Genomic DNA, 72,089 nt, shown 5'->3' on the forward strand with positions numbered 1-72,089 from the left:
CTCGGGCTTACCATGCGGTGCTGCTCCCGGATCTGTTCTTCTCTTACCTTGTCCTGCGCTCCCGCGATGTCCCTCCTGCAGTGTCCCCTGTAATGTCCTCCGGCGGATCCCGGCATCTGTCTTCTGCGGCCATGTAGAGTATTGGCAGAAATGCCAGATCTTCCAGAACTCCTGCCGTGCACAGGACCCTGACACTCCAGCTCCCGTCCTATTTTTTATCTTACCACAGTAACATTGTACTACTCTGGGGAAATGACCGGTTTGTGGTTCCTTTTTGGTGCACTAGCTGCTATCGTAAGCGCTCGCCTTTATCTCTATGGTTCTTAACACTTTACATACTAAGGACATTTGAATGACCCCTTAATGTGGAGGGGTTTAAGAGTAAGGAACACAGAGTTACTGTAATTGGTCAATAGTATTTAATGCAGAGTGCGGGGTCAGTAGCATGTAACACAGAGTACAGGTATCATGGAGAAAACAAAAGAGAGCGCAGAGGTCAGGAGTAGATAGTGCAAAATGTAGGGGTCAGGCATTAGTAGCACAGAGTAACGTACTATGTCTATTTCCACTCCGATCTGAGGTCTGAGAGGCGGCAACCAGTTTTGATGGAGGGGTGACACAGTGGGGTCATGATCTACACAACAAAAGGGTAGATCACAATCAACCTGTTGCCAACTCCCACTATAGAATGACTACAAAATGCCAAATCATGGTCTTTGATGCTTCTGTGTGTTGCACAGCATCAGGTCCCAGCTCTACAAAGACTAGGCCGATGTGCCCTTTCCTGTGGCTCTTGAGGAGCTATCTCTCATGGAGACAGCCTTATATTTACCACAACACACCAAGCTGTGCACAAGCTTCTTATAGTTTGATGACCCAAAGTAATAGATAGCAGGGTCCAGACAACAGTTGATGCTACTACAACTAACAGATAGCATGTAGGCAAAGTACACAGAGTTACCAAATGACTTATCAAAAGTCAGACAATAAATCAAGAGGAGAATATTGGTCGGGCCAAAACAGAAGATATACTCAAAAAGTACCGTGACGCAAAGAGACACGGATCTGGATTTTTTAACGGTGCTTTCAATTTTGGAAGAGCTTAAAGTTCGGATGGTCACGATGTAACAAAATGTTATAATCAAAAAAGACAGCAAAAAGACAATGGAAATAAAAGTGATGAAATAATACAAGTAAAAATCCATGTGTTTAATATCCAGCATGTCGTAACAAGTTGTAATGTTCAGTTGGTCAATGCGAACAGTTAGATTGATGGTGAAAAGCGGCACAGCGCCGGCGATGGAAACCACCCAGATAAAGAAACAGGTTATCCAGGCTCTGCTCACTGTGCGCCATAAAAGGGACTGCATGGGATAGACCACCGCCAAGAACCGGTCCACGCTGATACCGGTCATGAGCAGGATGGAGCAGTACATGTTGGAGTAAAATGCGACGGTGATAAATTGGCACATCCCTTCTCCGATCACCCAATCGTTTCCTAAGAATCGATAAGCAATATTGAAAGGCAGCAAGATGACGAAGAGGACATCGGAGATGGCTAAGTTCAACATGAAAACCACTGATGGTGTCTTTGTAGTTCTGAACAGGAATATGATGATCGCTATTACATTGCAAGGCAGTGATACGAGGAATACGACTGTGTAGACTGAAGGGATAAATGTAGTCGACCACCTACTGCTGAAAATAGCTAAAACATCTTCATCTGAATTCACCATGAAGGTCGTGATGTTTTCATTGTCAATTTCTAAATCTAAAGAAAACATCAAACAATTAGGAACTTAACCACAGTAACTGAACATAGCACCAGGACTATGATAAAAACTAAAAAAGACAAAGCACTAGTATACATAATACACCCATAAAAGTTAGAAGTGATGTGAGGTTGTGAGGAACATGATCTCCCAGCATGGTAGAACCTATACCTTTTCCGGTTGGAGGGCACTTTGCCATGTGCTGGCCACTTGGACAGTGGTCAAGATTTGGTAGATTGCCTATACTGTGCACGGTGGTGATACAGCTGAATGCCAAAAAGATATAGAAAGTGGTGTGTGAGTTTGAGCACACAGGAGAATTCCCTTAATAAAGGACTGTGGAAGTATTTGGACGTGTAGTGTGAATCTGCTTTGTTCCGATGAAATGAGGTTGTGGGCAATCAAATTCCTCTGCTTTGCTAGACTTTCCCAACAGTTCTGGACCATCACACAAGTCTACATAATTCATAGGTCATAGAATAGTTCATAGTTCATAGAATAGTTCATAGAATAGTACTGGAACATTGCTAGGCTCAGGCACCTGAGGCAAGTAAACATGCCCATGATCTGCAATATTTACCCACTTTCCTAGGTGGAATGACCACCCTCCACCCTTTTGTTAGTGCTTGCATACTTCAGAAGATATTGCCTCCTCAGGTAAGTAATCACTGAGATCAATGATATTGTCAGGGATCGCCGCGGTGCTGGTCCCAGCGCAGGCGCAGTGCGCCACCCTGCACTGGGATACGGGCACTAGGTCCAGACCGGCCGCAGCGACGAACTCGCGAATGCGCACTAGGGTCCACGGGTGCGTGCCTGGCACCAATGACAGCGCAGGGCGTGATATATAAATCCCCCTGAGCTGTCACAGGTTGCTGTTTGGTCTTTCCTGTTCCCTGATCTGTGTGTACCCTGTATTCTGATAAGTTGCTGACCCGGATTGCTCCTGACATTGCTGTACTCTCCTGCCCTGACCCTTGGCTTGCCTGACCTCTCTCCTGGATTCCCCCTGTTGGTTCTGATCTACTGTTGCTGACCTGGCGTGTGACCCGACTATTCTCTGCCTGCTGTTTTGTACCTCGCAGACCCCATGGCTCCCGACTCGGCTCGTTTGACCCCGCACCTGCTCAGCCATCCATCCCGTCGGGATCACCCGACCTCCTCATATCAGGCTTTTACCCTGCGGGAGCCCCTGGCGGACGCCTCTACCACTGGTGAGTGTACCCAGTAGTCACGACCTGGTCTCGGTGCGCTCCAAGTCCATCCCCACCATCAGGGGCCCTGGTGAACAAGTGCTCCGGGACTTAGACTCCACGCTCTGGAAGCACCTGACCAGAGCAGGTTTTTTTGTTGCTGTGATTGGCGAAAGCCTATCACATGACACAGATGGGCTGTGATTGGCCCAGTCTCTACCATGTGATAATGTGTGCAACTCAATTGTATGCAATGGATGGCATGAAAGGAAGCCATCCATTGTTTACAACTGTCATGTGACCTGCTGTGATTGGTTACAGTGGTCACATGATACTGGCAAGGGCCTTGTACACAGATCTGTCATGAGTTGTGTCTCATGGACACAACGAGTGACAGATCTCACCACAGTGCACCTGTGCGGGCACACGCAAGGCGCGTCCTGGGGTGGACAACATATGACATCCACCCGGATCGATGAAAGGCCCACCCGGCCATTATTTTGCTATTGGCCGGGCAAGAACTGTTACAGAGGTTGTAAAATAATTTTTTTTACCTAATATAAAAAAGATGTTATACAATACTGTGCAATTGAGTTGGGACAAACAGGATATTACAATGAGACAATTTCAAGTTTACAAAACTAATTTATTTACTATCTGTCAGTAATGGACATGGCCTCCCTTAGCTTTAACCCCCTTTACCCTCTTAGGCATTGATGCCACTAATTTTTCACACAAATCCTTCACTTTGGGGTCCCTAAATCACACTTGGAGAACACTTTCTATCAATTAAAATGTTGTTATACAATTCATCTTCCTTATGCTAGCCTTCACAATGGCCCACAGATCTTCTATTGGGTTTACGTCTGGTGAATTTCCTGGCCATTGCAATATTTTTAATTTTTGTTGGGGAAAACAAGTCCTTAATTATCTTGGAACTGTGGCAGGGAGCTAGGTCTTGCTGGAACACTCCATCGCCGTCAAGAAACAGCTTCTTCTTAGGTTTTGGGTCAGTTTTGCCATCAGAACACCTATATACTTATTGCTATCCATCATGCCTTCAATTGGGCATATATGCGGCCCCATGGAAAAAAGCCCAGTCCATATACACTTGATAGGAAGGGGTTAGCAGTAATGCACCACCAAAACATGACTTTAGGTGGGTGTTTAGGGGCTTGCTGGATGTGGTCAGTTCAAAGGTGTTCTACAGGTGAGAGCTGAATAACGTTTGACCTGTATCCATGAACATGAAATTGGGTTCATCTGATAATATTACATTCTTCCACTGCTCCAAAGTCCACTCTATACCTCTTTGCCCATAACAATGGCTTCTTCTTTATAGTAGGTGTCAAGAGCTGCTTCTTAACTGGGAGTCTTGCTCTGCGATCATGCGGTGCACAGTGGAAGCATCCACATAACTCCATGAGATGCAAGCTCCCTTTTGATTCCCCCACTTGTCTACTTTGGGTTTATGATGCTAATTCTTCTGCTTAGACCATCATTCCTCAGTTTCTTCCAGTCTGTTTCTTCCACAACATCGTTGGTTCGTATCCCAACAACAGCACCACCTGCCTGGAGTTTGCATGTTCTCCTTGTGCCTGTGTGGGTTTCCTCCGGGTACTCGTTTCCTCCCACACTCCAAAGACATGCTGGTAGGTTAACCCCTTGCCCTCCAGAGGATTTCCCCCCCTTCCTGACCAGGCCATTTTTCGCATTACAGTGCTGAGTTATTTTAACTGACAATTGCGCGGTCATGCAAAGCTGCACCCAAATTAAATTTATGTCCTTTTTTTCCCACAAATAGAGCTTTCTTTCAGTGGTATTTGGTCACCTGTGCGGTATTTATTTTTTGCGCTATAAAAAAAAAGTCTGACAATTTTGAGAGAAAAAAACAATATTTTTGACTTTTTGCTATCAAATGCATCCAGTAAAAAAATTTTAAAGATCAAATTTCATCATAAATGTAGGCCAAAAATGTATTCTGCTCCATGTTATTGCTAAAAAAAAATCCCAATATGTGTAAATTAATTGGTTTACATGAAAGTTATAACGTTTACAAATGGCGGTATAGATACTGGGATTTTTTAATTATTATTTTTACTAATGGCGGCGATCAGCGACTTATATCCCCAGTGACACCAATACAGCGATCAGTGCTAATAAAAAGCTGTACACTGTACAGGGGCGGACTGACCATTTGGAAACTCGGGCACTGCCCGAGGGCCCGGGGTCAGTAGGGGGCCCCATGAGATGCCCCTGGTACCTTTTTCATAGGCTTTTTTGAGTTTGGGCAAGGACACAGGGGCCCCACGAACCCCTATTGCCCGGGGGCCCCATGAGTTGTCAGTCCGCCCCTGACACTGTACTAATGGCACTGGGCAGGAACGGGTTAACATGCGGGGCGATCAGTTTGTTTAAAAACAGTTCTCTCCCCCCACATTTGCTGTCCCTTCAAAGTAACTCAACACACCACCAGTAATGTCTAAACCGCTGGCAACTAAAGTATAAAACATATATGTAAAAATATATGTGAAAATGACTTTTTATACATTAAAAAAAATCTGAAGAATATATTTTAAAAATATATTTTTTTAAATATATTCTTCAGATTTTTTTTAAAGTTTTAACATATAATTTTTACATATATTTGTAAATGCATTAGAAAAATGTAGATTTGGAGTTTTAAAGACATACAGCATATTTGAAATGCATTTTTAAAAATATATTTTATATATTTTGTAATAAAAATGCATTTCAACATACAGTGTGTGTGTGTGTATGTATGTGTGTGTGTGTATATATGTGTTTATATATATATATATATATATATATATATATATATATATATATATATAATTTTTTATTTTTTTTTTAAATATATTGAATATAGACAAAATTGTAGCATTTCAAATATATGTTAATATATTTGGGAAGAATATTTTTAAAATAGATTTCAAATATATTTTTCTTCCATATGGGAACCACTTGGGACAAGCATCACTGAGTGGCCCCTTTGAGGGTAGAGCTAAAAACATGGTGCCATCCTAGCCGGGAGAATACTACAAACTCATTGAGAGGGAATAAATATCAGGAAGTGTTACATTGACACATCACTTTGCATCCAAATACATCAAAAAATATCTAATGCTAGCTCCATTTTAAAATTTCTATAAATTCATAGAAATATACTCACAGTTTGAATAATTTGAGTCTCCTGAAAAAAGAAAAAAACAAATTTAACTCACAACAAACAGACATGAGGCAATGCGTTGGTGATACTGAAACAGTTATCTATATGACATTAATTAAAACCAATGATCATGGATTATTTTTAGTAAGATCATTTTCTACCTTAGACCCTCATCATTGCATATCATTGCAGGTGTTTTGATGGAGATAATTTGGCATATAAATAGATTCAGAAACTGTAATATTATCTTTACAGCTGCTATTGCTGTGATATTATACAGTCATGTGAAAAATTATGACCCCACGGAACTTGTTAACTTTTTCAACATATTTGAATCAGTAGATATTCATTTAAATGGTGCCTTTAGATAAAGATTAAAAAGTACACCCCTGGCCTCAGAATTGGTTTGGTCCTCTTTAGCTGAAAATACTTCTTATAGGTGCTTTGCATAGCTGCCAACCAGTCCCTGACATCGATTCCATAGAAAATTCCTTCAGGTGCAAAATGTTGGTGGGTTTCCTTGCACGAATGGCCTGTTTTTTAAAACTCCCACCACATTTCAAAGGGATTAAAATAAGGACTCTGACTAGAGCAAGCCATACTAAATTTATCTAGCATCCATAACCTGAAAGTCATGAGAGCATGAGGCCACACTAGCAACTCCACCAAAGAACGTCTCTCAAAGAGAAGAAATGGAGAGAAATAGTCTAGCAGAGTTCTCTGAGCTGCAGGGTGGCTTTGTTTGCTCTCTCTGAATTGCTTGAGTGCAGGGTGGCTTTGTTTACTCTCTCTGAGTTGCCAGAGTGCAGGGTAGCTTTGTTTACTGTTTCTGAGCTACCGGACTGCAGGGTGGCTTTGTTTACTCTCTCAGTGTTGCCTGAGTGCAGGGTGGCTTTCTTTATTCTCTCTGAGTTGCCTGAGTGCAGCCTGACTTTGTTTACTCTCCCTGTGTTGCCTGAATGCAGGGTGACTTTGTTTACTCTCTCTGAGCTGCCCAAGTGCAGGGTGGCTTTGTTTACTCTCTCTGAGCTGCCCAAGTGCAGGGTAGCTTTGTTTACTCTCACTGAAATTGCATAACAAAAATCCATAAAGTCCTCCCCTTGCCCTGAAAAACAATACCGTCCTGAGATGAGATGAATCCTTTCTGCCGCTTCAATTAGTCTAGCAGAGTTCTCTGAGTTGTAGGGTGGCTTTGTTTGCTCTCTCTGAATTGCTTGAGTGCATGGTGGCTTTGTTTACTCTCTCTGAGTTGCCAGAGTGCAGGGTAGCTTTGTTTACTGCTTCTGAGCTGCCGGACTGCAGGGTGGCTTTGTTTACTCTCTCTGTGTTGCCTGAGTGCAGGATGGCTTTCTTTAATCTCTCTGAGTTGCCTGAATGCAGGGTGGCTTTGTTTACTCTCACTGAGCTGCCCAAGTGCAGGGTGGCTTTGTTTACTCTCACTGAAATTGCATAACAAAAATCCATAAAGTCCTCCCCTTGCCCTGAAAAACAATACCGTCCTGAGATGAGATGAATCCTTTCTGCTGCTTCAATTAGTCTAGCAGAGTTATCTGAGCTGCAGGGTGGCTTTGTTTGCTCTCTCTGAATTGCTTGAGTGCATGGTGGCTTTGTTTACTCTCCCTGTGTTGCCTGAATACAGGGTGACTTTGTTTACTCTCTCTGAGCTGCCGGACTGCAGGGTGGCTTTGTTTACTCTCTCTGTGTTGCCTGAGTGCAGGATGGCTTTCTTTAATCTCTTTGAGTTGCCTGAGTGCAGCCTGACTTTGTTTACTCTCCCTGTGTTGCCTGAATGCAGGGTGACTTTGTTTACTCTCACTGAGCTGCCCAAGTGCAGGGTGGCTTTGTTTACTCTCACTGAGCTGCCCAAGTGCAGGGTGGCTTTGTTTACTCTCACTGAGCTGCCCGAGTGCAGGGTGGCTTTGTTTACTCTCAGTGAGCTGCCCGAGTGCAGGGTGGCTTTGGTTACTTGCGGAGTTACCTGAATGCAAAATACTGTGCCTTTGCTAATGTCATGCATAAACTTCCACGTGCTGCTTAAATATTATCTCAGGAACTAATTTGAGGTCAAGTCATAGAAGTCTTGAAGAAGCCACTGACCTGCAGCCAACTATGCAGATCAAAGAGTGAGGACTTCATTCTGATTTCTATGATCTGCATGCTTGTTCTGGTTCAGTGACTCGGAAAGAATTGGAGCCAGAAACAGCCAGGGAGCTAATCATTTCAAATGGAAGTCAGCTATGCCATCCCATCTCTTTCTCTATGTATGGGTTCCCTTCTCTAGGTGCCAGGTTGGGTCGGGTTATTTCCTCACGTGCTTGGTTAATTTTCTCATTTATCCCGATCATTTATCCCGATCATTTATCCCGATCATGGTATAATACATAGAAGCTGATTATATTCAGCAGGACCGGTTATGTAATGTTGAAGAAAATGTGCTGCTCATTTAAATGGCTTCCTCAGGTCTGAAGTAAATTAGTCATCACATACTGTATATGGCTGGAGTGTCAGAAAAAATCTGAAAGATCTTTAACAAAGCACATCAGGGGCGTACCTACAGGGGTCATAATTATCACCCAGCCCCATGCTTCAGGGGGCCAGTGCGGCCCCTCCCTGTAAGCCTGGGTAGCACGGGCGGTGGGGAGGCAGCTACATATTGAGGAACTAATCTCTCCAAGTTCCTCCTGCAGCTGCTGAATGTCTGCGAGGGGGGAAAGGAGGTGAAGCCAGAATTCCAGCTATCCAGCTTTTTTTCTACTTTCCCCTTCGTGCGCTCCATTCCCCCCCCCCCCCCCCCCCCCCCCGAGCTCTTTCCTGGCCCCACTCGTGTTTTCTCCTGCCCCTTGTCCCCCGAAACTCTGCCAGGTTCCCCCCTACCAGGAGCGGACTGGCAACTCATGGGGCCCCCCGGGCAATAGGGGATCATGGGGCCCCTGTGTCCTTGCCCAAACTCAAAAAAAGCCTATGAAAAAGGTACCAGGGGCATCTCATGGGGCCCCCTACTGACCCCGGGCCCACGGGCAGTGCCCGAGTTTCCAAATGGTCAGTCCACCCCTGCCCCCTACCATCTCCCACCAGCTGCTGTGGGGGATCTTTCAGGATGGAGAGTTGGGCAGGGTCATTTACCGGCTCCTTCCTTTTCTGAATGGAGAGTCTGTGATCCGTACCGATCACTGACTCTGTCCAGTAAACTGTGTTTAGTATGCTCCAGTTCATGAATGAAGGGCAAGCTCCGTACAGACCTATTCCCTTCCATTCACGCTGTGCAGCTGAGGTTGCAGAGATGGAGATTGAGGGCTGTGTCCTCAATCTCCTTTCTCTGTCTCAAAGGTGAGATGCCAGGGGTCTATTTAGACCCCTGATATCTCATCAAAGCCCCCCAGCAGGGCTCCTAAAAAAAAATAGTAAAAAATAATTTTAAAAAATAGTGTAAAAAAAAATTAAAAATAATAGAAAAAAAACAAACCCCCAAAAAACTATTGACACCAGTGCCAGAACTACCAGGGTCACAAAGGTCACTCTTATGACAGGGTCGCCCCTGGGCTCAGAGGGATGGGGCCAGGTTTTCCATCTATTTTCTTTTTATTTGTTGAACTCAATTAACATGCATCTTTTTTCAACCGGGCTATATAAGACGTACAGGGAAGTGGTGGTGGATATTTATCAGAGCTGCTGGACATGGAAGGATGGGGGAGGAGCTACTCTGCCATATATTGGACTACTGTGATAAGATATCATATGATATTTCAAGTTAATATGAATTGCTTTTGCAGAATAATATGGATTTTATCGTGGCTTTAAGCCAATGTAGGCTGGGCCCAAGATGGCACTTGAACAGGCTCTGTCCTGCGAGAATGTCCAACTGGGTCTTGTGTGTGGGAACTTTCTGATGGTCCCATCAGTGAGTCCTGGTCCTCTGTGGTGTGCCCCCACATGCCCGACGTGTGCCAAAACCTAGGAGCCAAGAACTCAAATAGACCCTGCTGACCCAAAATGGCCGCTGTGGGTCACATGGCACAGCCAACCAGAACGATGCTCCAAACATTGTTTCCCTTGGACTTCCAATCCAGGCTGAGGTGCCACTCTAGAGGTGAGAGTGCCTCCAAAGGTGAGAAGTCAGGGGTCTATTTAGACCTCTGGTATCTCATCAAAGTCCCCCTATGGGGCTCCTAAAAAAAATTGTAAAAAAAAATTAAAAATGATAAGAAAAGTAAAATAGCAAAACAATAAAAAACAAATTGACACCAGTGCCAGAACTACCAGGATCACAAAGGTTACACTTGTTTCCAGGCCGCCACTGGGCTCGGAGGGAAGGGCCCTGGCCGAGGGTCAGGTGGGCCCTTCATGGTGTTTTGAAGGTTCTACTTATGCCACCGAATCACATCCTTGTGTTTTTAACCACTTCCCAACCGGCCGTTGCATATAAACGGCCGGACGGTGGCAGTGCAGGGTCGGATGGCCGTTTATAAATGGCCTCCCTACACCCTGCTTGTGCGCGCTCCCTGGGAGCGCACAGCACCGCGATCCGGTGCCCGCTGTGTCCTCCGGACACAGTGAAACACCGTTTGTCGGACGGGACCTCTGTACGAGGTCCCGATCATGTGATCACTGATTGGCCAATCAGTGATCACATGCAAAGTAGTAAGCAAGATGTCACTTGTGACATCATTGCTTACTACGTGTAAAATCTGTGAATGATCACCGAGGTCACATGGTACAAGGCTATTCACAACAGCCTTGTATCATGTGACAAACTGTGACCAATCACAGCTCACTCAGTACTTCTCAATGAGTGCAAGAATGCAGCCAGAGAGAAAGAGAAATGATTGCTTTTACATCCTATATGGGTCAGTGTAAAAAAAAAAAAAATCTTCATCACCCCCCACAAGTAGTACAGTGTCACCATGGTGATACTGTACTGCTAGGGTGACAGTATGTAAAAAAATAAATAAAAATAAAAAATAATATAAAAAAAATAAAAATGTAAAAAAAAATGTTTAAAAATTATAATTTTTGGTTATAAACTAATTTGGATTTTTTTTTTTACTAAAAAGATAATGGAATAAATTTTGGCAAAGATTTATGATGAAATATTATTTATTTGCAAAATTTTATTTAAAAAAACACTTTTTTTCAAATTTTTTGGACTTTCTCATTTACATAGCAAAAAAAAATCAAAATCCCAGCGGTGAATAAATACCACCAAAATAAAGCTTTATCTGTCTCAAAAAAATGGTAAAAAATTCAATTGGGTACAGTGTTGCATGACCGCGCAATTGTCATTCAAAGTGTGATAGCTCTGAAAGCTGAAAATTGCCCTGGGGGGGAAGGGGGGGAAAGTGTCCGGACTGGAAGGAGGGAAAGTGTCCGGACTGGAAGGGGGTGACAGTGTCCGGACTGGAAGGGGGGGAAAGTGTCCGGACTGGAAGGGGGGTGAAAGTGTCCGGACTGGAAGGGGGTGAAAGTGTCCGGACTGGAAGGGGGTGAAAGCGTCCGGACTGGAAGGGGGTGAAAGCGTCCGGACTGGAAGGGGGTGAAAGCGTCTGGACTGGAAGGGGGTGAAAGCGTCCGGACTGGAAGGGGGTGAAAGCGTCCGGACTGGAAGGGGGTGAAAGTGTCCGGACTGGAAGGGGGTGAAAGTGTCCGGACTGGAAGGGGGTGAAAGTGTCCGGACTGGAAGGTGGGGAAAGTGTCCGGACTGGAAGGGGGTGAAAGCGTCCGGACTGGAAGGTGGGGAAAGCGTCCGGACTGGAAGGTGGGGAAAGTGTCCGGACTGGAAGGGGGTGAAAGTGTCCGGACTGGAAGGGGGTGAAAGTGTCCGGACTGGAAGGGGGTGAAAGTGTCCCGACTGGAAGGGGGTGAAAGTGTCCGGACTGAAAGGGGGGGAAAGTGTCCGGACTGGAAGGGGGTGAAAGTGTCCGGACTGGAAGGGGGGGAAAGTGTCCGGACTGGAAGTGGTTAAAGCACAGCAAGGAAGAAGCTTGTGGAAGACCCAACACCCAAACACAAGTGACGTAACTGCAGTGCACTGAAGAATATAAAAGCTAGTACATTGGCAGACAAAACAACTGATCAATATATGATCCGACATAGAAGGGAAATTCTGCAGTGTTCCTACATCTTAAAGCAGACCTTTACTTAAAAGTGAAAGTACCACCAATCCGCTTCCTATTCCCTTCCTCTATCGTATTTGGAAGGTTTTTTTGGGGGGAGGGGGAGTGTGTACCTTTTTCTGAAAAAAAGATTTGAAAAATCTCACCTAGGTAAAAACTATGTCAGTATGGCCCACCCAGACCCCCCCACCTGCAACCTACTGGAACGCATTACATGCCCCAGGAGTCTGTTGGACCAATATAATAGTGCAGCGCATGCACAGTGGGGAGCCAGGTGTGAAACAGCAGGAAATCACAGCCGGCTCCCACCGCTAAGACAGTGGTGCTGACAGGGCCGGTGCTACCACTAGGCAAACTAGGCTGCCACCTAGGGCGCATTTCCAACTAGGGGCCAGCCACAGCCACTGGTTTCCCTACACTTCTCCATGGCCGGATCTAGGGGGGTGCTGAGGTGGGCTACAGGTAAGGGGGGGAGGGGGATTTGGTAAGGTGGGATGCTTTTATGCTGGGAAGGGTAATTTGGAGTTTTAACTAGAGGAGGGACTTAGTGAAATTTGTTTTAGATGTGGGGATTGAAGGAAGAGGATTGGTGCTGGGAATTTGTGCTAGGAGAGGGGATTGAGGAGGTTTGTGTTAAGAGGCGATGGGGTGGAGGTGTGCTAGGAGAGGGGATTTGGGGGGGATTTGTGTTAGGAGGTGGGATTGGGGGACACATTTTTACTAGAAGGGGGGATCGGGGGGATTTGTGCTAGGAGGGAGAAAAAGGGGGTTGTGCTATGAAGGGGGATTGGAGGGGTTTGTGCTATGAGGGGGGTGGGGGGGATTTGTACTCAGAAGGAGAATTTGGGGGCATTTGTGTTAGGAAGTGGGATTTGGGGGGGAATTTTTACTAGGAGGGGGGATTGGGGGAATTTGTGCAAGGAGAGGTGGATTGGGGGGTTTGTGTTAGGAGGAGGGATTTGGAGGAATTTGTGCTAGGAGGGGGGGATGAGGGGGATTGTGCTAGGAAGGGGGATTGGAGGGGTTTGTGCTTGGAGGGGGGATTTGTGCTAGGTGGGGGGATTTGTGTTAGAAGGGGGAATTGGGGGGGATTTGTACTAGGAGGAGGGATTGGGGAAATTTGTGCTAGGAGATGGGACTGGGGGAGGGGGTTGTGCTAGGAGGGGGATTTCAGTGGTAATACGTGCTAGGAGGGGGGATTTTGGGGAATTTGTGCTAGTAGGGGGGGGTTGGAGGGGATTGTGCTAGGATTGGGGGGGAGGAATTGTGTTAGGAGGATTAGGAGGGTTTGAGCTAGAAGGGGGGATTTAGGAGGATATGTGTTAGGAGGCGGGATTGGGGGGATTTATGCTAGGAGAGGAGATTTGGGGAAGAGGATTTCTGCTAGGGTGGAAAATGTGAGGGGAAAGAATACATGTGTGGAGGGGATAAGTAGAACTACAGGAGAATTTTTATTTTTTCAGGGGAGGGGCAAGTAGCTGGTCTTGCCTACAATGTAAATTAGTCTAGCACCGACCCTGCATACTGGGCATCCAAAGACCGGCATCAAGAGAACACTGGACATCTGGTCTGGTAAGTACCTGTTTATTAAAAGTCAGCAGTTACAGTATTTGTAGCTGCAGATGTTTAATTTTTTATGAGGATTCTCTTTAGGAAAAAGACATTCTTTCCAGGACTTTGAGGTGCCCATTTGGACAGAGAAGACAACTGATTTTCAAAAAACGTGAAAGAGGCCATCTACATTAAACTGTAGGGGGTGGGGACCTTGGACATTACAGTCAGGTCCATAAATATTTGGTCATCGACACAATTCTAACATTTTTGGCTCTATACACCACCACAATGGATTTGAAATGAAACAAACAAGATGTGCTTTAACTGCAGACTGTCAGCTTTAATTTGAGGGTATTTACATCCAAATCAGGTGAACGGTGTAGGAATTACAACAGTTTGCATATGTGCCTCCCACTTGTTAAGGGACCAAAAGTAATGGGACAGAATAATAATCATAAATCAAACTTTCTCTTTTTAATACTTGGTTGCAAATCCTTTGCAGTCAATTACAGTCTGAAGTGTGGAAAGCATAGACATCACCAGACGCTGGGCTTCATCCCTGGTGATGCTCTGCCAGGCCTCTACTGCAACTGTCTTCAGTTCCTGCTTGTTCTTGGGGCATTTTCCCTTCAGTTTTGTCTTCAGCAAATGAAATGCTCAATCGGATTCAGGTCAGGTGATTGACTTGGCCATTGCATAACATTCCACTTCTTTCCCTTAAAAAACTCTTTGGTTGCTTTTGCAGTCTGCTTTGGGTCATTGTCCATCTGCACTGTGAAGCGTCCAATGAGTTGTGAAGCATTTGGCTGAATATGAGCAGATAATATTCCCGAAACACTTCAGAATTCATCCGGCTGCTTTTGTCAGCAGTCACATCATCAATAAATACAAGAGAAGCAGTTCCATTGGCAGCCATACATGCCCACGCCATGACACTACCACCACCATGCTTCACTGATGAGGTGGTATGCTTAGGATCATGAGCAGTTCCTTCTCCATACTCTTCTCTTCCCATCACTCTGGTACAAGTTGATGTCGGTCTCATCTGTCCATAGGATGTTGTTCCAGAACTGTGAAGGCTTTTTTAGATGTCGTTTGGCAAACTATAATCTGGCCTTCCTGTTTTTGAGGCTCACCAATGGTTTCCATCTTGTGGTGAACCCTCTGTATTCACTCTGGTGAAGTCTTCTCTTGATTGGTGACTTTGACACACATACACCTACCTCCTGGAGAGTGTTCTTGATCTGGCCAACTGTTGTGAAGGGGGTTTTCTTTACCAGGGAAAGAATTCTTCGGTCATCCACCACAGTTGTGTTCCGTGGTCTTCCGGGTCTTTTGGTGTTGCTGAGCTCACCGGTGCGTTCCTTCTTCTTAAGAATGTTCCAAACAGTTGTTTTGGCCACGCCTAATGTTTTTGCTATCTCTCTGATGGGTTTGTTTTGTTTTTTCAGCCTAATGATGGCTTCACTGATAGTGACAGCTCTTTGGATCTCATCTTGAGAGTTGACAGCAACAGATTCCAAATGAAAATAGCACACTTGAAATGAACTCTGGACCTTTTATCTGCTCATTGTAATTGGGATAATGAGGAATAACACACACCTGGCCATGGAACAGCTGAGAAGCCAATTGTTCCATTACTTTAGGTCTCTTAACAAGTGGGAGGCACATATGTAAACTGTTGTAATTCCTACACCGTTCACCTGATTTGGATGTAAATACCCTCAAATTAAAGCTGACAGTCTGCAGTTAAAGCACATCTTGTTCGTTTCATTTCAAATCCATTGTGGTGGTGTATAGAGCCAAAAATGTTAGAATTGTGTCCATGTCCCAATATTTATGGACCTGACTGTATGTGAGGGGGGGTTTACTAAAACTGGAAAGTGCAACTCATAGAAACCAATCAGCTTCCAGGTTTTATTGTCAAAGCCTAATTGAACAAGCTGAGGTTAGAAGCTGATTGGCTCCCATGCACAGCTGCACCAGATTCTGAGTGCTCCAATTTTAGGCTAGGTTCACATCTCCACGTTCCTGCGGGCCGAAGAGCCCATTCAATTGACACACGGGGAAGAAGTCACTTCTTCGGAAAACGCAGCCCGCACGGGAACCTCGGTTCCCAGTACGGTTGTGATTTCCAGTGTGGGCAGCGTGCCATTAGAATTAATGGCACCCACCTGCGGATCTGCATTCCTCTGTATGGGTGGTGCGGCTGCACGGATTTGTGTGCGGATCTGCAGTGGCACCACCCGCACAGATGTGAACCAGGGGTTAGTAAGTCTCCCCTATCTTTCACCAACATATAATGCCACATTAACATATTGGCTATCTGGCAGCAACTTAGCCATGTAACAAGAATGTATATCACCTCTCCAAGACTTCCCGATACCATAATAATTGGATTATGGAATTAGAAAGGGGGGGTTCACAAACTTTCACACCTTCTGTTATGTTCTTGGACAGTTGACCATGTGAAAAGAAATGCTGGAGTACATTCCCAATTTTAGAACTAAAGATAACTTGGATAAGCAGCAACATGTCTTCAACGTTACAGAACAAGTTCAGTTGAATGTACCCAACTACCACTAGATTCCCACCATGTCTTGTCCTGGAGACCACGACAACCAAGATAGGGACACATGTTCATGAGAGGTCACAATGGAATGCTGATCAAGATTCTAACCTTCCCCACTCTATGGAAGGCATATGTGATTAAAAAAAAAGGTTTTGGCTGGAGCTTCACTCTAGAAAGTGAGATGTCTCTATTTTGGCTTGATCTTCTGCAACAAAGATAATCTGGAATTACCGGTACCTATGGAGAGCGTTGGATTGGGTAAGGGTCTTTGGTGTTCCCTCAGACAGCCCCTTGAGACAGATCTCAGTGTACCTAAGCCCAAAACCAAAAATGTAATATGCTGCAGCATGCTAGTCCTTGGTGTGGTGGCTACAGTCATTTTCTTTTTTAAGTTTTTCTTGATTTTCACCCGGTAATCCTCCAAATAACAAACTTCCTGTCCCGAGGTGGCTACGTCACTCCTTCACTGAATCTATGGAGGGAGCCGTGGTTGTCACCCTAAGATTTTCTCTTGATATTGACCACAAGCATATCCGTATCATTTTATCTTCATTAGATGGGGGACAGGACAATTGATGGTTTACAGCACGGGTGTCAAACTGGCAGAAGGGGTGTATCTAGGTTTTGTGATGCCCTAGGCAACACAAAAATCATTTGCGCCCACCAGGGGCAAACTGACAACTCATGGGGCCCCCGGGCAATAGGGGATTATGGGGCCCCCATGTCCTCGCCCACACACAAAAAAGCCTATGAAAAAGCCAATGAAAGGTACCAAGGGCATCTCATGGGGCCCCTACTGACCCTGGGCCCTCGGGCAGTGCCCAAGTGGCTAAATGGTCAGTCTGCCCCTGGCGCCCACAGACACCAACCAGCACCCCCCTCCACCCTGTCCCACGGAGAGAGCCTGACATTGACCAACAACACCCCTGCCCCCCAACTGGGAGAGCCTTCCACTACCCCCTGCTCTGGCAATAGAGAGACACTCATCTTCACAGCTCCAGACATCCCAGGGAACGGGAGCCAGGCTCTACATACATCATCAAACAGCCCGCAACCTCTCTCGGATCCCACCTGCTTCCCATGGCGCACGTGTCCCTTCTTTCATCCTTTCTTCTGGGGGGAGGTGCTGCCCCCTGAAAAATGCCGCCCTAGGCAAGTGCCTTGTTTGCCTTGTGGTAAATACGCCCCTGACTGGCGGTCCTCCAGCTGTTACAAGTCCCATGAGGCATTGCAAGATTGACAGTTACAAAAATGACTCCCAAAGGCAGAGGCATGATGGGACTTGCAGTTTCACAACAGCTGGAGGGCTGCCAGTTTGACACCCCTGCTTTACAGGAAGAGATAGGAAGGAAGATGTTGTCCAGTTCACAGAAAGGGAGAAGGTCAAGATCTACTGGTATTTTCTGTACTTGCTGAAAAAAATTAGCTTGAAAATAAAAAAGAAAACAAATGCATTTTTGTTGTTGGGTTGTTCTTTAGGTCAGTGTCACTCAACCTTACAGGGAGCCCTTGAAGATTAATTTCAGTTTTTATAGGTACAGTTGATCCAGGGAATATCCGATTGCCTCTCGGGGGATCTGGAAGGAATTTTTTTCCCTGCAGGAGCAAATTGGATCGTGCTTTGCTGGGTTTTTTTTTTTTTTGCCTTCCTCTGGATACACTGTGGGTGTAGGATAACTTTTTTTTTTTTTTTCTATAGTTGAACTGGATGGACTTTTGTCTTTTTTCAGCCAGACTAACTATGTCTCGAGGAACCTTGGTGTAAGGCTTGGTTCACATTACTGTGCGTCAGAACGCACACAAAATTGCACGTTCCCGACACAAAGACACATGTGCTGCTCTTTGGCAGATGTGCTGGGGTGCCAATAATTCTTAATGGTACCCCCACGCATTGGAAAATGCAGAACATTTTCAGTGCGGCACAGTTTTACAATAGGGCATCCCATTTAAACGAATAGGCTGCCCTATACCAGTGGTGTCCCGCGGGGGGTGCGGTCCGCACGGGGTGACACCGACCACATGGGGTGACACCTGACCCACTCCAAGAAAAGGTAAGTTATAAAGAAAGTCGACGATCCTCGCAGGATGAAGGACCGAGTGTTACCGCACCGGGTGACACCAACCCTAGGGGCGCCTCTGCCCTATACGCAGCATGCAACCGCACAGAAGTGAACAAAGAGCTCGCTCACACGTGAGGCTGGGCAGCGGTAAAACCACAGTGTTTTTACTACCCCCCCCCCCCCCCTCTGCTCCCCCTTTAGCTACAGAGGCAGCAGCCAGGGTTGTGTATAGGCTGTTGCTGGAAGTACGCCCCTCGGTGAATGGGGCTGCGTTGCACCTGCCTTGCAAATGTGTACATTGCACTTGGTTGTGGCATTGTGAGGGGTTAAAACAGGCATTGACATATCGCCTCTTCACCACCTTTCAAATTCCTCTGAAAAGCGATCCAGGCACGTATCGCTTTTCAGAGGAGCAACAGTCCTCGCCACCATTGTGAATGAGCCCAAAAAAGTCGTTTTAGTTGTACAGGGGTCAAGATTAAATGTACATATATACACGCATATAAACATACGAACACTCATATATACACACACATATGTATACTGCTGAGCGTGGACTGACACAGCTGACTGACTGACAGTTGGAAGGGGGACAAAAGTATAAATCTGGCCTTGTTGACCGACAATTTTGAGAAAAAAAATAAATTTTAGACTTTTTGCTATTAAACACATCCAGTGCAAAAAATTAAAAATCTAATTTCGTCAAATTTAGGCCAAAATGTATTCTGCTCCGTGTCTTTGCTAAAAATAAAATCCCAATACGTGTAAATTAATTGTTTTTTGTGAAAGTTTTAGCGTTTACAAATGGCGGTATAGATACTGGAATTATTTTTTTCTTTTTATACTAGTAATGGCGACGATCAGCAACTTATAGCGGGACTGCGGCGGGCATTCTGACACTGGGGGGAGGACTAACTAACTGCTACTGACATCCCCAATGACACTAATACAGTGATCAGTGCTAATACAAAGCAATGACACTGTACTAATGGCACTGGGCAGGAAGGGGTTAACATCTGGGGCGATCAAAGGGTTAACTGTGTGCTGTGTGTGTGTTTTACTAGGGAAACACAGCAGAGAAATACACAGCAGCATGTCCTTTCTGGCAGGAGAGAGACCTGTGCTGGTATCTCCCCTGTCACTGTTCCTCAGTGATTGCTGGGTGCGGGCGGGGAACCTCCGGTCGGGACCCAGTGATTGATATCTGTAGGGCGGCGCGCACATATATACTGTATATATGTGATTTTGCGCAGTCCTGCCACCCTGTGGCAGTAGTTCTGCTATAGGGCGGCGGGGAAGCAGTTAAAATTAGCAATGATCCAGAAGCACCAGAACCGGACTGAGAACTCTGGAGGGAAAAACTACTTTATTCTGGTCCTCATCATTTCATCCATAAAGTATTTTTTTATGTCTTTACAGCACCTCTGGCTTGCAAGGATGTGTTTTGTCATCCTTGTAGCAGTTGGAAAAGAATATTTTTTTCTCACTTCTCTATTTGCAAATTGCAGCTTTGCTCTCAGCAGAAATCGCATTGTTGAAATGTTCCCAAACTCTAGATGTTGGTCTCACCATTTTACTGAGAGGAGGGAAAAAAAAACATATACTGACTAGACTATTTTATTTATTTATTTCAGGTACTTATATAGCGCCATCAATTTATGCAGCACTTTACATATATATTGTACATTCACATCAGTCCCTAACCCTCAAGGGGTGTACAATCTAAAGTCCCTAGCCTATATCCATACATACACAGACTAGGGCCAATTTAGACAGGAGCCAATTAACTTCCCAACGTATCTTTGGTGTGGGCAGAAACTGGAGTATCTGGAGGAAACCCACGCAGGCACAGGGAGAACATGCAAACTCCAGGCAGGTGGTGCCGTGACTGAGATTTGAACCAGCGACGCTAGTACTGCCAGGCGGAAGTGCTAACCATTTTAGCCACTGTGCTGCCCACTATAGGTAAATATTATGCTGTGATGGTGGAGAACATTAATAGGAATCAATTAAAGGTTATAAAGAAACTCATTTCTCAGACAACATTACCCTCCTAGCTGTCATTGAAGGCTTGAGAGGACAGAAACTATCATCTACTGTATCCCAACAATCATCCAACTGAAGGAGGTAAAAGATGGAGCTCACAAGCAAACTAAACTGGAGCATTTCCCCTGCAGTGCCCCTAGTGACAGAAATGCATATTTCTCTTGTTTGGCAACTGCTTTGAAATGTAAAGTGTTACTTGAATTGTATTCCAGGATTTGCTTGTCTTCAGCTGAGAGCACTTGCAATAATTGAAGGCTTTAGATACAGAAATATTTCATTAAGGTCTGAGTGTTAATTAGTTTGAACACCATGTCATAGATATATTAGTTATCATTGTAAAAGAACATATAGTTACATAGTTAGTCTGGCTGAAAAAAGACAAAAGTTCATCCAGTTCAACGATAGAAAAAAAAAAAAGTTATAATCCTACACCCACAGTTGATCCAGAGGAAGGCAAAAAAAAACAGCAAAGCACGATCTAATTTGCTCCTGCAGGGAAAAAAAATCCTTCCTGATCCCCCGAGAGGCAACCGGATATTCTCTGGATCAACTTTACCTATAAATGTTATATCCAGTTATATTCTGTGTATCCAAGAAAGAATCCAGGACTTTCCTACAGCAATCCACTGAGCTGGCCACAACCAACTCTTGAGGGAGTCTATTCCACATTCTCACAGCTCTCACTGTGAAGAAACCTTTCCGTGTTTGGAGAATAAATCTCTTTTCCTCCAGATGTAAAGAGAGCCCCCTTGTCCTCTGTGATGACCTCAGGGGGAATAACTCTACACCGAGTTCACTATATGAACCACTCATGGAGTGTCAGGGATCTCCTCGATCCCCGCGCGATGGTCCCGGCGCAGGCGCAGTGCGCCGCCCTGTGCAGGGACTCGGGCACTAGGTCCGGGCCCCCACGGCGTTCGAGTTCGCGCATGCGCAGTAGAAGCCGCGGCCGCCCGCTGGGCACCAATGGCAGCGCAGGGCGGGATATTTAAATGGCCCTGAGCTGTCATTCAGTGCCTTCTGGTCTTACCTGTATCCTGTATCCTGTGAACCTGTGAATTGTAAGTTGCTGACCCGGATTGTGCTCTGACCTTGCTGTATTCTCCTGCCCTGACCCTTGCTTTGCCTGACCTCTCTCTTGAATGCCCCCTATTGGATCTGACCTGCTGTTGCTGACCTGGCGTGTGACCCGACTATTCTCTGCCCGCTGCCTTGTACCATACCGTCCTCCCTGTTACCGACCCGGCTTGTCTGACCTCGCACCTGCTCAGCCATCCATCCGTCCATCCCTCCCAGTGGGGTCTTCTGACCTCCTCATATCAGGCTCTTCCCCGCGGGAGCCCTCGGCGTATACCACTACCACTGACGGGACCCTCCCCGCTGGAGGAAGTTTGCAGGCACCTGGCTACCCTGACACAAGCTGTAAACGTATTACAGGACAGGTGTTTACAGATTGAAAATCGGTTCCAGGCCTGCACTATATCTGTCCCTGCACCACAGGCCCCGGTCCCTGCACCTCCGCCCGTAGCGGCCCCTGAGCCCGCTTCAGGGGCCCCCGCACCACTTCCTATGGCCGAACCCCGAGTACCCCTACCGGAGCGTTTTCACGGGAACCGCACACGCTTCAGGTCATTCCGTGAGTCCTGCCTTCTCTATTTCGAGTTACAACCTCGTACCTTTTTGACGGAATCAGTAAAGGTGGGGTTTGTCATCTCCCTCCTGCAGGGTGAACCCCAAGACTGGGCCCACCGACTGAGAGGGAACAACGACCCCCACCTAGGCTCAGTTAACGTTTCTTTTGACGCAATGGCCATCTTATATGATGACCCACAGCGGGCAGCTTCGGCCGAAGCAACCTTGTACACGCTCCGGCAGGGCCGACGGGCGGCGGAGGAATACGCCTCTGATTTTAGGCGTTGGATGGGGGACACACGCTGGAACGAGTTTGCCCTTGTGCACCAGTTCCGTATGGGCCTGTCAGAGGCCCTGAAAGACGAGCTCGCCCAGATAGAAATGCCTGAGGCGCTAGAAGACTTAATTGCACTAACCATCAAGATTGACCGTAGACTGCGGGAACGCAGGTTTGAGAGGTCCGGTCAGGGTCGTGGAAGTACCTGGGGGTCTTTCCAGGGTCCCAGCCAATCCACTAGGCCACATTTCCAGAACCCACCGCCGGAGGATACTCCTGAACCCATGCAGCTAGGCCTGGCGCGACCTAAGCTATCTCCAGAGGAATGCCAGCGCAGACGCTCCCAGAACCTATGCCTCTACTGTGGTGAAGCTGGTCATATGGTACGATCCTGCCCGCAGAAACTGAGTAAGTGCACCTCTTCTTCCTTATCTGTTGGCGATGTTAATTCTTCCCAATACTTAGTTGTGCCCCTCTCCTTTCAGCTTCCAGAAAGGACCGTGGAAGTGACAGCCATAATTGACTCGGGGGCATGCAGCTGTTTTGTAGATATTAATTTTCCTCACCAGCAGGGTATTCCCCTCCAACCAAAAGAAAAGGGGTTCAACATATTTCTGTCCGATGGGTCCCGGATAAGATCAGGGGTGGTTAACCAGGAGACCCCTTCCATTGCCACCACTAGAGATGAGCGAATCGAACCAGGCGAACCGGAATTCGATACGAATTTCAGGAAAAATTTGATTCGCGTCGAATCCGAAATTTTGCCTACTTCGGGTGCGCGAATCGAAATTTTCCCGATCAGCCGGCAAAAGTGTCCCTGCAGAGAGCTCCACTATTTCTGACATTTCTCTGACAGTTCCTTCACATGTACAGCGGTTGAAACATTGTATCTATTAGTTTCCATTTAGGATACAGATGTTTCAACCGCTGTACATGTGAAGGAGCTGTCAGAGAACTGTCAGAAATAGAGGAACTCTGCACATACACTTTTTGCCGGTTTGGAATTCTTATTTTCATCCTACTTCTTCTTCTTCTTCTTCATCCTCATCCTCATCCTCAGAAGAAGAAGAAGAGGATGAGGATGAGGAAGAAGAAGAAGAAGAAGAAGTAGGATGAAAATAAGAATAATTCCAAGCCGGCAAAAAGTGTATCTGCAGAGCTCCTCTAAGTGTATCTGCAGAATAGAGGAGCTCTGCAGATACACTTTTTGCCGGCTTGGAATTAATCTTATTTTCATCCTACTTCTTCTTCTTCTTCTTCTTCCTCTTCATCCTCATCCTCATCCTCTTCTTCTTCTTCTGAGGATGAGGATGAAGAAGAAGAAGAAGAAGAAGAAGAAGTAGGATGAAAATAAGAATAATTCCAAGCCGGCAAAAAGTGTATCTGCAGAGCTCCTCTAAGTGTATCTGCAGAATGTCATTTATGGAAACAAATAGATACAATGTTTCAACCGCTGTATGGAGTGAATGCCACAGAACTGTCAGAAATAGACAGAAACTGTCACAGAACTGTCCTTCTTCTCATCCTTCTCCTTCTTCTCATCCTTCTCCTTCTTCTCATCCTTCTTCTCATCCTTCTCATCCTTCTCCTTCTTCTCATCCTTCTCCTTCTCCTTCTTCTCTTCCTTCTCCTTCTTCTCATCCTTCTTCTCATCCTTCTTCTCATCCTTCTCCTTCTTCTCATCCTTCTCCTTCTTCTCATCCTTCTCCTTCTCCTTCTTCTCATCCTTCTCCTTCTTCTCATCCTTCTCCTTCTCCTTCTTCTCATCCTTCTCCTTCTCCATCTTCTCATCCTTCTCCTTCTCCATCTTCTCATCCTTCTCCTTCTTCTCATCCTTCTCCTTCTGCTTCTCCTTCTCCTTCTCCTTCTTCTCATCCTTCTCCTTCTTCTCATCCTTCTCCTTCTTCTCATCCTTCTCCTTCTTCTCATCCTTCTCCTTCTCCTTCTTCTCATCCTTCTTCTCATCCTTCTTCTTCTCATCCTTCTTCTCATCCTTCTCCTTCTTCTCATCCTTCTCCTTCTCATCCTTCTTCTCATCCTTCTCCTTCTTCTCATCCTTCTTCTCATCCTTCTTCTCATCCTTCTTCTCATCCTTCTTCTCATCCTTCTCCTTCTTCTCATCCTTCTCCTTCTTGTCATCCTTCTCCTTCTCCTTCTTCTCATCCTTCTCCTTCTTCTCATCCTTCTTCTCATCCTTCTCCTTCTTCTCATCCTTCTTCTCATCCTTCTTCTCATCCTTCTCCTTCTTCTCATCCTTCTTCTCATCCTTCTTCTCATCCTTCTTCTCATCCTTCTCCTTCTTCTCATCCTTCTTCTCATCCTTCTCCTTCTTCTCATCCTTCTTCTCATCCTTCTCCTTCTTCTCATCCTTCTCCTTCTTCTCATCCTTCTCCTTCTCCTTCTTCTCATCCTTCTCCTTCTTCCCATCCTTCTTCTCATCCTTCTCCTTCTTCTCATCCTTCTTCTCATCCTTCTCCTTCTTCTCATCCTTCTCCTTCTTCTCATCCTTCTCCTTCTCCTTCTCATCCTTCTCCTTCTTCTCATCCTTCTCCTTCTCCTTCTTCTCATCCTTCTCCTTCTTCTCATCCTTCTCCTTCTCCTTCTTCTCATCCTTCTCCTTCTCCTTCTTCTCATCCTTCTCCTTCTCCATCTTCTCATCCTTCTCCTTCTCCTTCTCCTTCTTCTCATCCTTCTCCTTCTCCTTCTTCTCATCCTTCTCCTTCTCCTTCTTCTCATCCTTCTCCTTCTCCTTCTTCTCATCCTTCTCCTTCTCCTTCTTCTCATCCTTCTCCTTCTTCTCATCCTTCTCCTTCTCCTTCTTCTCATCCTTCTCCTTCTCCTTCTCCTTCCTCATCTCCAAGGGCATTTAAATTAAAGGTACAGTGTTCTGCACTAATTTAAAGGCTCTCTGAAGCCTAGAAACCCTTTTTATAAGTCATCTTCGTAGCGAATAAATTCGCATCGAATCGAATTTCTTCCTGGAATTCGCCGAATCAGCCGAATCGAATTTTTGAATACTTCGCTCATCTCTAGCCACCACCATTGCCAGCCAACACCAGGAACTCCTCCACCTGGATGCTATCGCATCACCCCTTTTCCCAGTCATTCTGGGGCTCCCGTGGTTACGGGTTCATAACCCCCAGATTGACTGTGAGACCAGGGTAGTCTCGTTCCCTTCCCCATACTGTTGGGAACACTGCTGCACTTCGGGCCCGGGGGTTCCCCAGGTCCTCGTGTGCTCGGAAGGGGATGCCGACTTAAGGCAGGTCATTCCTGCAGCCTATCATGAATTCCTTGATGTATTCAGTAAACGGAGAGCAGATACTCTACCCCCCCACCGCCCGTATGACTGTCCTATCGACCTGTTACCTGGCTCAGAGATCCCTTTTGGGCGGATCTTTCCCCTTTCGGAGCTCAAATTGGGGGCCCTGAGGGAATACATTGAGGACAGCCTCCAGAAGGGATTCATCCGCCCCTCTACCTCTCCGGCAGGGGAAGGGATTTTCTTTGTAGAAAAAAAGGACAAGACCTTGAGACCGTGTATTGATTACCGGGAGTTGAATAGAGTTACAATCAAAAATCGTTACCCCCTGCCATTGGTACCAGAGTTATTTCAGAGTTTAAAGGCTGCAGTGGTGTTCACAAAACTGGATTTAAGGGGAGCATACAACCTGGTTCGCATAAGGGAGGGGGACGAGTGGAAAACGGCATTCCGCACCCGCTTTGGCCACTTCGAATATCTGGTCATGCCGTTCGGTCTGTGCAATGCACCAGCCACTTTCCAAAACTTTGTGAACAACATTTTTAGGGACTTCCTGGATGTCTTTGTTATCGTCTACTTAGACGATATTTTGATTTTTTTCACCTTCTCTGGGGGAGCACAGAGTTCATGTAGCAAAGGTATTAGGGCGGTTGCGGCAGCACGGCTTATACACCAAGGCTGACAAATGTTGCTTTGAACAGTCCAGCATTACTTTTCTGGGTCTGATTATCTCCACCGCGGGGGTCGCGATGGACCCTCAGAAAGTCTCTGCAATACTGGATTGGCCTGAACCCACAGACAAGAAAGGCGTCCAACGGTTTGTCGGGTTCGCAAACTTTTACCGCAAGTTCATCAAGAACTTCTCGGGTCTGGTCTCCCCCATCACTCAGCTAACCAAGCTTGGAACTCGGTTCAGGTGGACGCCAGAGGCGCAGGAAGCTTTTGAAGCTTTAAAGAAGCTATTCACCTCGGCACCCATCCTGGGTCACCCAGATGCCGCCTTACCCTACATCTTGGAGGTAGATGCATCAGAGAATGCGGTAGGTTCCATCCTATCCCAGCGAAAGGGCACCAGGGAATTGCTCCATCCTGTGGCATTCTTCTCACGGAAACTCACCCCGGCGGAAAGGAACTACGATATCGGCGATTGTGAACTTCTGGCTATTAAGACAGCGTTAGAGGAATGGAGGTACCTGCTGGAAGGTGCCTTACACCCCATTTTGATATTTACAGATCACAAGAATCTGGAGTACCTGAGGACCGCCAAACGCTTACGCCCACGACAGGTGAGATGGGCATTGTTCTTCTCAAGATTTAATTTCCACATTACATACAGTCCGGGATCAAAGAATACGAAGCCAGATGCGTTGTCACGCATGTACGAGGACGCCAAGGAGGTCCCAGCGCCCGACACTATCCTGTCTTCGGGAAACTTCTTGGCGCTCCAGACGGACCTTCGTTCCAAGATAATGGAGGCATCCACGGCCATACCCATCCCAGCCGGGGTGCCCCTCCAGAACAAGGGGGGACTCCTATGGAAGGAAGATCGGATTATGGTGCCAGAGGAAATCCGAACCCTGGTCTTGGGACATTGCCATGACCACCCGATGGCAGGGCACTTTGGCTCGGCCAAGACCCTAGAGCTCCTCCGACACTCCTTCTGGTGGCCTGACATGGCTAAAGATTGCAAACACTACATTAACTCCTGCATCACCTGCCAGAGGAACAAACCATCAAGGAGCAAGGCTTGGGGTCTTCTGCGGCCTTTACCGATTCCCGAACGGCCTTGGCAGAAGATTTCGATGGATTTTATAGTCGAGCTCCCACCATCACTAGACCACACAGCAATCCTTGTGGTCGTGGACCGTTTATCTAAAATGGCCCACTTCATACCATTAAGGAAGACTCCGTCGGCAGCCGAAACTGCGCGAGTATTCATTCAAGAGATTGTAAGACTGCACGGGGTCCCTGAAGACATTGTCTCAGACCGAGGGGTTCAGTTTACCTCAAGATTTTGGAGGGCTCTGTGTAAAGCTCTGGGCATCCAACTGTCCCTCTCTTCTGCATTCCACCCTCAGTCCAACGGACAGACCGAAAGAACCAACCAGACTCTGGAGCAATACCTGCGCTGCTATACATCTTTTGCTCAGGATGACTGGATACCACTTCTACCCTTGGCGGAATTTGCGTACAACAACTTGTGCCATTCGGCAATGGGGCAGTCCCCGTTCCTTTCCAATTATGGGTTTCACCCTACCTTCCTCCCGGACTTGGTCCCTGAATGCCCAATTCCAGCAACACAGGATACATTGACGTTCTTCTCTTCGAACAACAAGAAGCTACAGGAAGCCATCATTCGGGCCCAAGAAGACTACAAGAGGGCATTTAACAAGAAACAAAGGGGAGATCTGGTGTTGCGACCCGGAGAGAAGGTTTGGTTGTCTACATCCAACTTAAAGATGCTTTGCCCCTCAAAGAAATTGGGACCTAAATTTATAGGACCCTTTTGCGTTTAGCGGATGGTCAACGAGGTGGCTTACGAACTTGTCCTCCCTGACACACTCAAAATCCACCCAGTCTTCCATGTGTCCCTGCTGAAGCCAGTGGTCCCAGATGCCTTCCCTGAACGAGAATCTAGACCTCCGGAGGCCATAACGGTCGAAGGAGAAGAAGAATTTGAGGTGGAAACAATCCTGAAGTGCCGAATGAGGGGTGGCCAGACCCAATTCCTAATCAAATGGAAGGGCTATGGCCCTGAGGACAATTCTTGGGAACCAGCCCATAATGTCCATGCACCCAGACTTGTCCGGAGGTTTTTTCGCGATCACCCGTGGTGGAGAGATCGGGTGGGCATCCGGAGGTTGCCCGTAGGGGGGGGGGCAATGTCAGGGATCTCCTCGATCCCCGCCGCGATGGTCCCGGTGCAGGCACAGTGCGCCGCCCTGTGCAGGGACTCGGGCACTAGGTCCGGGCCGGCCGCGGCGTTCGAGTTCGCACATGCGCAGTAGAAGCCGTGGCCGCCCGCTGGGCACCAATGGCGCGCAGGGCGGGATATTTAAATGGCCCTGAGCTGTCATTCAGTGCCTTCTGGTCTTACCTGTATCCTGTATCCTGTGAACCTGTGAATTGTAAGTTGCTGACCCGGATTGTGCTCTGACCTTGCTGTATTCTCCTGCCCTGACCCTTGCTTTGCCTGACCTCTCTCTTGAATGCCCCCTATTGGATCTGACCTGCTGTTGCTGACCTGGCGTGTGACCCGACTATTCTCTGCCCGCTGCCTTGTACCATACCGTCCTCCCTGTTACCGACCCGGCTTGTCTAGCCTCGCACCTGCTCAGCCATCCATCCATCCGTCCATCCCTCCCAGTGGGGTCTTCTGACCTCCTCATATCAGGCTCTTCCCCGAGGGAGCCCTCGGCGTATACCACTACCACTACCACTGACGGGTTTTCCCAGTAGCCACGACCTGGTCTCGGAGAGCTCCAAGTCCATCCCCACCATCAGGGGCCCTGGTGAACAAGCACCCTGGGACTTAGACTCCGTGCTCTGGGAACGCCTATTTAGTGGAGTGCTGGTGGTACCGCCGGGTGGTCCCTTACATGGAGATATACATGGAGATCATATCCCCCCTTATGTATTTATACATGGAGATCATATCCCCCCTTATGTATTATACATGGAGATCATATCCCCCCTTATGTATTATACATGGAGATCATATCCCCCCTTATGTATTATACATGGAGATCATATCCCCCCTTATGTATTATACATGGTGATCATATCCCCCCTTATGTATTATACATGGAGATCATATCCCCCCTTATGTATTATACATGGAGATCATATCCCCCTTATGTATTATACATGGAGATCATATCCCCCCTTATGTATTATACATGGTGATCATATCCCCCCTTATGTATTATACATGGAGATCATATCCCCCCTTATGTATTATACATGGAGATCATATCCCCCCTTATGTATTATACATGGAGATCATATCCCCCCTTATGTATTATACATGGTGATCATATCCCCCCTTATGTATTATACATGGAGATCATATCCCCCCCTTATGTATTATACATGGTGATCATATCCCCCCTTATGTATTATACATGGTGATCATATCCCCCCTTATGTATTATACATGAAGATCATATCCCCCCCTTATGTATTATACATGGAGATCATATCCCCCTTATGTATTATACATGGTGATCATATCCCCCTTATGTATTATACATGGAGATCATATCCCCCCTTATGTATTATACATGGAGATCATATCCCCCTTATGTATTTATACATGGAGATCATATCCCCCTTATGTATTATGCATGGAGATCATACCCCCCCTTATGTATTATACATGGAGATCATATCCCCCCTTATGTATTATACATGGAGATCATACCCCCCCTTATGTATTATACATGGAGATCACATCCCCCCTTATGTATTATACATGGAGATCATATCCCCCTTATGTATTGTACATGGTGATCACATCCCCCCTTATGTATTATACATGGAGATCATATCCCCCCTTATGTATTATACATGGAGATCATATCCCCCCTTATGTATTATACATGGAGATCATATCCCCCCCTTATGTATTATACATGGAGATCATATCCCCCCTTATGTATTATACATGGTGATCATATCCCTCCTATGTATTATACATGGAGATCATATCCCCCCTTATGTATTATACATGGAGATCATATCCCCCCCTTATGTATTATACATGGAGATCATATCCCCCTTATGTATTATGCATGGAGATCATACCCCCCTTATGTATTATACATGGAGATCATATCCCCCCTTATGTATTATACATGGAGATCATACCCCCCCTTATGTATTATACATGGAGATCATATCCCCCCTTATGTATTATACATGGAGATCATATCCCCCCTTATGTATTATACATGGAGATCATATACCCCCCCCCCCCCCTTATGTATTATACATGGAGATCATATCCCCCCTTATGTATTATACATGGAGATCATATCCCCCCCCTTATGTATTATACATGGAGATCATATCCCCCCTTATGTATTATACATGGAGATCATATCCCCCCCTTATGTATTATACATGGAGATCGTATCCCCCCCTTATGTATTATACATGGAGATCATATCCCCCCTTATGTATGAGATGATATCTCTCTCTCTGGAGTCTATACCTCTCCTAATACAAGAGAGGATTTTGCTCGCTTTAGAACCCGCAGCTTGGCATTGCTGCCATTATTAAGCTTGAGATCTACCAGAACTCCCAGATCCTTCTCCACCATTGACCCTCCCCAGATCCTTCTCCACCATTGACCCCCCAGATTCTTCTCCACCATTGATTCCCCCAGATCCTTCTCCACCATTGATTCCCCCAGTTGTACCCCCCTAGTATGTATGATGCATATTCTTAGCCCCCAAGTGCATAACATTACATTTATCAACATTAAACCTCATTGGCCCCGTAGTCCCCCAATTACACAGAGCATTGAGGTCGGCTTGTAAGTTGGAGACATCCTGTAAGGACGTTATTCCCCGGCACAGCTTGGTGTCATCTGAAAAGACTGGAATGGGATTTATAATCTCAGACCCGATATTGTATATAAATATATTAAAAATAATGGTCCCAACACTGAACCTTGGGGTACCCCACTAATGACACTGAACCTTGGGGTTTCCCAACTAATAACACTGAATCTTGGGGTACACCACTAATGACACTGAACCTTGGGGTTTCCCAACTAATAACACTGAACCTTGGGGTACCCCACTAATAACACTGAACCTTGGGGTATCCCACTAATAACACTGAACCCTGGGGTACACCACTGATAACACTGAACCTTGGGGTACACCACTGATAACACTGAACCTTGGGGTACCCCACTAATAACACTGAACCCTGGGGTACACCACTGATAACACTGAACCCTGGGGTACACCACTGATAACACTGAACCCTGGGGTACACCACTGATACCCCCAGACCATTCAGAGTATGAATCATTAACCACTACTCTCTGAATACCATCTTTTAGCCAGTTTTCTATCCATTTACATACAGATTTTTCCAATCCTGTAGACTTTACCTTACACATTAGCCGTGTGTGTGGAACTGTGTCAAACGCTTTTGCAAAATCCAAGTATACCACGTCCACTGCCACCCCTCTGTCCAAGTATACCACATCCACCGCCACCCCTCTGTCCAAGTATACCACGTCCACCGCCACCCCTCTGTCCAAGTATACCACGTCCACCGCCACCCCTCTGTCCAAGTATATATCACGTCCACCGCCACCCCTCTGTCCAAGTATATATCACGTCCACCGCCACCCCTCTGTCCAAGTATACCACGTCCACTGCCACCTCTCTGTCCAAGTATATATCACGTCCACCGCCACCCCTCTGTCCAAGTATACCACATCTACAGCCACCCCTCTGTCCAAGTATACCACGTCCACCGCCACCCCTCTGTCCAAGTATACCACGTCCAATCTCAAGAAATACTATCACCCCTGATCAGTTAACCACTTCCCGTCCGACCCATGTACATAACTGGCCAGATGGGAGCAGTGCAGGAGCAGGTGGCCATTTATAAATGGCCTCCGCATTCACTGCCTATGCCCGCTGTGTCGCTGAACGGGACCTGTGTTCCAACCATGTGATCACATGAATAGTAGTAAACAAGATGTCAGTGACATCATTGCTTACTACATGTGAAATCTGTGAATGATCACAGAGATCACATGGTACAGGACTATTCACGACAGCCTTGTACCATGTGACAAGCTGCGACCAATCACAGCTCTCAGAGTATTTCTCAATGGCTGCAGGGATGCAGCAAGAGAGAAGGAGAAATAATTGCTTTTACAGGCTTTATGTATGCAAAAGCAATCAGTGTAAAAAAAGAAAAAAAATCTTAATCACCCCCCACAAGAAGTACAGTGTGACTATGGTAACACTTTACTGCTAGGGTGACAGTATGTAAAAAAAAATTATTAATTATATAAAAAATAAAATAAAAATGTAAAAAAAAGTTTGAAAAATTATAATTTTTGGTTATAAACTAATTTTTTTTTTTTTTACTAAAAAGATATCTGAATACATTTTGGCCAAGATTTATGAAGAAAGAGATTATTTATTTGCAAAATTTTATACGAAAAACACTTTTTCATTTATATAGCAAAAAAAATAAAAGTCCCAGTGGTGAATAAATACCACCAAAATAAAGTTTTATCTGTCTCAAAAAACAAAAAAGCTAAAAAGTTCACATAGGTACAGTGTTGCATGACCGCGCAATTGTCACTCAAAGTGCGCTGAAAGCTGAAAACTGGCCTGGACAGGAAAGGGGCGAAAGTGTCCGGACTGGAAGTGGTCAATCTCTATAAACCACAGAGCACCTCCTTTCTTTGTAATGGAGATGAAGAGAGGGGAAGGCGTACTGGGGAAGGGGGCTGCTTAGGGTGACAACGCTGCTCTACCATGGGTACAGGTCAGTGATTGAGTGTTGTCACCCTAGGACAGGTGGTAATAAGGGGGGGGGGGCTGCTTAGGGTGACAAAGCTGCTCTACCATGGGTACAGGTCAGTGATTGAGTGTTGTCACCCTAGGGCAGGTGGTAATAAGGGGGGGGGCTGCTTAGGGTGACAAAGCTGCTCTACCATGGGTACAGGTCAGTGATTGAGTGTTGTCACCCTAGGACAGGTGGTAATAAGGGCGGGGACTGCTTAGGGTGACAAAGCTGCTCTACCATGGGTACAGGTCAGTGATTGAGTGTTGTCACCCTAGGACAGGTTGGTAATAAGGGCGGGGACTGCTTAGGGTGACAAAGCTGCTCTACCATGGGTACAGGTCAGTGATTGAGTGTTGTCACCCTAGGGCAGGTGGTAATAAAGGGGGGGCTGCTTAGGGTGACAAATCTGCTCTACCATGGGTACAGACTGAGTATTGTCACCCTAGGGCAGGTGATAATAAGGGGGAGGGGGTTGAAAAAAATGAAAGTAGCCACCACATTTATGGACCAGTAAACTGCAATATAATACATTTTTGTTCTTGGACAGAATAAGATGGACCTCCCCCCAGGGGCAGACTGAGAACTCATGGGGCCCCCAGGCAATAGGGGATCATGGGGTCCATGTGTCTTTGCCCACACTCAAACCACACCCAAAAAAGCCTAGGAAAGGTACTAGGGGCATCTCATAGGGCCCCCTACTGCCCCTGGGCCCTCGAATGGTCAGTCTGCCCCTGACCCCCCCCCCTAAATATTTGAGTTCAGGTGTGCTTACCTGACGCGTCTGTGCAGTCCATGCAGACGACACTGAGAAAAAAGAGCGATACCAGGATGGTGGTCCCCATCTGGACCAAGAAGTGATGATGAGCACAAAGTCTTCAAAGATGTGATATGGAAGGGCTTCACTTTTAGGAAAGTCATCCCATCTGATGATGAGGGGTGGAGGAGGTGATCTCTGTGAACTGCGGTTGGTTTTTTCCATCTCTGACGGCGTCGGCTGTAATGCACTGAATGTGATTGCTTTAATTCCACATTAATGACACTGTTATCAGAGAATTATGCATAAAAAAGTGGATTTAATGGTCAACGCGGACCTCGTACGCAATATATTGTTTTCAGATTAAGTGCAGACTCGCTAATGGGCGAGGCAGGCCATAGGCCATGGGTGGAAGGAAAGAAAATTGACCAATTCCCCCATCAACACGGTAATCCCTCGCACAGAGCTTTGGTGTCCTGCCGGCCGGGAGGACAGACTGGAGGTGGCAATTGCAAATCAGTCGATCGACTTCAGTATAACCAGCCTTTCCCAATTAGATTGAATCTCGGCTGGTCCCTGCTGAACTGGCCGAGATTCGATCCATCTATGGCCGGCTTAAAGCAGAGCTCCTTCAACAACTTCTTTACATTTCTTTGTTGCTGATTTCCTACCTTCATCCATCTTCTGGTTCGCTCAGTAATTGCTCTGAAATTAATTCATTTTTATATCAAACAGTTAATTCTCTTTGGTTTCCTGTTTGTAAGACCGGAGGCTGCTCTGCCTCCTATTCCTCCAGACACAGGTCTTGGCACATCTCTTCTGTAGTTCTTTCTACAGGGAGCAGTGATGTCATTCAGCCTCACTTGCAGTGGTGGGCGGATCGAGACTCTCAGACACATTCAACATGTACAGGCCTAGTGTACCCGCCGACATTCACTACAATCCCCTGTGCTTGATGGGAACTGTAGTTTCCTTTTACCGCAGAGAGACAGGAGGGGATATGATGTCATCGCTGCTGTTACTCCTCCTCCTTGGCAGAGCAGATGCTGTTATCATTGGAATTACAGAGATGAGGTCATGAAAATGCAATTAGACTTTTCTCTTATGTCCTCACACACAAGGGACGTTTTTACAGCGGCTGTTTTTGGCTTTTGACTTTTTTTCTACATCCAGCAACCCCCCCCAGCATGTTATCCTATGTGTCCATACACACATAGACTGGAAACAACGTTTTTTGGTTGGAAAAGAAAACCCAGAACTAGTGGGCTTCTAGGAGGAGTTTTTTTAGCTGAAAAAACGCTCCAACGCTGAAAAATGCAGCAAAACGCGGTAAAACGCCACAAATTGGCGTTTTTGGACTTTTTTTGACCAAAAAAACAAACATTTTTTATTTGTCAAAAAAATGCAAAAAATTGCTAAAAAACACAAAAGCTGAAAAACGTTTTAGTGTTGTTGTATTAGCATTCAGCGCTCTTTTGCCACTTTTTTCAAATTTTTTCGCATTTGCTTTTTTTAGAGTTTTTTTTATTTGAGCAAAAAGAAAAAAAAATTGTTTTTGGTCAAAAAAAAGTCCAAAAACGCTGGTTTGCTGCGTTTTACTGTGTTTTTCAGCGTTTATTTACAGCTAAAAAAACTCCTCTAGAAGCCCACTAGTTCTGGGTTTTCTTTCCCAGCCAGAAAACGTTGATTCCAGTCTATGTGTGTATGGACACATAGGATAATATGCTGGGGGGGTTTACTGGCTGTAGGAAAAAATGTCAAAAGCCAATATTGTTCATATATTTTTTAATATATATATAAAACACATTTCAATATATATATATATATAATATATATACATTTTTCTTTTTTTTAAATATATTGAATACGGTCAAAATTGCAGTATTTCAAACATGTCAATATATTTGGGAAGAATATTTTTAAAATGTATTTAAAATATATTTTTCTTCCATGTGGGTAGTAAAACATCTGGAATATGCAGTTCAGTTTTGGGCACCAATTCACAAAAAAGATATTAGGGAACTGGAGAAAGTGCAGAGAAGGGCAACCAAACTGATAACAGGCATGGAGGAGCTCAGCTATGAGCAGGGCTTTTTTTCACAGAGAACAGGTGCAGGAACTACCCCCTTCCGAATTACCCTTGTCTCCGTCCTCTACCCACCTCTGAACACCATCCCTTGGCTTCACCCCCTACAACCTCAAAACACCATCCCTTGGTTCCACCCCCTACCCACCTCCAAACACTGTCCCTTGGCTCCATCCCCTACCCACCTCTGAACACCATCCCTTGGTTCCATCCCCTACCTACCTCTGAACACCATCCCTTGGTTCCATCCCCTACCCACCTGAAGGATATATTTAAAAAAAAAAATTTTCATACATTTTATAATACATAAGAAACGCATTTCAACATACAGTGTGTGTGTATGTATGTATATATACAGTTGCAAGAAAAAGTATGTGAACCCCTTGGGATTACGTGGAGTTTTGCATGAATTGGACATAAAATGTGCTCTGAACGTCATTTAAGTCACAACAATAGAAGAACACAGTCTGCTGAACATAATACTACACAAACATTAGATGTTGCCATTGTTTAATTGCACATAACATGTAAACATTCACAGTGCAGGGAGGAAAAAGTATGTGAGGCCCCAGCTTAATGACTTCTCCCAGAGCTAATTGGAGCCAGGAGTGAGCCAACCTTGACTCCAATCAGTGTGATGATATTGGATGTGTTGCTGACAGCTGTCCTGCCCTTAAAAAACACACACCTGTTTTGGGTTTACTGGTTTCAAGAAGTACTGTCTGATGTGAACCATGCCTCGCAGAAAAGAACTCTCAGAAGACCTACCATCAAGAATTGTTGACTTGCATGAAGCTGGAAAGGGTTACAAAAGTATCTCCTTGAGCCTTGATGTTCATGTGTCCACGGTAAGACAGACTGTCTACAAATGGAGAAAGTTTAGCACTGTTGCTACTCTCCCTAGGCGAGGTCGTCCTGTAAAAATGACCGCAAGAGCACAGCGCAGAATGCTGCATGAGGTAAAGAAGAATCCCAGAGTGTCAGCTAAAGACCTACAGAAATCTCTGGCACATGCTAACATTTTTGTTGACACATCTACAATAAGGAAAACATTAAACAAGAATGGAGTACATGGGAGGACACCACGGAGGAAGCCATTGCTGTCCAAAAAGAAGATTGCAGCACGTTTGAAGTTTGCAAAAGAGCACCTGGATGTTCCACAGCACTACTGGCAAAATATACTGTGGACAGATGAAACCAAGATGGAGTTGTTTGGGAAGAACACACAACACTATGTGTGGAGAAAAAAAGGCACAGCACACCAACATCAAAACCTCATCCCCACTGTGAAACATGGCGGAGGGAGCATCATGGTTTGGGGCTGCTTTGCTGCCTCAGGGCCTGGACAGATTGTTTTCATTGATGGGAAAATGAATTCCAGAGTTTATGAAGACATTTTTCAGGAAAACGTACGACCATCTGTCCGCCAGCTGAAGCTCCGCAGAGGATGGGTGATGCAACAGGACAATGACCCAAAGCATACAAGTAATTCAACAAAACAATGGCTGCAACAGCACAGAATACGCCTTCTGGAGTGGCCCAGTCAGAGTCCTGACCTCAACCCCACTGAAATGCTGTGGCATGACATTAAGAGAGCGATTCACACCAAACATCCCAAGAATATTGCTACACTGAAACAGTTTTGTGAAGAGGAGTGGTCCAAAATGACTCCAGATCGTTGTGCAGGTCTGATCTACAACTACAGGAAACGTTTGGTTGAGGTTATTGCTGCCAAAGGAGGGTCAACCAGTTATTAAGTCCAAAGGTTCACATACTTTTTCCTCCCTGCACTGTGAATGTTTACATGTTATGTGCAATTAAACCATGGCAACATCTAATGTTTGTGTAGTATTATGTTCAGCAGACTGTGTTCTTCTATTGTTGTGACTTAGATGACGTTCAGAGCGCATTTTATGCCCAATTCATGCAAAACTCCACGTAATCCCAAGGGGTTCACATACTTTTTCTTGCAAATATATATATATGGAAATATATTTTGAAATATATTGAATATGGCCAAAATTGCAGTATTTCAAATATGTCAATATTATATATGTCAATATATTTACAAAGAATATTTTTAAAATATATTTAAAATATATTTTTCTTCCATGTGGGTCTTACCGAACCAAACGGATCTCAAGCTATAGAGATCAGATGAGCGGATAATGTCCAAACTCCACACTGACACTCTCACTGACAGATCCAGGAGGATGGATGGATTGCTGCGTGTTCACACCAGATCGATCTCCAATCCCAGAGGACGCTATTTTTTTGGAGGAAACGAGTCAGGCGGAGTCTTTCTGTGACGTCACCACGCACGAGGCGACGGACTGACACCGCGGCTGAATAGTCATATGTCTTTCCATTGCTCTCTTTAACTCATCTGAATGTAAGTGCAATACTGGAGTCATAAATATACATTTGTTTATAACGGGGTTGCACAATAAAGTATTTTCTTGTTTAACCCCTTCACGCCGGTGCTTCCCGGCCCTTTAAGGGTTTCAGAAGCCGGGAGGCAGGGCGGGGTTTAGAGTCATGTGACCGCCGTGACGTGCCATCACGGCGGTCACATGATCGGGAAAGGTCCCAATCGAAAGAGGAGATCAGGACCTTTCCGTGAGTACCAGACATGTATGCTGGGAGCGCGCAGGGAGCGCGCTCTCAGCAGATATGTATTTTTTAATAGAACGCAAATGTGCGGCCGCTCGGCATCTAGGCCCAAACGCCGGGAGGCCGCACATTTGCGTTCGGCCGGCGTGAAGAGTTTAAACCCTTCTATACATTACTGCGGAGAGCTGTATGAAGTGGTCAAGCAGGTTCCTGCTGTGAACACGCAGTCTAGGAAATGTAAATTTTGTTAAAAAGTTAATTTTAGGGCAAACAAATGCAATAAATTACCCAGATTTTTGGTAAAATATAAAAGACGAGTAAACAGATACCCAACCTGTCAAACCTCAAAGTGTTACTAAAGTCTGATTTTTTTATTTTTTTTTTATTAAAATACAGGCGTGCCTCGGTTTACGAACGCCTCAATTAACGTAATTTTCGGTTTACGAATGAAAATCCATTGAAAACAATGGCTCGGTTTACTGATTTTTTACGATTTTTTTTTTTTTGCAATACGAAGTGTAAGTCATACCGGTTATTAAATGTAATTACTGGCATTTTGGTTTTTTTTCACTGTAGCTCACTGCATGGCAATCAGTGGTGGGCTGTGTCCCTCGGACACAGTGGATCACCGATCAATGGAAAGAGCCGTTGACTTCCGCTCTGTCATGTGATCAGCTGTGTCCAATCACAGCTGACCGCATGTAGGTAAGGAAATGCTGGTTATCGGCACGAGCCGTCACGCTGACAGAGGAGAGGAGAGCCGGTAATCGTCATTCCTCGGAGGGGACATGTACACTGATCACTGTGCCCTGTTGATCAGTGTAGCCCCATCAGTGCCTCCTGCCAGTGCCCATCAGTGCACATCAATGCCACATATCAGTGCCTACCAGTGCACATCAGTTCCACATATCAGTGCTCATCTGAGCTGCCTTTCAGTGCCAACTATCAGTGCCAGTCAGTGCCACTTATGAGTGCTGTCAATCAGTGCCACCTATCAGCGCCAATCAGTGCCTCCTATCAGTGTCAGTCAGTGCCGCCTATCAATGCCAGTCAGTGCCACCTAACAGTTGCAGTCAGTGCCACCTATCAGTGCCAATCAGTGCTGCCTATCAGTGCCACCTATCAGTGCCATTTATAGGTACTGCCTTTCAGTGCCCACCAGTGATGCCTGTCAATGCCCATCAGTGTCACCTACCAGTGCCTCCTCATCAGTGCCCGTCAGTGCCACCTATCAGTGCAGCCTATCAGTGCCCATCACTGCAGCCTCATTAGCGCACATCAGTGGAGAAAAATTACTCATTTACAAAATTGTATAACAGAAACTAAGAAAACAAAATTTTTTCAAAATTTTCAGTTGCTTTTGGTTTGTTTAGCAAAAAATAAAAAACCCCGAGGTGATTAAATACCATCAAAAGAAAGCTCCATCTGTCTAAAAAAAAAATGCTTAAAATGTCATATGGGTACAGTGTTGCATGACCGCGCGATTGAAATTCAAAGTGCGATAGCGCTGAAAGCTGAAAATTGGCCTGGGCAGGAAGGGGGTGAAAGTGCCCGGTAGGCGAGGGGTTGAAGACATCCAGTATATTTGAAAATTAATTTTTTAAAATATTTTTCATATATTTTGTAATATATGAAAAAACACATTTCAACATACAGTGTATGTATATTTATATGTATATTTATATGTATATTTATATGTATATTTATATATATTTATTTATTTATTTATTTTATTTGTATTTATTTATTTTTACTATATTGAATACGGCCAAAATTGTAGTATTTCAAATATATGTCAATATATTTGGGAAGAATATTTTTTATATATATATCAAATATATTTTTCTTCCATGTGGGTAGTGATTTGTACAAATACAAAATAAATGATTCAGTGCTGATCATCCGAACAAATGATATAAAATTTGTAGCGGCTATCAAGAACTAAGTGAAGCTAAACTGCTAATATACAGTATCTCCAACTAATGTCCGGCATTAATTTAAGAATGCGTATTTGCTATTAAGAACTAATTAATAAATGAATCAAAACGGAGACTAAACCTCCAACTATGGAGATAATTGATCACTATGAAGGTCATTTGTTGCATTCTTAAATATTTATATTTTAATTGTTTTTCAGACGGCATTGTTTTCTGTATGCTTTCTGGGCAATGCAAAGGATTAGCAAAACTCGAATCGTGCTTAACCCCTTGACGCCGAGCGCACGCAAATATGCGGCCTCTCGGTGCCAGGACCTTGACGCATATTTGCGTGCAATTAGAAAATACATGATCGGAAAAGGTCCAGATCGAAAAAGGGGAGATCGGGACCTTTCCATGAGTCATGGACATATGTGCTGAGAGTGAGCGCCCTGGAGCTCCCAGCACATATGTCCATGACTCATGGAAAGGTCCCGATCTCCCCTTTCGATCGGGACCTTTTCCGATCATGTGACGGCGAATCACGGCGGTCACATGATCCTAAAACCCTGCCCCGCCTCCCGGCTTCTGAACCTCTTAACCACTTCCAGTCTGGACACTTTCCCCCTCTTCCAGTCCGGACACTTTCCCCCCCTTCCAGTCCGGACACTTTCCCCCCCTTCCAGTCCGGACACTTTCACCCCCTTCCAGTCCGGACACTTTCCCCCCCTTCCAGTCCGGACACTTTCCCCCTCTTCCAGTCCGGACACTTTCCCCCCCTTCCAGTCCGGACACTTTCCCCCCCTTCCAGTCTGGACACTTTCACCCCCCTTCCAGTCTGGACACTTTCACCCCTTCCAGTCTGGACACTTTCACCCCCCTTCCAGTCTGGACACTTTCCCCCCCTTCCAGTCTGGACACTTTCACCCCTTCCAGTCCGGACACTTTCACCCCCTTGCAGTCCGGACACTTTCACCCCCTTCCTGTCCGGACACTTTGACCCCCTTCCAGTCCGGACACTTTCACCCCCTTCCAGTCCGGACACTTTTACCCCCTTCCTCCCAGGCCAATTTTCAGCTTTCAGCGCTATCACACTTTGAATGACAATTGCGCGGTCATGCAACACTGTACCCCTATGTATTTTTTTGCATTTTTTGGTGACAGATAAAACTTTATTTTGATGATATTTATTTACCATTGGCATTTTTATTTTGTTCTTTGCTATATAAATGAAAGTCCCAAAATTAATAAAAGTGTTTTTCTTATACAATTTTGCAAATACATAATCTTTCTTCATAAATCTTGGCCAAAATGTATTCTTTTTTCATCTTTTTAGTAAAAACAAAATAACCCAAATTAGTTTATAACCAAAAATTATAATTTTTTAAAAACAAATTTACAGTTTTTTATTTTTTTATATTATTATTTATGGGTTGTTTTTTTTTACATACTGTCACCCTAGCAGTAAAGTGTCACCATGATGACACTGTACTACTTGTGGGGGTTGATGAAAAATTTTTTTTTTACACTGATTGCTTTTACACCCATAAAGGCTGTAAAAGCAATAATTTCTCCTTCTCTCTAGCTGCATTCCTGCAGCCATTGAGAAATACTGAGTGAGCTGTGATTGGTCACAGCTTGTCACATGGTACAAGGCTGTTGTGAATAGCCCTGTACCATGTGACCTCTGTGATCATTCACAGATTTCACACGTAGTAAGCAATGATGTCAGAAGTGACATCTTGCTTACTACTCTGCATGTGATCACTGATTGGCCAATCAGTGATCTCATGATAGGGACCTCACACAGGTCCCATACGACGATCAGTGTTCCACTGTGTCCAGAGGACACAGCGGGCACTGGATTGTGGTGCTGCGCATTCCCAGGGAGTGTGCACAAGCAGGGAAGCCGTTTATAAACGGCCACCCGACCCTGCACTGCCACCCTCTGGCCGTTTATATACATGGGCTGGTCGGGAACTGGTTAAAGGGCTGGGAAGCGCCGGCACGAAGAGGTTAAAATCTGAGGAATGTGAACCTAATGAGCTCCACCCAAAAGGAGAAGTTCCACTTTAAGTACCAGTCTCCGCACCCCATGAGGAATTGCCACCTTTGGGTAGCGTGTACCTGGTTTTGACAGGTACCCGCTCCCACATCCGCTGCGACTGCCTAAGCGATCAGAAGCGGAAGTTGCCCTCCCTCCCTGTAGTCTTCTGGGACACGTGACAGGTCCCAGAAGACTACGGGACCATTCACAAAGCGCAGTGGGCACCCGGCTGTGATGCTGCAAGCTGTCACAGTGAAGATGTCGGCGCTGGGGAACTAGGAGCACATATTTGGCCGCGAAATTGTTTTTTGTTTCTTTTACAATTAGCACGGCTTATATTCGGCCATGTGGAAAGGTGAAACGAGGCTTGGATAATGGTTTGGTCTGCCTCTATGCGGGTCTAGTGCATGGAGTATATGAATAACGTGACAAGCATGACTTCTGCGCCCCCTGATGGCATCAGATGTGACTAAATGAGTAGGGCAGAGTTATTGTGACGTCACCACGCACGTTGTAAAGTGACTTGTATGAATTCCAGGACTGGTATTTCACTATGATAAGTGCTTTTTTTGTTTTTAATCATGTGAGTGGCTAGGACTTTTTAAATAAATTTGATATACAGCTTTACGCTTTGCTCCTACGTCTCTCGCAGGGTTATCTCTCGACTACTGCAACTCCCTCCTCATTGGCTTCCCATTACATAGATAATCCCCCCTCCTGTCCATCATGAATGCTGCTGCCAGGCTCATCCACCTTACTAACTGTTCAGTGTCTGCCACCTGTTCAGTGTCCTCCACCCCTCTCTGCCAATCCCTCCACTGGCCTCCACTCAGTGTCCTCCATCCCTCTCTGCCAATCCCTTCACTTGCCTCTACTCAGTGTCCTCCACCCCTCTCTGCCAATCCCTCCACTGGTCTCCACTCAGTGTCCTCCACTCCTCTCTGCCAATCCCTCCACTGGCCTCCACTCAGTGTCCTCCACCCCTCTCTGCCAATCCCTCCCCTGGCCTCCACTCAGTGTCCTCCACCCCTCTCTGCCAATCCCTCCACTGGTCTCCACTCAGTGTCCTCCACTCCTCTCTGCCAATCCCTCCACTGGCCTCCACTCAGTGTCCTCCACCCCTCTCTGCCAATCCCTCCACTGGCCTCCACTCAGTGTCCTCCACCCCTCTCTGCCAATCCCTCCACTGGCCTCCACTCAGTGTCCTCCACCCCTCTCTGCCAATCCCTCCACTGGCCTCCACTCAGTGTCCTCCACTCCTCTCTGCCAATCCCTCCACTGGCCTCCACTCAGTGTCCTCCATCCCTCTCTGCCAATCCCTTCACTGGCCTCCACTCAGTGTCCTCCATCCCTCTCTGCCAATCCCTTCACTGGCCTCCACTCAGTGTCCTCCATCCCTCTCTGCCAATCCCTCCACTGGCCTCCACTCAGTGTCCTCCATCCCTCTTTGCCAATCCCTCCACTGGCCTCCACTCAGTGTCCTCCACCCCTCTCTGCCAATCCCTCCACTGGCCTCCGCTTAGTGTCCTCCATCCCTCTCTGCCAATCCCTCCACTGGCCTCCACTCAGTGTCCTCCATCCCTCTCTGCCAATCCCTCCACTGGCCTCCACTCAGTGTCCTCCACCCCTCTCTGCCAATCCCTCCACTGACCTCCATTCAGTGTCCTCCATCCCTCTCTGCCAATTCCTGCAATGGCCTCCACTCAGTGTCCTCCACCCCTCTCTGCCAATCCCTCCACTGGCCTCTAATCAGTGTCCTCCATCCCTCTCTGCCAATCCCTCCACTGCCCTCCACTCAGTGTCCTCCACCCATCTCTGCCAATCCCTCCACTGGCTTCCACTTGCCCAATGAATACAATTCAAAATGCTGACAACAACTTACAAAGCCATCCACAACTCTGCCCCCGGCTACATCACCAACCTGGTCTCAAAATATCAACCAAGCTGCTCTCTTCGATCCTCCCAAGACCTTCTGATCTCTAACTCCCGTGTCACCTCCTCCCATGCTCTCCTCCAAGACTTCTCCTGAGCTTCTCCCATCCTATGGAACTCCCTACCCCAATCTGTCTATCTCCTAATCTATCCACATTTAGATGATCCCTGAAAACCTTTCTCTTTAACCGCCGACAGCTCGTGAGGAGAGGAAAGGAGAGCCGGTAATTGGCATTCCTCAGAGGAGACATGTACACTGATCATGATCAGAGCACTTGAATTTATCGCAATACGAAACGTCCCGGAAAACACATTAAATTCCTAAACCGAGGTACACCTGTGCATCCTCAGACCCCAGATGAATCCTCCTCTTCACCCAGCTGTACTGAGGGTATTCCCCTGGAAAGGGGGCCCAGAAGCTGTCAACTTAAAACAGTCCTAGATGAGGAGCTAGTTGGGTTTTCCACCTGACCGCCCCTTCCCCTTATCCGGCCCAGGGGGTGCAGGAATACTCACACTGTCCTTGCTGTCAGCCTAATGGGTTGGTGGCTACCTTAAGGCTTTTCACTGAGCTGGCTCCTTCCCTGCTGCTGAGGTTGTCCTCCCTTGGAGACGGTGACACAATGGAGATCCCCTTGTCCAGCACCTGCCTGTAGGTAGGCCCCTTCCATGGGCCTCCTCCCAGGCTCCACACTCCAGCCTCTCACTCCATCTTCCTCCCAACACTGACCTGCCGCTCCCAGGCTCTGTGATTCCTAAAGGTTGTCCTTGGTCGCCATATCAGCTCCTGCTAGAGGATTGGCAAAGGTTCCTTAAGCATGCAAATCCAAGCTTCCTCACCTCCTCCTTTCCTCCTCCAGAATGCTCTCAGGTTACTGAAGAGGTGGGAGGGCTCTAAAAGCTCTGATCTTCAGAACCTCCTTGAATTCCTGCAGGGTGTCCTAGTGAATGCAGGGTTTGGGGAGACCAGATAGAGTGAATGCAGGGTCCTGGGAGAGCGGATATAGTGAATGCAGGGTCCGGGGAGACCAGATATAGTGAATGCAGGGTCCGGGGAGAGCGGATATAGTGAATGCAGGGTCCGGGGAGACCAGATATAGTGAATGCGGGGTCCGGGGAGAGTGGATATAGTGAATGCGGGATCTGGGGAGAGTGGATATAGTGAATGCAGGGTCCTGGGAGAGCGGATATAGGGAATGCAGGGTCCGCGGAGACCAGATATAGTGAATGCAGGGTCCGGGGAGACCGGATATAGTGAATGCAGGGTCGGGGGAGAGCGGATATTGTGAATGCAAAGTCTGGGGAAAGCAGATATAGTGAATGCAGGGTCCGGGGAGACCGGATATACTGAATGCAGGGTCCGGGGAGACCGGATATAGTGAATGCAGGGTCCGGGGAGACCGGATATAGTGAATGCAGGGTCCGGGGAGAGCGGATATAGTGAATGCAGGGTCCTGGGAGAGCGGATATAGTGAATGCGGGGTTCGGGGAGACCATATATAGTGAATGCGGGGTCCGGGGAGAGCGGATATAGTGAATGCGGGGTCCGGGGAGAGCGGATATAGTGAATGCAGGGTCCGGGGAGACCAGATATAGTGAATACAGTGTCCATGGAGAGCGGATATAGTGAAAGCAGGGTCTGGGGAAAACGGATATAGTGAATGCAGGGTCTGGGGAGGCCGGATAAAGTGAATGCAGGGTCTGAGGAGACCGGATATAGTGAATGCAGGGTCCGAGGAGAGCGGATATAGTGAATACAGTGTCTGTGGAGAGCGGATATTGTAAATGCAGGGTCCGGGGAGACCGGATATAGTGAATGCGGGGTCCGGGGAGACCGGATATAGTGAATGCGGGGTCTGGGGAGACCAGATATAGTGAATGCAGGGTCCTGGGAGAGCAGATATAGTGAATGCAGGGTCCAGGGAGACCAGATATAGTGAATGCAGGGTCCATGGAGAGCGGATATAGTGAATGCAGGGTCCTGGGAGAGCAGATATAGTGAATGCAGGGTCCAGGGAGACCAGATATAGTGAATGCAGGGTCCATGGAGAGCGGATATAGTGAATGCAGGGTCCGGGGAGAGCGGATATAGTGAATGCAGGGTCTGGGGAAAACGGATATAGTGAATGCAGGGTCTGGGGAGAGCGGATATAGTGAATGCAGGGTCTGGGGAGGCCGGATAAAGTGAATGCAGGGTCCGAGGAGACCAGATATAGTGAATGCAGGGTCCGGGGAGAGCGGATATAGTGAATGCAGGGTCCGAGGAGAGCGGATATAGTGAATACAGTGTCTGTGGAGAGCGGATATTGTAAATGCAGGGTCCGGGGAGACCGGATATAGTGAATGCGGGGTCTGGGGAGACCGGATATAGTGAATGCGGGGTCTGGGGAGACCGGATATAGTGAATGCAGGGTCCTGGGAGAGCAGATATAGTGAATGCAGGGTCCAGGGAGACCAGATATAGTGAATGCAGGGTCCATGGAGAGCAGATATAGTGAATGCAGGGTCCAGGGAGAGCGTATATAGTGAATGCAGGGTCCGGGGAGAGCAGATATAGGGAATGCAGGGTCCGGGGAGGCCAGATATAGTGAATGCAGGGTCCGAGGAGAGCGGATATAGTGAATACAGTGTCTGTGGAGAGCGGATATAGTGGATGCAGGGTCCGGGGAGAGCGGATATAGTGAATGCAGAGTCCGGGGAGGCCGGATATAGTGAATGCTGGGTCCGGGGAGAACGGATATAGTGAATGCGGGGTCCGGGGAGAGCAGATATAGTGAATGCAGGGTTCGGGGAGAGCTGATATAGTGAATGCAGAGTCCGGGGAGGCCGGATATAGTGAATGCTGGGTCCGGGGAGAACGGATATAGTGAATGCGGGGTCCGGGGAGAGCAGATATAGTGAATGCGGGGTTCGGGGAGAGCTGATATAGTGAATGCAGGGTTCGGGGAGAGCTGATATAATGAATGCAGAGTCATGGGTTAGGTAACACTTTATGGTAACCACAAGAATTATTTTGTTCAGGATGGAGAATCAAGTTACTTAGTTCATTCCGCCCCTCCTTACACCAACCATATCTTTTATATTCTGGAACAGGCCCAAGTTTCTACTTTTAATCAATTAAGACTGAGTATTCAGACTCTTGCACACTCGTTGTGACTGGTCCTCTATGTGAATTCAAACTGTTTTTGTACTTTTCAATTAACAGAATCATTAGCGTGAAGCTGAAAGCAATCATATTTGGTGCATTAGAGATGGTCCTTCCATTAGAGATGTAAAATGAAAAAAAAATTGCTATAAAGACCTCCTCCTTCTCAGATGGGCATGATATCTTCATAAGTGGAATCATTAACACATGATCTCTGAAGGCTTTGCGCTCATCATTGCGGCTCCGTCTAGATGGAGACCAACGTCTTGTTACCACTCTTCTTTCTTAGTGCCACCATCTTATGGAGTGTGGACTGCAACAATGAGACACGTAGGTGTAAGCAATCATATAATCTGTCGTATTTAAAGGGGGATTCCAGCCTATGCTGTTTCCAAATGTATTGCATGTATGTCTGTGGGAAAATGCATGTATGTTCCTTCTGTGCGAATGGGGGCAAGATTGTGTTCGGCTATCTTGTCTACAGATGGAATGCAACTACAATACGTTGCCAAGCATTGGTACGAATGCCATTCTATGAAAGGTGATTTGGGCAGTAGGGATTTATCAGCACCCTGGAGGCCTGTTCACTGCAAAAATTCTTAAAAAGGCTAGTTGGTCCCAGGGGCGGACTGACAACTCATGGGGCCCCCGGGCAATAGGGGATCATGGGGCCCCTGTGTCCTTACCCAAATTCAAAAAAGCCTATGAAAAAGATACCAGGGGCATCTCATGGGGCCCCCTACTGACCCCGGGCCCTCGGGCAGTGCCCGAGTTTCCAAATGGTCAGTCCGCCCCTGGCCTATTCTACGCCCTCCAGACTGGGGTTAATAGTTTGGCCTATGCCTGTTGGTTGTTCCTTGGCTAACTAGTTTGGTTAAGTCCAGCCAGGGAAGGATGGTGTCTGCCCGACTATGTCAAGTCATAGGTGGGGTCAAAGAACACACATGTGAAGCCTGCTCCTTGGGGGATGGCTCAGCCTTAGGGCTCATGTACACTGCAGCTGATAAACTGCATTAGTGTACAGTGTATTGTGGTGTCCGGTGTGTTACAGAGTACAGTGTATTGTGGTGTCCGGTGTGTTACAGAGTACAGTGTATTGCGGTGTACGGTGTGTTACAGAGTACAGTGTATTGTGGTGTCCGGTGTGTTACAGAGTACAGTGTATTGTGGTGTCCGGTGTGTTACAGAGTACAGTGTATTGTGGTGTCCGGTGTGTTACAGAGTACAGTGTATTGTGGTGTCCGGTGTGTTACAGAGTACAGTGTATTGTGGTGTCCGGTGTGTTACAGAGTACAGTGTATTGCGGTGTCCGGTGTGTTACAGAGTACAGTGTATTGCGGTGTACGGTGTGTTACAGAGTACAGTGTATTGTGGTGTCCGGTGTGTTACAGAGTACAGTGTATTGTGGTGTCCGGTGTGTTACAGAGTACAGTGTATTGTGGTGTCCGGTGTGTTACAGAGTACAGTGTATTGTGGTGTCCGGTGTGTTACAGAGTACAGTGTATTGTGGTGTCCGGTGTGTTACAGAGTACAGTGTATTGTGGTGTCCGGTGTGTTACAGAGTACAGTGTATTGCGGTGTCCGGTGTGTTACAGAGTACAGTGTATTGCAGTGTACGGTGTGTTACAGAGTACAGTGCATTGTGGTGTCCGGTGTGTTACAGAGTACAGTGTATTGTGGTGTCCGGTGTGTTACAGAGTACAGTGTATTGCGGTGTCCGGTGTGTTACAGAGTACAGTGTATTGTGGTGTCCGGTGTGTTACAGAGTACAGTGTATTGCGGTGTCCGGTGTGTTACAGAGTACAGTGTATTGTGGTGTCCGGTGTGTTACAGAGTACAGTGTATTGTGGTGTCCGGTGTGTTACAGAGTACAGTGCATTGCGGTGTCCGGTGTGTTACAGAGTACAGTGTATGGTGGTGTCCGGTGTGTTACAGAGTACAGTGCATTGCGGTGTCCGGTGTGTTACAGAGTACAGTGTATTGTGGTGTCCGGTGTGTTACAGAGTACAGTGTATTGTGGTGTACGGTGTGTTACAGAGTACAGTGTATTGTGGTGTCCGGTGTGTTACAGAGTACAGTGTATTGTGGTGTCTGGTGTGTTACAGAGTACAGTGTATTGTGGTGTCCGGTGTGTTACAGAGTACAGTGTATGGTGGTGTCCGGTGTGTTACAGAGTACAGAGTATTGCGGTGTACGGTGTGTTACAGAGTACAGTGTATTGCGGTGTACGGTGTGTTACAGAGTACAGTGTATTGCGGTGTCCGGTGTGTTACAGAGTACAGTGTATTGTGGTGTCCGGTGTGTTACAGAGTACAGTGTATTGCGGTGTCCGGTGTGTTACAGAGTACAGTGTATTGCGGTGTCCGGTGTGTTACAGAGTACAGTGTATTGCGGTGTCTGGTGTGTTACAGAGTACAGTGTATTGCGGTGTCCGGTGTGTTTTTTCCTGTTTTTTTGCACTACAAATAAGATATTGTATGTGCGGTGTGCAGAGGAATTTGTTCATGTTTTTCAAACTATAGTCCAGCCCCCCAACAGTGTGAAGGTCTGTGAACCGGCCCCCTGTGTAAAAAGTTTGAGGACCCTGTTATATAAATTAACTGTATTCACCAATCAGTCAGAGAAACAACAAAAAAAGAGTGTTTGGAACTGAGTCTGAGAGGAACACTGGAGGGAGCAGCAGCTCAGCTACTACACTGGCCCCAGACACATCTTCCTCTGTCCTTCCTTCCTCCCCTCAGCTGAAGGATCATTCATGGTGTGATGGCTTCCCACACGATCAATCAGTATCCGCTCCCCTCACCCCGACCTTTGTCCGCCCCCCTCCTCCTCCTGTCACCTCCATGAGCCGCCATCCTCGTAGGCTCGGTCCACCTCTGATGGCTCCCCCCCTGAGGTGCGGAATCCAGGCTGCGACTCTCGGTGAGGACAGGTGGCCTCCCAGCACTACACCGCTTCCCTCTCATACACATCAGGCCCCCATCATCCTACTCATATGGGGTTAACCCTGCAACCGGAGCACACCCCCGCCTATTGATTGGTTCCAGCTGTGTATAAGAAGGCGGAGCCAGTGCAGGACACACCCCATTCAGTCACTAGCCGGCTCGCTGTTACAGCTGGAAGATCATGTTTGCCGATGGGAGCACCAGAGATGTATGGATCGATCCTCCAATCAGAGACTGCTGACCACCTCGGGTCCTGGGCTAATGTCACCACTTCCCATCCTAGGGGGAGCCGGCACTTCACTGCTACATGGAATACTGTCCTGCAGTGGCGTCCCTAGGAGAGTGCGGGGGTGCGGGCCGCACCGGGTGACACCATCACAGGGGGTGCAGGAGCAGAATACCAGCACAGTGACAGCTGCCCCCACCCCGGTGTAGCGGCAAAATGAGTATCCCGTGAAGCAACTGCGCATGTGCCGGTTTCAGGCCGAAGAAGTCGATCGCCAGCTCTGTGCTAAAGTCAGAGATCGGCTTCTTTGGCCTGAAACCGGCACATGCGCAGTCGCTTCAGGGGATACATATCTTCACGAGATACTCATTTTACCGCTACATCGGCAGGGAGGAAGTCACGTGATTAGCGTGACGCAACGCGTCGGTACACGAGGAGGATTCTGGGAGCACGGTGACGTCATTTCCGGCGTGGCGGCCATATTTGAAACCCCTATATCTAATACCCATGCAAGGCAGGCATAGCATGAGGTATAGGAGCCATACAAAAGATGAATAATCATGTGAGTGGATAATTTTGTATACAGTGTATTTAATAAATTGCGGTTTTACACTATGAGAGTCTTTTGTTTATATATGAACTGGAGAGGAAGCTGCTGATAGAGTATACATCGCTGGGGAGGATCCTGGGATACACCTGAGTGGTGGTTTTTCCAAAGCGAGCTGACCCTGTAGGGTCTATGTAAGGAGGTGAGGGGCCACTGCAGCTACTTTTTGGATATACACAGTGTGGACACTTGATATCACCTGCATGAAGATTTTGTATTGGACACTATATACCAGCAATGGGCAAACTACGGCCCGCGGGCCGTATACGGCCCGGCGAGCCTTTTAATCCGGCCCGCGGAGCTAGGCTCCCGCTAGGCTCCTCTCACAGTCCGCCCTGAAGACCGGTGTAGCATGAAAATCTGTCTCCTATGAGGATCTGTCCCCCTCGACGTATCTGCGCATGTGCCGGAGATCGCCGATCGGCTGCTAATGCCTGAAACTGGCACATGCGCAGATACGTCGAGGGGGACAGATCCTCATAGGAGACAGATTTTCATGCTACACCGCAACGGCGCGGGAACACGGCGAGAGGAACGCGCGGAGCAAAGGTAAGTGAATTGACACAGGGGGGACTTAATATGGGGGATGAATTAATATGGGGAATGAATTACTATATGGGGGATGAATTACTATGGGGGATGAATTACTATGGGGGATGAATTACTATATGGGGGATGAATTACTATGGGGGATGAATTACTATATGGGGGATGAATTACTATATGGGGGATGAATTACTATGGGGGATGAATTACTATATGGGGGATGAATTACTATATGGGGGATGAATTACTATGGGGGATGAATTACTATATGGGGGATGAATTACTATGGGGGATGAATTACTATGGGGGATGAATTACTATGGGGGATGAATTACTATATGGGGGATGAATTACTATATGGGGGATGAATTACTATAGGGGGGATGAATTACTATATGGGGGATGAATTACTATATGGGGGATGAATTACTATGGGGGATGAATTACTATATGGGGGATGAATTACTATGTGGGATGAATTACTATGGGGGATGAATTACTATGGGGGATGAATTACTATATGGGGGATGAATTACTATGGGGGATGAATTACTATATGGGGGATGAATTACTATATGGGGGATGAATTACTATGGGGGATGAATTACTATATGGGGGATGAATTACTATATGGGGGATGAATTACTATGGGGGATGAATTACTATATGGGGGATGAATTACTATATGGGGGATGAATTACTATGGGGGATGAATTGCTATATGGGGGATGAATTACTATAGGGGGGATGAATTACTATGGGGGATGAATTACTATACGGGGGATGAATTACTATATGGGGGATTAATTACTATGCTTACTATGGGGGAATATTACTATACTTACTATGGATGACACATACACATCATTCATCTACTCTTGGTCCGGCCCCCGGGTCCAATATATGAACCCATTGCGGCCCTCAAGTCAAAAAGTTTGCCCACCCCTGCTATATACAGTACATATGGACATATTTACAATAAGTGGTGATTTATATTAGAGTGTATTTTGATTGTTTGCTGTGATCACTTGACCACTGTGATTATTCCCGTAGGGAATACACGTATTGCACTTTATTTAATTGAGGTTTTATTTATAAGTTGTGATCAGGGGCGGACTGACAACTCATGGGGCCCCCCGGGCAATAGGGGATCATGGTGCCCCTGTGTCCTTGCCCAAACTCAAAAATGCCTATGAAAAAGGTACCAGGATCATTTAATGGGGGCCCCTACTGACCCCGGGCCCTCGGGCGGTGCCCAAGTTTCCAAATGGTCAGTCCGCCCCTGGTTGTGATCACTTGGTCACTCTGATTATTCCCGAGGGGAATACACGTGTTGCACTTTATTGAATTTATTCTTTATTTGCACGGCTGCACTTTTTATATGATATATATTAATTTTGTATTTATTTATATATATATTTATTTTAGATTTATGGTTTAGCGCTGCACTATTTATTAATTGTATTGTACTCACATTGGTAGGAGGTTAAGTGTCAGCAGCTATAGGGATAGGGCCTCATTCTTAGCGCAGGAAGTCTTTTTATATTAGATTAGTGTTCCGCCAGCTCAGAGAGAGCAAATGTACCCAAACCGACAAACTGGGCCATTGGTGGATGTCCATCTATCGTTGTTCATAATACAGGTTTGGTAGGGGAAAGGGTGTGTGCATGAGGAGGGGGGTCACAGGTTGTAGATGGGTCATTTCAATTCAACAATAAAAGTACTTTTTTTTTTTTTTCAGGTGTAACTTCCTTTCTATTCCGTGGTAAGTTTATATACTAAATTTTTTTAATCTATTGTTATTAGCATGTCTGATAACTAATGGAGCGGGTTGTCGGTCCGTAGACTAACGATGCACTTTAACCCCTCAATGAAATGTTTGGTTTTTTTTATCCTGCACATCGGTGTAGGTGTACAATCTGCAAAGCAATTACATTATCTATCCAGAGGAGCTGAAATAATGAACTTTCCAATAAACAAAATATAGGTGCTAACCGCTTGCCCTACAGAGGATTTACCCTCCACCCCCCCCTCCCCCTCCTGACCAGACCATTATTTGAGCTACGCCAATCCATTACTTTAACTAGAACTTGCACAGTCATGCAATGCTGTACATAAATGGGCAGCACAGAGGCTAAATGGTTAGCACTTCCACCTGGCAGTACTAGGGTCATTGGTTCAAATCCCAGCCACAGCACCACCTGCCTGCAGTTTGCATGTTCTCCCTGTGCCTGTGTGGGTTTCCTCCAGGTACTCCAGTTACCTCCCACACTCCAAAGACATGCTGGTAGGTGAATTGGCTCCTGTCTAAATTGTCCCTAGTATGTGTATGTATGAATGTGAGTTAGGAACCTTAGATTGTACGCTCCTTGAGGGTTAGGAACCTTAGATTGTACACCCCTTGAGGGTTAGGGACCTTAGATTGTACACCCCTTGAGGGTTAGGGACCTTAGATTGTACACCCCTTGAGGGTTAGGGACCTTAGATTGTACGCCCCTTGAGGGTTAGGAACCTTAGATTGTACGCCCCTTGAGGGTTAGGGACCTTAGATTGTACGCCTCTTGAGGGTTAGGGACCTTAGATTGTACCCCCTTGAGGGTTAGGAACCTTAGATTGTACGCCCCTTGAGGGTTAGGAACCTTAGATTGTACGCCCCTTGAGGGTTAGGGACCTTAGATTGTACACCCCTTGAGGGTTAGGAACCTTAGATTGTACGCCTCTTGAGGGTTAGGGACCTTAGATTGTACGCCCCCTTGAGGGTTAGGGACCTTAGATTGTACGCCTCTTGAGGGTTAGGAACCTTAGATTGTACGCCCCTTGAGGGTTAGGGACCTTAGATTGTACGCCCCTTGAGGGTTAGGAACCTTAGATTGTACGCCTCTTGAGGGTTAGGGACCTTAGATTGTACACCCCTTGAGGGTTAGGAACCTTAGATTGTACGCCTCTTGAGGGTTAGGGACCTTAGATTGTACCCCCTTGAGGGTTAGGGACCTTAGATTGTACGCCCCTTGAGGGTTAGGGACCTTAGATTGTACGCCCCTTGAGGGTTAGGGACCTTAGATTGTATGCCCCCTTGAGGGTTAGGGACCTTAGATTGTACACTCCTTGAGGGTTAGGGACCTTAGATTGTACCCCCTTGAGGGTTAGGGACCTTAGATTGTACACTCCTTGAGGGTTAGGGACCTTAGATTGTACACCCCTTGAGGGTTAGGAACCTTAGATTGTACGCCCCTTGAGGGTTAGGGACCTTAGATTGTACACCCCTTGAGGGTTAGGAACCTTAGATTGTACGCCCCTTGAGGGTTAGGGACTGATGTGAATGTACAATATATATGTAAAGCGCTGCGTAAACTGATGGCGATATATAAGTACCATAAATTAAATTTAATTTTTTTTCCCCACAAATAGAGCTTTCTTTCGGTGGTATTTGATCACCTCTGCGTTTTATTTATTTTTTGCGCTATAAATAAAAAAAGACCGACAATTATGAAAAAAAAAAACCAATATTTTTGACTTTTTGCTATAAAACCTATCTATTAAAAAAAAAATTTACAATAAAATTTCTTCAAAATTTTCAGCCAAAATGTATTCTGCTCCTTGCTAAAAAAAAATCCCAATAAGTGTATAACAATTGGTTTACGTGAAAGTTATAGCGCCTACGAATGGCGGTATGTATACTGGGATTTTTTTTCTATACTAGTAATGTGGTGATCAGTGACTTATGGTGGGACTGTGACAGGCATTCTGATACTGGGAGGGGATCTGACTTGGTGTCACTGACATCCTTAGTGACACCAATACAGTGATCAGTGCTAATAAAAAGCACTGACACTGTACTAATGGCACTGGGCAGGAAGGGATTAACATTTTGAGGCAATCAAAGGGTTAACTGTTTGATGGGAGCGTTTTATTAGGGGGCGGGGTGTGCTTCACTGTAAGCACACTGACAGGGATAACATCTGGGGCGATCAAAAGGTTAACTGTGTGCTGTGTGTGTTTCACATGATGTGCTGTGTTGTGTTTTACTAGGGACCAGGGGCGGACTGACCATTTGGAAGCTCGGGCACTGCCTGAGGGCCCGGGGTCAGTAGGGGGCCCCATGAGATGCCCCGGTACCTTTTTCATAGGCTTTTTTGAGTTTGGTCAAGGACACATGGGCTCCATGATCCCCTATTGCCCGGGGGCCCCAGGAGTTGTCAGTCCGCCCCTGCTAGGGAGACATGCTGCTGTGCAGAGAAATACAAAGCAGCATGTCCTTGCTGACGGGAGAGGCCTGTGTTGCTTACACACAGGTCGCTCCCCTGTCAGCTCTGCCGAAGATCGCCGAGTCCCGGCCGACAATCGCTGGCTGGGACCCGGCGATTGACATGTCAAGCAGCCAATAGCAGTGCGGGTAGGGCAACGCACCCCCTACCCGGAAATGCAAATCATGTATATATATATATATATACAGTATATATATATATATATGACTTTGCACAGCCCTGCCGCCCTGTAGCAGTACTTCTTCTATATGGGGCGGCAGGAAAGTGGCTAACTACAGCATCTTGTAATGGCTTCCTCTGATCCCGTGTATTTTACACAGATACAAAACAGTGCTGACCGGTGAAAGAAGAACTGGATCCTCTTCTGAAGCTTCTGTTTGACATAATAGAAAAAAAAAAACCTCTGACCAGGGGCGGACTGACAACTCATGGGGCCCCCCGGGCAATAGGGGATCATGGGGCCCCTGTGTCCTTGCCCACGCTCAAACCACACCCAAAAAAGCCTATGAAAGGTACCAGGGGCATCTTATGGGGCCCCCTACTAACCCCGGGCCCTCAGGCAGTGCCCGAGTTTCCAAATGGTCAGTCCGCCCCTGCCTCTGACCACCAAAGTAAAAAGGGTCGTTCTCCACTGACGCTACTGTGTGGTTTCTTCTCAACCAACAACAACGTAAGGGGTGGGGGGGCTTCTCCCAATGTAAGGTGGTCTCCACTGACACTAATAACCTGTGTTACCCTACGATGCGCCATTTGGATGGGAGCTAGAATATATTGTTGGGCTTTTATATGCAATGTGGCAAACCCCAAAAGAGGCACGTAACAATTTGGGTGTCTGTGGATTTTCCCGAGCCATGTCAGATCTTGGTTTGATTGAATCTTTTCATTGATATCCAGCTGCTGGTTTGTTTCATGTATATTTATGGTTTCATTCATTTATATGTTAGCCCTAAATGAGATACACATTTACCTACAGTGGAAGGAAAGAAAACTGAGTCATCTATGGGCTGCTTAAAGTGTTCCTGAACCCACAACAGTACAATCAGTCTGTAGATGCAGTAAATCATGCTTGTTATACTCACTGTGGAAACTAAGGGGTTAATCCTCTGCATTGTGTTAAAATGCTGTTTGATCCTGTCTTCTCTGCTTCTCCTGCTGTCCCCAATCCATCTGCTGATAGTACAGAGCTCTAGGAGTCACTCTGCACATGCTCAGTTTAGTGTGTATTGCTAGAAAGCTTTTTTTTTTTCTTTTTTGGGAGGGTGTATGTGATCAGAACAGGGCCAATCAGCACTAGACAGAGGGTCAGAGGTTATGCAGCCTCATAGGACAGTCAGTGCAGAATGAAAACTCCTTCTAAAAGCTTTAACCAGTGCTCAGCTGGACACTGATAGAAGTCACAAGACTGCTACGTATATACTGCTGATGAGAAAAGGTATTTAGCTGTTTATATTTACTAAAATAATTGCATTTCCATGTTCTGTGTACCGTGGGAGACAAGATTTAGTGAATGCAGGGTCCGGGGAGACCAGATATAGTGAATGCAGGGTCCGGGGAGAGCGGATATAGGGAATGCAGGGTCCGGGGAGAGCGGATATAGTGAATGTGGGGTCCGGGGAGAGCAGATATAGGGAATGCAGGGTCCGGGGAGACCAGATATAATGAATGTAGGGTCTGGGGAGAGCGGATATAGGGAATGCAGGGTCCGGGGAGAGCGGATATAGTGAATGCAGGGTCCGGGGAGAGCAGATATAGGGAATGCAGGGTCCGGGGAGAGCAGATATAGGGAATGCAGGGTCCGGGGAGACTAGATATAGTGAATGCAGGGTCCGGGGAGAGCGGATATAGGGAGTGCAGGGTCCGGGGAGAGCGGATATAATGAATGCAGGGTCCGGGGAGAGCGGATATAGGGAATGCAGGGTCTGGGGAGAGCGGATATAGGGAATGCAGGGTCCGGGGAGAGCGGATATAGGGAGTGCAGGGTCCGGGTTTTTATGTAATAAGAAAAAGTGATGCCCTGCCATTGGATTGTTTGTGGAGTTGTTGCCCATTGGTGGTGAGGGGTGCTGATCATTGCTAGGCTTATAACTGACTAGGGACACCCTTGGTCAAACTGAACAGCAACCATAGCCAAAACACACTGAACAGTCACTGTGTCTTAAAAGTGCGTGATCTAGAACATGAGAATGCTTTTCTTCCATTGGTGGTTAGTAGAAGGAAGTGAGCTGCATTGCATTGGTGATCAGTAGGAGGAGAATGCATTGGTGGTGAGAGGGAGGAAAAATGCCCCTTACATTGGTTGTAAGTGGGAGGAAGAATACATTCCTTACAGTAGATTTGCTCTTTTTTTGTTTGTTTTTTTAAGTCCGTGGTGGTGCGAAAAAACTAAAACCCAATAAATGAACAAAAGGGGTGCAACACCACACTAGAAAGTGCACTTAGGGGTGTGTCCTACCCCCAAAGGGGTAGGACCTCTACCATTATCCTCCGAGGTGCAAGGCTCCTGACAGGGTCAAGGTTTCCAGTATGGTCTGCCTAGCCAAAGGCTAGCCAGCCAAAGCTGACCATCCCGTACTAGGTTGAGGGGCTGTCCCAAAGAGAGGGGGGGAGAGAGAGGGGGAGAGAGAGAGAGGGAGAGAGAGAGAGGGGGGGGAGAGAGTGGGAGAGGGTGAGGGAAGAGAGAGAGGGAGAGGGGAGAGAGAGAAGGAGGGAGAGGAAGAGAGGGGGGAGAGGGGGAGGGAGATTGGAGGGGAGAGAAGGAGGGAGAGGAAGAGAGGAGGGGGAGAGGGGGAGGGAGATTGGAGGGAGAAAGAGAGAGAGGGGGAGGGGGGTTGGGGGGAGAGAGGGAGAGAGGGAGGAAGAGAGGGGGAGGGAAAGAGAGAGAGGGGGAGGGAGAGGGGAGGGAGATTGGGGGGGGGAGAAAGGCAGAGGGGAGGGAAATTGGGGGGGGGAAGGGAGAGGGGAGGGGGAGGGGGAGAGGGAGAGGGGGGGATTGGGGGGGGAGAGGGAGAAAGGGGAGAGAGAGGGGGGGAAGGGGGGAGGGAAAGGTGGGAGAGAGAGAGGGAAAGGGGGATAGAGAGAGGGAAAGGAGAGAGAGGGGGGAGAGGGAAAGGGGAGAGGGGGGGAAGGGGAGAGAGATGGGGGGAGGGAGAGGGAGTTAGAGAGAGAGACGGGGGAGGGAGATTGAGGGGGGAAGAGGGGGGCGAGGGGGGGATTAAGGGGGGAGAGGCAGAGAGAGAGGGGGAGAGAGACAGAGAGAGAGCCTGGTAACAAAAATTGCCCCCGGAATTAGACAAAAGGTCTAGCTCTAAAAGGTGGAGTGCAGATAAAGTGTTTGGAGCTGTGACCATGTGCTGGTTCACACACTGGGATCCCACACCCAAGTGTCATTAAGAGCACCCCTAGGGTGACCACTCCCAGGGGGCAAGGACACCGCAGACTTTCTGTTTCCCTGGCCCCTGGCCAGACAAGTAGACCCATTCAAACCAGGAGGAACTAGGCCCATCCAGTTTTCCTGGGGGAATTACTCTTGGGCCCCAACAGCTTGTGGGTGCCTTGGTTTCTGTTCCAGCTGGTACTAGATTTTAGAGCCTCCATCATATCAGCAGGGGTACTATACAGCCAACCAATCACATCAAAAGGCAAGAATGGTGACGGAGCTCCCCTACTGGACATGATAAGAACAGATACTACACTTGATCTTAGCCAAAAGATTTGCTCATCCCTAATGTTAACTCGTTGTATTTGTGGATGCAGGTTGGATTGAAGACTTCTGTGACAGAAAGTCCATAATTGGCACATATTTCTATTTTGTGAGACTACTGTAACACTTTAGTCAACATGTTGCAGCAATTCAGGTCAAGAGGTGCTAGAGCTAAAACCTACATTTCTAACAGACTTGGGTTATTAACAGACAGAACCTCCTCAGATCTTCATGGATAACCAAGATTCTTTACGCTCTCACGGTCAGAGAGGGATAGCCCAAGAGCTAAGCTCACTGATGTGAAATATCAATTCCTGAGAGTCCAAAGAGCATAGACCTCTTTTACTTACAATACTGTATGACTAAATACTGTATATGGTAGCAGATGATTTCTCAAAACCTTGCCCTTGGTTAAAGACACTAAAGATTCACTGTTAAAAGGGGATATTAAAATATATCACGAGCTACAGGTTTATGTTGTAGGGATTACACCAAAAGGCCACTGGTTGGTGCTGTGTAACGTTTCCACTGATTATCTCTAGTGTACAGAGTCTTGATGGCAGCATTAGTTCTCTGTTCTTCTTGTTCCAATAGGAAGTGTGCACAGATGTATTTCCATGTTCCTGCATTCTGTTTGAGTAAAGGTTCTTTCCCACAAAAGGGGCAAACTTTGCATCCGGTTTGAGGTAAAAAAACACTGATAACCAAGTAAGGGGGCCTTCTCCACTGATCACCAATGTAAGGGGGGCCTTCTCCACTGATCACCAATGTAAGGGGGGCCTTCTCCACTGATCACCAATGTAAGGGGGGCCTTCTCCACTGATCACCAATGTAAGGGGGGCCTTCTCCACTGATCACCAATGTAAGGGGGGCCTTCTCCATTGATCACCAATGCAAGGGGGGGGGGTGTTCTCCACTGATCACCAATGTAAGGGGGGCCTTCTCCACTGATCACCAATGTAAGGGGGGCCTTCTCCACTGATCACCAATGCAAGGGGGGGTGTTCTCCACTGATCACCAATGTAAGGCTGGGCCTTCTATGGTGATCACCAATGTAAGGGGGGGCCTTCTTCACTGATCACCAATGTAAGGGGGGCCTTCTCCACTGATCACCAATGTAAGTGGGGCCTTCTCCACTGATCACCAATGTAAGGGGGGCCTTCTCCACTGATCACCAATGTAAGGGGGGCCTTCTCCACTGATCACCAATGTAAGGGGGGCCTTCTCCATTGATCACCAATGCAAGGGGGGGGGTGTTCTCCACTGATCACCAATGTAAGGGGGGCCTTCTCCACTGATCACCAATGTAAGGGGGGCCTTCTCCACTGATCACCAATGCAAGGGGGGGTGTTCTCCACTGATCACCAATGTAAGGCTGGGCCTTCTATGGTGATCACCAATGTAAGGGGGGGCCTTCTTCACTGATCACCAATGTAAGGGGGGCCTTCTCCACTGATCACCAATGTAAGTGGGGCCTTCTCCACTGATCACCAATGCAAGGGGGGCCTTCTCCACTGATCACCAATGTAAGGGGGGCCTTCAATACTGATCACCAATGTAAGGGGGTGGCCTTCTCCACTGATCACCAATGTTAGGCGGGCCTTCTCTACTGATCACCAATGTAAGGGGGTGGCCTTCTCCACTGATCACCAATGTAAAGGGGGGCCTTCTCCACTGATCACCAATGTAAGGGGGGCCTTCTCTACTGATCACCAATGTAAGGGGGTGGCCTTCTCCACTGATCACCAATGTAAGGCGGGCCTTCTCCACTGATAACCAATGTAAGGGGGGGCCTTCTCCACTGATCACCAATATAAGGCGGGCCTTCTCCACTGATCACCAATGTAATGGGGGGCCTTCTCCACTGATCACCAATATAAAGTCCTTTTCTTATTATCCACCAATTTAAGGAAGATTGCTTCTTTGGTACCAGTTTAAGGGGACACTTCTCAACATTGTGCCCAACATTGTGAAGGGACCTTTCTTCATTGACCACCAATATAAAGGGGCCCTTCTCCACTGTTCACCAATGTAAGGGGTCTTTCTACACTAACCATCAATGTAAGGGAACCTTTCCCTCCCAAACCACCAGTGTAAGGGGTCCTTCTGCACTAACCACCAATGTAGAGGGGCACATCTACACAGACCAGCAATGTAATGGGGGTCTTTTCCAATTACTGTCAATGCAAAGGGACCCTGTTCCACTGACCACCAATATATGGGGAGGCCTTCTCTACTAGCCACCAATCTAAGGGGACCCTTCTCCCACTGACCATCATTATGAAGGAGTCCTTCTTCATTAAACCCCCATGTTAAGAGGACCTTTCTCTACTGACCACCAATGTAAGGGGGGGGACAGACCATCAATGTGTAGAGAACCTTTCTCCAACTAGCCACCCAGAAGCTTGTATTAGTGTGGAGTAGTTGTCCATATATTAACAATTATGTCATAGTATTAAATATTGTGATGGTCATTGTTATTGGTACTACAACTCTTGTTTGCTGTGGCCATGGAAGGGATGGAAGGCCTTCTTCTGATTTGAAATGCTGAAAAAGCAGTTCTACCAAATTTTGCAAGCAGTTCAAGTGGTCAGCCCATTTGTAAACTTTGAAAGATGCCCACCACAAACAGCCAACCAAACAAACAAACAAACAGCCAACCAACCAAAGGGTAGCTCTTATTCTATGTTGGAGAAGTCCTTTCCTTATAAACCTTGGGTCACCCCTTACCTCCTTGGGTACAGTATCTTAACTATGCCAATGCTTTGTCATGTTTGAGATTTCATTGTAACCATATTCAGCCTACTAAGTTAATTTCTTTTGTCTGTTGATTTTTTAGATTATGGAACTAATAAGGGCAACAACCAGACCTCCATTTCAGATGAGTCCTTGGCTTATCTCCGCAGTCCTTGGTTGACTAAATTTACACCTTCGGTTTATACAGTTGTGTTCCTACTATCACTGCCTTTGAATATAGCAGCAATTATGATATTCCTGTTCAAAATTCAAGAGAAGACATCAGCAGTGGTGTTCATGTTAAACTTGGCGTTTGCTGATGTTCTCTTTGTCATGTTGCTGCCTTTTAAAATCATTTACCGATTCTCAGGAAACAATTGGGTGATCGGAGAAGGAACGTGCCGCTTTGTCATTGTTGCTTTTTACTGCAACATGTACTGCTCCATCCTGCTCATGACGTGTATCAGCGTGGACCGGTTCCTGGCGGTGGTCTATCCCATCAGGTCTCTGTTATGGCGCAAAGTCAGCAGAGCCTGGAAAATTTGTCTTTTCATCTGGATGGTTTCCATTGTCTTTCCTGTGCCGCTTTTTATACGCAAACTAACTATTCACATTGACCAACTAAATATTACAACTTGCTTTGACATGCTGGGCCGTAAAGCTGTTGAGAACTTTTACTTTCATTATTTCACTACTCTTATTTCAATTTTCTTTTTGTTGCCTCTTATCATCACAACTTTCTGTTACGTTGCAATCATCCGAAGTCTGAGCTCTCCAAAAATTGAAAGCACCTTTAAAAAGTCCCGATCCGTGTTCCTTTGTGTCACAGTGCTTTTTGAATATATCATCTGTTTTGGCCCAAGCAACATTGTCCTTCTACTTAAATATATAAATTTTGATAAGCCATTTGGAGACACTATGTATTTTGCCTACGTCATCTCTGTTACCATGAGTAGCATTAGCTGTTGTCTTGACCCTGTTATCTATTATTTCGGGTCTTCAAAGTGTCAGAAGTACATATACAGCTTGGTGTGTTGTGGCAAAACCAAAGCTGACCATAAACAGACAGATAGCTCCTCAAGAACAACAGGTGGGGAGACATCTACTCCTACTCTGTAGAGCTGGGACTTCTTGCTGTATTTGTATCTAGGCAGGTTGCCTACTGTTAGTTAGCCAGTTTTGCTGCCCCAGCCAGGAGGGATAGAGTTAATGTTTTTGCTGCCATTCCCAGGTCTTTCTTTGAAGGCTTTTTGGGTCCAACCCACTGATCCTGTGGCTTATAAAAGGGACAGGGGTCCGGATCTGGGGCCTTTTTCAGGTCGGAAACCGTATCTTGGCGTGCAGAAGCCTCAACATGTAGGGGGACTGCTGGGACCTGCAGTCTCCCCTGAAGATACCAGTTAAGTCCACCATGGACTTTCCTTGTCATGGACTTTACCTGTGTAGGTATGCTGGGGCAGCTACAGCCTTAGTTGGGGTTAGGACTCTTTGCTGTTTGTTGTTATGTTGAAGTTGTTCAATAAAGTGTTGAAACTTTTCCATGCCTGGTCTGAACTTACTCAAAGGGGTGCGTGAAAGTATGAAAAAGGCACTACACATATTTTACAGCATGAGTCAGTAAAGCACATTGGGATATGAAGACAACTCTGCAAGAGTCAACATGGTATGGAGTACAAGCAAGTGGTTACCAAACGTTACGGGAGTCTAGTGACTAGAATCAGCAGCCTGTCATGAAGCATGTACCTGTGACAGGAGAGGTGTCCTCTAGCTGCAAGGGGGGTTTCTGTTTGGACCCTCTCCCCGAGAAGTCCATCTCCCATAGCAACGGGAGCAGATCAACACCTTAGAGGCCCTTGGCCTAACCACTATGTACAGAAAAGGAAGTGTTAAAAAAGAGCACGCATGCCTCGTATCAGTTTGGTTGCCCTTCTCTGTACGTTCTCCAGTTCCCCAATGTTCTTTTTGTGAATTGGTGCCCAAAACTGAACTGCATATTCCAGATGAGGTCTTACTAATGATTTGTACCGGGGGAATGATATCTGTCTCTCTGGAGTCTATACCTCTCCTAATACAAGAGAGGATTTTGCTCGCTTTAGAAGCCGCAGCTTGGCATTGCATGCCAACATTAAGCTTGTGATCTACCAGAACCCCAGATCCTTCTCCACCATTGACCCCCCCAGATCCTTCTCCACCATTGACCCCCCCAGATCCTTCTCCATCATTGATTCCCCCAGATCCTTCTCCACCATAGATTCCACCAGATCCTTCTCCACCATTGATTCCCCCAGATCCTTCTCCACCATTGATTCCCCCAGATCCTTCTCCATCATTGACCCCCCCCCCAGATCCTTCTCCACCATTGACCCCCCCAGTTGTACCCCCCCTAGTATGTATGATGCATGCATATTCTTAGCCCCCAAGTGCAGAACCTTACATTTATCAACATTAAACCTCATTGGCCCCATAGTCCCCCAATTACACAGAGCATTGAGGTCGGCTTGTAAATTGGAGACATCCTGTAAGGACGTTATTCCCGGCACAGCTTGGTGTCATCTGCAAAGACTAAAATGGGATTTCTAATCCCAGACCCGATATTGTTTATATAGATATTAAAAGTTACAGTGAAGGTGTGTATTGACTTGGGAGTTAACTGGAGTCCAGTTGAGTTGTTCAAGTGTACATGGTGTACAGCCATTTTTAAGTTGGAGGTCCACCTAAGTTGCTGAGCAGGGGTGGACTGACCATTTGGAAACTCGGGCACTGCCCGAGGGCCCAGGGTCAGTAGGGGGCCCCATGAGATGCCCCTGGTACCCTTTTTCATAGGCTTTTTTGAGTTTGGGCAAGGACAAAGGGGCCCCATGACCCCCTATTGCCCGGGGACCCCATGAATTGTCAGTCCGCCCCTGTTGCTGAGTATAAACCCTTGCATATACCTAGTTTAGTGACTGGCCTCAGGTGAGACACAAAGATATAACAAATCCTCTTAAATAGGTTGTATCTGTTTACCTGCAGCTGTATGGCCCCTACATCCATTCAAAGTCCAGAATTTACACAGGATGGAGCTCTGGAAAGCAGGGGGTGGGGAGCTTAAGTTATATCAGTGAGAAGCTCTGAGAGCTGATTAGAGGGAAGGGACACACCCCCCTCCACACAGCACATAGGAACAGAGCTGAGGCTGTCAATCTGCTGGAGGTCCCTCCTCTGTCACCATTTTTTTCTTGGTGTCAGGAACACTTGTCAGAAATGTTTGTGCTGATAGCAGAGGAAGGAAGCAGCAGATAGAAATGAAACTTAGTGCTCTGGACTGAGACAAGTACACACTATAGAGGGTAATGCTCTGTTCATATTTCATGCCTGAGGTTTACAACTACTTTAAGGTTAAGTTATTGCTGAAAGCGGCCTCCACCTTGTCCCGGGGCATTGATGAGCACGGCACAGTAAATGTGCAGGGTGAGTGACCCCATCCAAGGTGCCTAGCATAGCCCCAAAAGCAGGTAGACCTCTTGGCATCAGCCCACATCTTGGCGCCTAGTCATTGCATCTAGAGGTACCTTTCCCCCCAGCTCTCAAGTACAGTATATCTCACCCAACAGACAGAAATGAGAAAACCGCATCCTAAAGAATACCCTAAAAATTTAACATCCAATTATCGGCAAAAAAATTGGGACATTTCGGCACATTTCATTAATTCAGAAAAATGAAGTGGTGCCCCACCCATCAATTACACGGGGAAATGAAGGAGGTGAGTTTTTAAATGGCTACGGAAGCTCCGTTCCCGGAACTGTTCTGGTACCAAAGAAACAGTCCCTCATTGCCTGAGAACCTGATGTTGGATATTGAAGAACATAGATGGATTTGACAAGACAATTATTTCTTTCTACACATATATGAAGTGCCCTCTGGAACAAATCTAGTGACAGATGTCATTGACATGCCTTTGTTTATTAACAAACCCATGTGATCATCTTGTCAACTTTTTTTTTTCAAGCTAATTTTTTTAGTCCACGCATTGCAATGTGAGGCGAATTTTGGTAAAAGTTTTTGGTAAAATTTCAATTGATCATTTCTCTATAAAATCAGCTTTCATCACATGAGCAATCTAAGTGCTGTATTAACTACTTGCCCTCTAGAAGTTCCCCCCCCCCCCCTTCCTGACCTGGCCATTTTTTTGCTATTCGGCACTGCGCTATTTCGTTTGATAATTGCGCGGTCATGCAATGCTAAACCCAAACAAAATGTATGTCCTTTATTTCACACAAATAGAGCTTTCTTTCGGTGGTATTTGATCACCTGTGCGTTTTTTACTTTTTGCGCTACAAACAAAAAAACTGAGAAGTTTGAATAAAAAAAAAAAAAAACAATATATTTTCTGCTATAAAAAATATCCAATAAAAAAAAATATAAAAGTCACATTTCTTCTTAAATTTAGATCAAAATGTATTCTGCTACAAATTTTTGGTACAAAAAATCCCAATAAGTGTATATTGATTAGTTTGCACAAAAGTTATAGCGTCTACAAACTATGGTACATATTATGGAATTTTTTTAACTTTTTAAATTTTTTTGTTATTATACTAGTAATGACGGTGATTAGCGACTTATAGCAGGACTGCTGTATTGCGGCAAACATTTTTACACTGACACTTTGTGGGAACCAGTGACACTAATACAGTGATCAGTGCTAAAAATATGCACTGACACTGTACTAATGACACTGGTTGGGAAGGGGTTAACATCTAGGGTAATCAAAGGGTTAAGTGTGTGCCTACCTATGTGCTTGGTGTACGGTGTACGCTAGGTGGTGCTTTTACTAAGGGAAGTGATGCATCGTGTTCTCAGCTCTGCAGAGAGAAACGATTCATGACTCCCTCTTGTCACAACAGAGCTATGGCACTGTACTAATGACACTGGTTGGGACGGGGTTAGCATCTAGGGTAATCAAAGGGTTAAGTGTGTGCCTACCTATGTGCTTGGTTTATGTTAGGTGGTGCTTTTAATAGGGGAAGTGATGGATAGTGTTCTCAGCTCTGCAGAGAGAAACGATTCATGACTCCCTCTTGTCACAACAGAGCTATGGCACTGTACTAATGACACTGGTTGGGAAGGGGTTAACATCAAGGGTAATCAAAGGGTTAAGTGTGTGCCTACCTATGTGCTTGGTGTACACTAGGTGGTGCTTTTACTAAGGGAAGTGATGGATCGTGTTCTCAGCTCTGCAGAGAGAAACGATTCATGACTCCCTCTTGTCACAACAGAGCTATGGCACTGTACTAATGACACTGGTTGGGATGGGGTTAACATCTAGGGTAATCAAAGGGTTAACTGTGTGCCTACCTACGTGCTTGGTGTACGCTAGGTGGTGCTTTTAATAGGGGAAGTGATGGATAGTGTTCTCAGCTTTGCAGAGAGACACGATTCATGACTCCCTCTTGTCACAACAGAGCTATGGCACTGTACTAATGACACTAGTTGGGAAGGGGTTAACATCAAGGGTAATCAAAGGGTTAAGTGTGTGCCTACCTAAGTGCTTGGTGTATGCTAGGTGGTGCTTTTAATAGGGGAAGTGATGGATCGTGTTCTCAGCTCTACAGAGAGACATGATCCATGACTCCCTTTCCTCCCTGACCAATGATCTGCAGGTGCATTTTGCACTTCCGCAACACGGGGGCGCACGTGCACCGCCAGAGGAAATCTGCTGCTGGGAACTCTCACAGCACAAAACGTTCTACAAGCCCCGGCGAGTAGTTGCTGTGCTGTGACAGTTCACAGCAGAAGATTTCCTCCGGCAGCGTGCACACGGCCCTGTGTGGCTGAAATGCAAAATCATGTATACATACACATGATTTTGCACAGGAATGCCGCCCTGTAGCGTACTTGGGAGACTAACCTGGTTAAGTAGTCATTTCAGATATTTCAGTAATGCTCTCCACAATCACGGGCATGCATGACGTCCTCCTATGAAGCGCCTCTCCTATTAGTAGTCCCCAACACCATATGCTGCACTCAACCTTGACCGTGCCACCAAACTGTGCGGCACATGTGGCACCAACACCACGGTTCCGCACATGTTGCACGCCTATGTGTAGGTGCAGCGTGGTGCGGCGGCAGTAAACACGAAGAGTCCGGTTGCAGATAAACTCAGAACTTGTATTTCAGGGAATGTCAACTATAGACAACCCCAGTGGGAGAACACCACTTGAGGTAACACTCACGGTTCAGTTCAATACAGAGGTTCAGCAGAAAGAGATACACCGACCGCATCTGTCTTCAGAGGGCGGAATGCGAACTGGCCAATCCGGCCCCATAGGAAAGGCTTCTGTGCAGGAATAGGAGTCCCTAGCCTGTCCCTACTGGTCTGGAACCTTCCCATGTCGCTATTACTTTCCTTGGAAGATGGGGTCTCTTCTTACTCTAGCCACTGAACTCCAAAACCTGAGGGCAGGGACTTATAAAGACTCTGCTGACCCAAGATGGCCACCAGAGGTCACCTGGATGCAGTGTAGAACTGGAACACTGCCTTCAGGAACCAGGAAATCATAGAGAAATCGGGTTCCTGACTTCCTCTCCAGGCTGTAATACTGCTCAGGTCAAGCGCCCCCTACAGTGGAGAAAGCAGACTGCACCTGCCTACATCATTCCAAAATAAATATATAATAGTGCAACGCTATAAAACTAATTCCCTCCAAACAGTGTAAGGATCATAAAAAGATCAATATATATACATGATAGAGTGATAAATTATATACACACATGATCAAACAATTGAAAAAAATCTAAGATCCCCCTCCAATCCACATTTGAGGGATCACTTAATTAAAAATAAATAGTGCAAAATAGTGGGTGCATCCCTAGCCAGGGATAAATTGCTAAAATGTGATCAGTGAACCACACTTGACAAAATTCCACAGTAAAACACAAACACAAATCAGAATCCCCCACATATAAATGCTAAAATGACTACAGTCCAAAAACAAATCAAATCGTGCTCCAAATATTCAAAACACATGCAGGTGGTATTTGTGTGGTCGTGGTCACAGGTGCAAATCCTCAAATGGCCAAAATGCCCCCTCACCTCCTTACAATGACCCCGCAGGGCCAGCTCGCTTTTAGGATCACACCACGATCCTCACAGCTAGTACTCTTCGTGGGTCAATCACCCACTTGTGGTCATCAATGGTGGCACTCACTCCTCTCCTTATAGGTCTCCTCCAGCCACTGGCATCAGCAACACTTTTTACCCTCCACACAGGACCACAGTAATGAAACAAAAAGATCCTCCATAGTGTGAGAATGTTTTAATGTAGCCATATTATAAAGATATAAAAATGCCCACTCACATGTCTGTAATGAAACACTCGCCTTTACACCACACACTATGGGTGTACTGCATGGGCATAGGGTGCACCAAGATGGCGCCCACGCCGGAAGCGACGTCACCGCATACTGGAAGTTCATCCCCGCGTACCTACGCATTACGTCACGCTAAATCACGTGACTTCTTCAGGATATGCATTTACACAAGGATAACTTTCTAATTCTCAGTTAAAATACATATTGTGATGGAGCGTAGGCAGGACAGAACACACAGAGTAGATGGCAAACAGTTAAAGCTTTATTAAAACAGATGACAGTCACTCAATGGGGAGTAGTGCAGAGAGAGAGAGAGAGAGTCCGAAATACTTGTAATCCAGCCCCGGTGGGCAAAGTTAAAGGCTCTACAGCAGTTCATAAACAGTCAGATAACACCGGGGAAGCATGCACTCACGCAAAGCTGATGTGGTAGCCTCAGGCAAAGCTGGTGTGGTAGTCTCAGGCAGAGCTGGTGTGGTAGTCTCAGGCAGAGCTGATGGCGTTGCAGGCAGGGCTGATGTAGATTCTGGGGTCCCCCTGCTCCAATGGGGCTTAGGCAGAGTCTTGCCACTATCGTCCCGCTGCAGCTGGGATCCCTTAGTGACTGTACGCAGAATGACACCACAAGAGAGACCAGTACTGGCCTCTTAAACCCCCTGAGCAGGATGAGAGGTGGGGGGGGGGGGGGGGGTCATTAGCAGGTGACAATGAAGAGAATGGACAGGAATGGAACTACAGTAATTTAATTTGTAGCTGTAAACAGAAAATACTGGTTGGACAGGCTGGACACTGAAACAGGATAACTGGATTTGCAGCTGTAAACAGTGTAACAGTGGGGAAAATACATTAATACAAAAGTAAGGCACTAATTAGGGATGTATACACTAATTGAATTTGGGACCTTTTGTGGAGTGGGAGCCTTAATTACAGCTATGGGGCCTTTGGCACTCAGGAGTGAATACTAATTGGAGGAGGCTCTTCCTATGGCCAGGAGGGATTAGGAACAAGGAATTAATACCTGGGGATTAATAACTGGGCTGGCAGAAAACTCGTGACACTCCAGATCATTAATCAGGAATTAATAATTGGCCAGGCCCCTATACCGTGACATATATTTAATCATTTTTTTAATACACTCATAATGGATGGCATAAGAATGACTAATTCTGTAAGTCTCATTGGATTTAAAGGATACGTTCACCTTTCGTAACATGTTACACCCATATTCAGGGTGTAGCATGTACAGTAACATGTTACAAATGGAACGGTCCACACTCCCTTCCCCCGCTCCCCATTGTGACAGCTAGCAGGAGATCCCCCAATCCCCCCCCCACGTTTAAAAAATGCCGCAGTGCAGGGTTCCACCTACCCGGCCGCATCACTCATTTACAGTATCCTGTTGGCTTGTTGTCCTCAATGAACTACCATGGCACTGTGGAGCTCCATGGTAGTTCATTGAGTCTTCACATCAGTAAGTCTCTGCCTGCCCATACACAGGGCTGCTGTTAGAAACCATGGGGCCCCATAGAGCCAACCTGACAGGGCCCTCCAAACCACAGAGCCCCATTCAGCCAACCTGAGTGGGCCATCTAAACCATGGGGCCCGATACAGCCAACCTGACAAGGCCTTCCAAACCACAGGGCCCCATACAGCCAACCTGACAGGGCCCTCCAAACCACAGGGCCCCATATAGCCAACCTGAGTGGGCCCTCTAAACCACAGGGCCCCATACAGCAAACCTAACAGGGCCTTCCAAACCACATGGCCCCATGCAGCCAACCTGACAGGGCCCTCCAAACCACAGGGCCCCATACAGCCAACCTAACAGGGCCCTCCAAATCATGGGGCCCCATACAGCCAACCTGACAGGGCCCTCCAAACCACAGGGCTGCATACAGCCAACCTGGCAGGGCCTCCCAAACCACGGGACCCCGTACAGCCAACCTGACAGGGTCCTCCAAACCACGTGGCCCCATACAGCCAACCTGACAGGGCCCTCCA

The 72,089-nt window shown here is 46.6% G+C and overlaps 2 pseudogenes; one reads left to right on the forward strand and one right to left on the reverse strand.

Annotated features, from left to right (window-relative positions):
- Positions 1-764: 764 nt before the first annotated feature.
- On the reverse strand, positions 765-34,061 carry LOC149438494 (proteinase-activated receptor 1 pseudogene; annotated as a pseudogene).
- Positions 34,062-62,846: 28,785 nt separating this feature from the next.
- Positions 62,847-64,274, forward strand: LOC149438495 (proteinase-activated receptor 1 pseudogene; annotated as a pseudogene).
- Positions 64,275-72,089: the final 7,815 nt, after the last annotated feature.

The sequence above is a fragment of the Staurois parvus genome, unplaced genomic scaffold (genome assembly GCF_062004578.1).
Source record: "Staurois parvus isolate SC_StPar_1 unplaced genomic scaffold, SC_StPar_1.0 ptg001190l, whole genome shotgun sequence".
In the NCBI taxonomy this organism is placed as follows: domain Eukaryota; kingdom Metazoa; phylum Chordata; class Amphibia; order Anura; family Ranidae; genus Staurois; species Staurois parvus.